Source organism: Triticum aestivum, chromosome 4A (assembly GCF_018294505.1).
Source record: "Triticum aestivum cultivar Chinese Spring chromosome 4A, IWGSC CS RefSeq v2.1, whole genome shotgun sequence".
NCBI classification, from domain to species: Eukaryota; Viridiplantae; Streptophyta; class Magnoliopsida; order Poales; family Poaceae; genus Triticum; species Triticum aestivum.
Window position 1 is genome coordinate 738241715 of NC_057803.1, and position 72089 is coordinate 738313803.

Consider the following 72089-nt stretch of genomic DNA (forward strand, 5'->3'; position numbering starts at 1 on the left):
TCAGAATTTTCTTGGTGTTGCTCCCTCCATTCAGGTTTATTGGGTCCAAGAGCCACCAAAACTTGTACCATGTTTACTAGGCTGCTGCATAGTTTATCTACTACTACTATTAAACAATCGAGTTGTGGCAGAAACATTACATCTCAGCCATACATCCGTCATCTTTCAATGGACCGGATTGCCTCAATGTTGTATCACATCATTTACCAAAATCAATTACCAATAACATTTACCAAAATCAACTACCAATAATTACCATGATCTACGCCATTATAATTACGCAAAACTTACCAACCTAGGCCTATTTTAATCATAATCAATTAGCAATAATTACCATGATCTAATAATTACGCAATAATTACCGCGATCTCACTCCAACTGGAGACCTCCACCTTGGGCCGTCCGGTCCTCGCTCAAACCTCTCGATCCGAATTTCTCCGGCAGCCCTGCTCGCGCCGCAGTCGACCTCCTTGCTCCAACCCTAGCTGTGTTGTACACGTACCTATCTCTACTACTATTAAACAAGCAAACATTTTCTTTCTTAAAGATACCCCGTTAAGTGCACACCAAATAATTATCACCGTTTGATCATCTAAATTAATGATATCTAACCGATCAGATTAATCTGATGAGATATCAAAGGGGACAATTAGCAATTACTGAAGGCGGACCGCTCCACCGGCGGACAAAATTTTTCTACGTCTACTTCGGCAACTTCCGCTCACGCATCCCACCAAATCTTCGATAATTATTACCCCTATACCATATATAATTGCCATCTAATTATTATTATCCTTTTTTGTTGCGGGAGCATCTAATTATTAGTATCAGCTAAAAGAGAAAGCCACTCAACCTAATTGATCTCTTCCCACCCCCATCTGATGCTATTGGCGTCGAAACATGCCCCTTCATCCCTCCATGTGCCCTCCCTATCTACGTCGTCGTCCCTTCCTGTTATTCCTCGGCTGAAAACATATCTTATCTAATCCCTCGCACTATCCGCCATTGCCTCTACAAAGGACACGCTACACACACCACCTCTGTCGCCGTCGTCTGGGACACCGGAGTTGCAGTGGCCTCCGATTCGATGCGCTACTAGATCAGGGTGGAGACGGTCCGTGCCGGTCTGACCAACCTGGCAGTCCTGTCTTCCGTGACTAGACCGGCGGCGCTCCAGACCGGGCCGGAGCAAGCAGAGCGAGCTGACCGGCACGTGGCGACGACGACCAGCGACAGGAGGTGAGGAGGACATGACGAGTGCGCACGACGGCAGGATGCCATGGCGACTGTCGCGGCGGCGCATGGCGGCAGGAGGCCATGGATGGCACCTGCAGGAGACGTCTACGACGTGGACACCGGCAACGGTGAGGACGACGAAGGAGCCATTGGGCCGGCCAGCCACGACACCCCTGGTGCGCTCGTGCACTTGCTGACGTTGTCCATGGGCTCTGGGTCCCTGTCCACCTACGTCAGCGTGCAGCAGGTGCCCGCACACGCCCATTCCTATGGTGCTGCCGGTGGCGAGTACATAGGACAGAAACTTGAGGATGCACACAACTTCGATGCATTGACTGTATAACCTCTTCTCTTCGTGGATGTCTCCTGCATGCACGCACTGTTAGGTTTCGTAGTAATTTCAAAAAATTTCCTACGCACACGCAAGATCATGTGATGCATAGCAACGAGGGGAAGAGTATTGCCTACGTACCCTACGCAGACCGACTGCGGAAGCGATGACACGACATAGAGGAAGTAGTCGTACGTCTTCACGATCCAACCGATCAAGCACCAAAACTACGGCACCTCCGAGTTCGAGCACACGTTCAGCTCGATGACGATCCCCGGACTCCGATCCAGCAAAGTGTCGGGGAAGAGTTCCGTCAGCACGACGGTGTGGTGACGATCTTGATGAACTACAGCAGCAGGGCTTCGCCTAAACTCCGCTACAGTATTATCGAGGAATATGGTGGCAGGGGGCACCGCACACGGCTAAGGAATCGATCACGTGGATCAACTTGTGTCAACTTGTGTGTTTAGAGGTGCCCCTGCCTCCGTATATAAAGGAGCCAAGGGGGGAGGGTGCGCCGGCCAAGAGGGAGAGGCGCAGGAGGAGTCCTACTCCTACCGGGAGTAGGACTCCCCCCCCCCAATCCTATTCCAACTAGGATTCCCAAGGGGGAAAGAGGGAGAGGGGTGGCCGGCCACCTCTCCTAGTCCTAATAGGACTAGGGGAAGGGGGGAGGCGTGCAGCCCCCTTGGGCTGCCCCTTTCTCCTTTCCACTAAGGCCCATGATGGCCCATATGGCTCCCGGGGGGTTCCGGTAACCTCCCGGTAACCCGGTAAAATCCCGATTTCACCCGGAACACTTCCGATGTCCAAACATAGACTTCCAATATATCAATCTTTATGTCTCGACCATTTCGAGACTCCTCGTCATGTCCGTGATCACATCCGGGACTCCAAACAACCTTCGGTACATCAAAATGCATAAACTCATAATATAACTGTCATGTAACCTTAAGCGTGCGGACCCTACGGGTTCGAGAACAATGTAGACATGACCGAGACATGTCTCTGGTCAATAACCAATAGCGGGACCTGGATGCCCATATTGGCTCCTACATATTCTACGAAGATCTTTATCGGTCAGACCGCATAACAACATACGTTGTTCCCTTTGTCATCGGTATGTTACTTGCCCGAGATTCGATCGTCGGTATCCAATACCTAGTTCAATCTCGTTACCGGCAAGTCTCTTTACTCGTTCCGTAATACATCATCTCACAACTAACATATTAGTTGCAGTGCTTGCAAGGCTTATGTGATGTGCATTACCGAGAGGGCCCAGAGATACCTCTCCGACAATCGGAGTGACAAATCCTAATCTCGAAATACGCCAACCCAACATCTACCTTTGGAGACACCTGTAATGCTCCTTTATAATCACCCAGTTACGTTGTGACGTTTGGTAGCACCCAAAGTGTTCCTCCGGCAAACGGGAGTTGCATAATCTCATAGTCATAGGAACATGTATAAGTCATGAAGAAAGCAATAGCAACATACTAAACGATCAGGTGCTAAGCTAATGGAATGGGTCATGTCAATCAGATCATTCAACTAATGATGTGACCTCGTTAATCAAATAACAACTCTTTGTCCATGGTTAGGAAACATAACCATCTTTGATTAACGAACTAGTCAAGTAGAGGCATACTAGTGACACTTTGTTTGTCTATGTATTCACACATGTATTATGTTTCCGGTTAATACAATTCTAGCATGAATAATAAACATTTATCATGATTATAAGGAAATAAATAATAACTTTATTATTGCCTCTAGGGCATACTTCCTTCAGTCTCCCACTTGCACTAGAGTCAATAATCTAGTTCACATCACCATGTGATTTAACACCAATATTCATATCTGTATATGATTAACACCCATAGTTCACATCGTCATGTGACCAACACCCAAAGGGTTTTACTAGAGTCAATAATCTAGTTCACATCGCTTATGTGATTAACACCCAAGGAGTACTAAGGTGCGATCATGTTTTGCTTGTGAGAGAATCTTAGTCAACGGGTCTGTCACATTCAGATCCGTAAGTATTTTGCAAATATTTATGTCAACAATGCTCTGCACGGAGCTACTCTAGCTAATTGCTCCCACTTTCAATATGTATCCAGGTTGAGACTTAGTGTAACTTTTACAACAAACTCTTTTATCACCTCCATAATCGAGAAACATCTCCTTAGTCCTTACTAAGGATATTCTTGACCAATGTCCAGTGATCTACTCCTAGATCACTATTGTACTCTCTTGCCAAATTCAGAGTAAGGTATACAATAGGTCTGGTACATAGCATAGCATACTTTATAGAACCTATGACTGAGGCACAGGGAATGACTTTTCATTTTTTCTATTTTCTGCTGTGGTCGGGATTTGAGTCTTACTCAATTTCATACCTTTGCAACACAGGCAAGAACTCTTTCTTTGACTGTTCCATTTTGAACAATTTCAAAATCTTGCCAAGGTATGTACTCATTGAAAATCTTATCAAGCGTCTTGATCTATCTCAATAGATCTTGATGCTTAATATGTAAGTAGCTTTTACTGAGGTCTTTTCCTTTTAAAGAACTCCTTTAAAACACTCCTTTATGCTTTGCAGAAAAATTCTACATCATTTCTGATCAACAATATGTCACTCACATATACTAATCAGAAAGGCTGTAGTGCTCCCACTCACTTTATTGTAAATACAGGCTTCTCAAAAAGTCTGTATAAAACCATATGCTTTGATCAACTCATCAAAGCGTATATTCCAACTCCGAGATGCTTGCACCAGTCCATAGATGGATTGCTGGAGCTTGCACATTTTGTTAGCACCTTTAGGATTGACAAAACCTTCTGGTTGCATCATATACAACTCTTTTAATAAATCCATTAAGGAATGCAGTTTTGACATCCATTTGCTAGATTTCATAAAATGTGGCAATTGCTAACATGATTCAGATAGACTTAAGCATCGATACGAGTGAGAAAACCTCATCGTATTCAACACCTTGAACTTGTTGAAAAACTTTTGCAACAAGTCGAGCTTTGTAGACAGTAACATTACCATCAGCGTCAGTCTTCTTCTTAAAGATCCATTTATTCTCAATTGCTTGCCGATCATCGGGCAAGTCAACCAAAGTCCATACTTTGTTCTCATACATGGATCCCATCTCAGATTTCATGGCTTCAAGCCACTTTGCGGAATCTGGGCTCACCATCGCTTCTTCATAGTTCGTAGGTTCATCATGATCTAGTAGCATGACTTCCAGAACAGGATTTCCGTACCACTCTGGCGCGGATCTTACTCTGGTTGATCTACGTGGTTCAGTAGTATCTTGATCTGAAGTTTCATGATCATTATCATTGGCTTCCTCACTAACCGGTGTAGGTGTCACTGAAACAGTTTTCTGTGATGAACTACTCTCCAGTAAGGGAGCAGGTACAGTTACCTTATCAAGCTTTACTTTCCTCCCACTCACTTCTTTCGAGAGAAACTCCTTCTCTGGAAAGGATCCATTTTAGCAACGAATGTCTTGCCTTCGGATCTGTGATAGAAGGTGTACCCAACAATTTCCTTTGGGTATGAAGACGCACTTCTCCGATTTGGGTTCGAGCTTATCAGGATGAAACTTTTTCACATAAGCATCGCAGCCCCAAACTTTAAGAAACGACAACTTGGGTTTCTTGCTAAACCACAGTTCATATAGTGTCGTCTCAACGGATTTAGATGGTGCCCTTTTAACGTGAATGCAGCTGTCTCTAATGCATAACCCCAAAACGACAATAGTAAATCAATAAGAGACATCATAGATCGCACCATATCCAATAAAGCGCGGTGACGACGTTCGGTCACACCATAACATTGTGGTGTTCCAGGTGGCGTGAGTAGTGAAACTATTGTTTTTAACTGAAGGCCAAACTCGTAACTCAAATACTCTTCTTTACGATTAGATCGTAGAAACTTTATTTTCTTGTTACGATGATTTTTCACTTCACTCTGAAATTTCTTTGAACTTTTCAAATGTTTCAGACTTGTGTTTTATTAAGTAGATATACTCATATCTGCTCAAATTATCTGTGAAGATCAGAAAATAATGATACTTGCCACGAGCATCAACACTCATTGGATTGCATACATCGGTATGTATTATTTCCAATAAGTCAGTAGCACGTTCCATTGTTCTGGAGAACGGAGTTTTAGTCATCTTGCCCAAAAAGCACGGTTCGTAAGCATCAAATGATTCATAACCAAGTGATTCTGAAAATCCATCTTTATGGAGTATCTTCATGCGCTTTACACCGATATGACCCAAACGGCAGTGCCACAAATAAGTTGCACTATCATTATTAACTTTGCATCTTTTGGTTTCAATATTATGAATATGTGTAACACTTCGATCGAGATCCAATGAACCATTTTCATTGGGTGTGCAACCATATAAGGTTTTATTCATGTAAACAGAACAACATTTTATTCTCTTACTTAAATGAATAACCGTATTGCAATAAACATGATCAAATCATATTCATGTTCAACGCCAACACCAAATAACATTTATTTAGTTTCAACACTAATCCCGAAAGTATAGGGAGTGTGCGATGATCATATCAATCTTGGAACTACTTCCAACACTCATCGTCACTTCCTCTTCAACTAGTCTTTGTTTATTCTGCAACTCCCGTTTCGAGTTACTAATCTTAGCAACTGAACTAGTACCAAATACTAAGGGGTTGCTATAAACACTAGTAAAGTACACATCAATAACATGTATATCAAATATACTTATGTTCACTTTGCCATCCTTCTTATCCGCCAATCACATGGGGTGATTCCGTTTCCGGTGACCAGTCCCTTTGCAGTAGAAACACTTAGTCTCAGGCTTAGGACCAGACTTGGGCTTCTTCACTTGAGCAGCAACTTGCTTGCCGTTCTTCTTGAAGTTCCCCTTCTTCCCTTTGCCCTTTTCTTGAAACTAGTGGTCTTATCAACCATCAACACTTGATGTTTTTCTTGATTTCTACCTTCATTGATTTCATCATCACGAAGAGCTTGGGAGTTGTTTCCGTTATCCCTTGCATATTATAGTTCATCACGAAGTTCTACTAACTTGGTGATGGTGGCTAGAGAATTCTGTCAATCACTATCTTATCTGGAAGATTAACTCCCACTTGATTCAAGCGATTGTAGTACCCAGACAATCTGAGCACATGCTCACTAGTTGAGCGATTCTCCTCCATCCTTTAGCTATAGAACTTGTTGGAGACTTTATATCTCACAACTCGGGTATTTGCTTGAAATATTAACTTCAACTCCTGAAACATCTCATATGGTCCATGACGTTCAAAACGTCTTTGAAGTCCCGATTCTAAGCCGTTAAGCATGGTGCACTTAAACTATCAAGTAGTCATCATATTGAGCTAGCTAAACGTTCATAACGTTTGCATCTGCTCCTGCAATAGGTCTGTTACCTAGCGGTGCATCAAGGACATAATTCTTCTGTGCAGCAATGAGGATAATCCTCAGATCACGGATCCAATCCGCATCATTGCTACTAACATCTTTCAACACAATTTACTCTAGGAACATATCAAAATAAACACAGGGAAGCAACAACGCGAGCTATTGATCTATAATTTGCAAAATACTACCAGGACTAAGTTCATGATAAATTTAAAGTTCAATTAATCATATTACTAAAGAACTCCCACTTAGATAGACATCCCTCTAATCCTCTAAGTGATCACGTGATCCAAATCAACTAAACCATAACCGATCATCACGTGAGATGGAGTAGTTTTCAATGGTGAACATCGTTATGTTGATCATATCTACTATATGATTCACGCTCGACCTTTCGGTCTCCGTGTTCCGAGGCCATATCTGCATATGCTAGGCTCATCAAGTTTAACCTGAGTATTCTGCGTGTGCAAAACTGGCTTGCACCCGTTGTAGATGGACGTAGAGCTTATCACACCCGATCATCACGTGGTGTCTGGGCACGACGAACTTTGGCAACGGTGCATACTCAGGGAGAACACTTCTTGATTATTTAGTGAGAGATCATCTTATAATGCTACCGTCAATCAAAGCAAGATAAGATGCATAAAAAGATAAACATCACATGCAATCAATATAAGTGATATGATATGGCCATCATCATCTTGTGCTTGTGATCTCCATCTCCGAAGCACCGTCATGATCACCACCGTCACCGGCGCGACACCTTGATCTCCATCGTAGCATCGTTGTCGTCTGGCCAATCTTATGCTTTCACGACTATCACTACCGTTTAGCAATAAAGTAAAGCATTACATCGCGATTGCATTGCATACAATAAAGCGACAACCATATGGCTCCTGCCAGTTGCCGATAACTTGGTTACAAAACATGATCATCTCATACAATAAAATTCAGCATCATGCCTTGACCATATCACATCACAACATGCCCTGCAAAAACAAGTTAGACGTCCTCTACTTTGTTGTTGCATGTTTTACGTGGCTGCTACGGGCTTAAGTAAGAACCAATCTCACCTACGCATCAAAACCACAACGATAGTTTGTCAAATAGACTCCGTTTTAACCTTCGCAAGGACCGGGCGTAGCCATACTTGGTTCAACTAAAGTTGGAGAGGCAGTCGCCCGCAAGCCATCTCTGTGCAAAGCACGTCGAGGGAACCGGTCTCGCGTAAGCGTACGCGTAAGGTTGGTCCGGGTCGTCTCGTCCAACAATACCGCCGAACCAAAGTATGACATGCTGGTAGGCCGTATGACTTGTATCGTCCACAACTCACTTGTGTTCTACTCGTGCATATAACATCAACATAAATAACCTAGGCTCTGATACCACTGTTAGGTTTCGTAGTAATTTCAAAAAATTTCCTACGCACACGCAAGATCATGTGATGCATAGCAACGAGGGGAAGAGTATTGCCTACGTACCCTACGCAGACCGACTGCGGAAGCGATGACACGACGTAGAGGAAGTAGTCGTACGTCTTCACGATCCAACCGATCAAGCACCGAAACTACGGCACCTCCGAGTTCGAGCACACGTTCAGCTCGATGACGATCCCCGGACTCCGATCCAGCAAAGTGTCGGGGAAGAGTTCCGTCAGCACGACGGTGTGGTGACGATCTTGATGAACTACAGCAGCAGGGCTTCGCCTAAACTCCGCTACAGTATTATCGAGGAATATGGTGGCAGGGGGCACCGCACACGGCTAAGGAATCGATCACGTGGATCAACTTGTGTCAACTTGTGTGTTTAGAGGTGCCCCTGCCTCCGTATATAAAGAAGCCAAGGGGGGAGGGTGCGCCGGCCAAGAGGGAGAGGCGCAGGAGGAGTCCTACTCCTACCGGGAGTAGGACTCCCCCCCCAATCCTATTCCAACTAGGATTCCCAAGGGGGAAAGAGGGAGAGGGGTGGCCGGCCACCTCTCCTAGTCCTAATAGGACTAGGGGAAGGGGGGAGGCGCGCAGCCCCCTTGGGCTGCCCCTTTCTCCTTTCCACTAAGGCCCATGATGGCCCATATGGCTCCCGGGGGGTTCCGGTAACCTCCCGGTAACCCGGTAAAATCCCGATTTCACCCGGAACACTTCCGATGTCCAAACATAGACTTCCAATATATCAATCTTTATGTCTCGACCATTTCGAGACTCCTCGTCATGTCCGTGATCACATCCGGGACTCCGAACAACCTTCGGTACATCAAAATGCATAAACTCATAATATAACTGTCATCGTAACCTTAAGCGTGCAGACCCTACGGGTTCGAGAACAATGTAGACATGACCGAGACATGTCTCTGGTCAATAACCAATAGCGGGACCTGGATGCCCATATTGGCTCCTACATATTCTACGAAGATCTTTATCGGTCAGACCGCATAACAACATACGTTGTTCCCTTTGTCATCGGTATGTTACTTGCCCGAGATTCGATCGTCGGTATCCAATACCTAGTTCAATCTCGTTACCGGCAAGTCTCTTTACTCGTTCCGTAATACATCATCTCACAACTAACATATTAGTTGCAGTGCTTGCAAGGCTTATGTGATGTGCATTACCGAGAGGGCCCAGAGATACCTCTCCGACAATCGGAGTGACAAATCCTAATCTCGAAATACGCCAACCCAACATCTACCTTTGGAGACACCTGTAATGCTCCTTTATAATCACCCAGTTACGTTGTGACGTTTGGTAGCACCCAAAGTGTTCCTCCGGCAAACGGGGGTTGCATAATCTCATAGTCATAGGAACATGTATAAGTCATGAAGAAAGCAATAGCAACATACTAAACGATCAGGTGCTAAGCTAATGGAATGGGTCATGTCAATCAGATCATTCAACTAATGATGTGACCTCGTTAATCAAATAACAACTCTTTGTCCATGGTTAGGAAACATAACCATCTTTGATTAACGAGCTAGTCAAGTAGAGGCATACTAGTGACACTTTGTTTGTCTATGTATTCACACATGTATTATGTTTCCGGTTAATACAATTCTAGCATGAATAATAAACATTTATCATGATTATAAGGAAATAAATAATAACTTTATTATTGCCTCTAGGGCATATTTCCTTCATGCACATGCATTGACGGTATGGATGGAGCATGACAGGAGGTTTGGTTTTTCTTCAGCTTTCTATAGGGACATGCAACATGAGACCTAACGACCTTTTCACGTGCATGGAATCATTTTCTGTGGTCGAAGCGAGCGCGGTGGCGACGACATGTTTAATTTCATCGTCAGAGAAATAAGGACGAAGCGAGCGCGGCGGCTTAGTGGGCGCCTGAGCCGATTCTCTGTAGAGCAGAAGTACCATCGTTGGGATCTACCATACCTTGCTCGGAATACCATCGAGAGTATTGCTCCTCTCCAAACAATGCCGAACGTTTTCCCGGTTCTTTCTTCTACTTCCTTACAAGCATTCCTGTTTTTACAACTTGGGTTTGTATGGACGTGTGTTACTTCATACTCAATAGTCCTAGGCCTTCTTGCAAAAAATAAATAAATTGAATGAAGTCGTTTTTTTGTTCACCTTCTCAACTACATCGAGTTGAAGATGCCTACGCTTTATAACAATTGATTAAACATATAACAAACTGAGATAATTAGGTGCCAGTGCTCTATGCATACGATGATTCATTTAAATGATAGGTCGATTTGTAATATCTTTATTAGTATTAGAATATCTTTTCTATGGGAATTCTTATTTTTGTCGGTGACCAAGGTGGGCAAAAGCGGACCTGTATTATTTTCATTACCATTTATTTTAAAACAGAAGGTGAAACAATCAAGCATCATCGTCGACCGGAGTGGAGACCTGAGTCTGACCACCGCCTGCCTACCTCCACCAAACCATCACTTCCAGACACACCAATGTTGCCTCACCCACCAGACGCGGATCCAACCTGCGCGAGAAGAAGCAGAAGCCGCCAATGGGCGTCCTGATGGGTACCACTTGGGCTAGGCCTTTCTGGGACTGCGCCCCCACATACAACATAGGTGCTGCCACGACCCTCCCACATGGATGGAGCCGCGCGACCACCACCGCCACCCATCATCATCTAAGGGTGGCACTGTTGCTGAGAGGGACGCCTCCCTATGAGCAGCACACGGCACACACCATCGGACCGCCATGCTCCACCGATCACCTGAGACCTGTGCCAAAATAACATCCTGCGGAAAACGATGCCCTGCCTTTACCTTCCCTGGGGCATATGTGGGCTTTGTCGATGCCCCCTCCGACGGCGGTGAAGCGAGGGAGGAGGGTTGGTCTTGCAATGCAGGTAGGGTTTTCCCATGTCACCCGAGTAGAGTAACGCGAATATAGTATTAGTTGAGACGTGCGTTGCACGTGCACGCTTACTAGTCAATATAAAAAGACTCAGTGGGGCAGATCCAACAAATCTTGACCATCCATTAGCATTAATCCGACAGTCTTTATTGTCCTAATGGTGAACAACTAAACACGTTTAACGGTAAACGCGTTTACTGCTAATCAATCATTTCTCTCCCTGATTCCCTTCCTTGCGTGCATCTTTCACAAGAAAGAAAACTACCACAATGAACCGCCCCATGATGTACGTAAGGAAGGGAATCAGGCGGTGATTATCTGTTGGATTAGTACAATTTTTAATACATTTGTGGGAAGAGATGGACCTGCCGCTGATGGTGTTTACACAAACAATTTCTTTTGATACTACTTTTGTAAATAAAAAACAGGTATATTTTCAAACCGGATTAAGATTACACGTACGTTGCACGTGCGCATTTATTAGTAAAAAAAAACAATTAGGCTGCTGCATTTAAGCACGTCATTTTATTCCCTCGTCTCTCCATGGAAGCTAGCACATGGGTCTCCTTGATTGGATCATGCAGTAGCCATTGCATGCACAGGTTACTTAACAGGCCTAATTAATAGCGGAGAATTATTTCCAATTTCTCCTGTGCGTTTTTCGTGGTCTTCCCGTTTCGGCTCATGGGCCCAATAATTCCGGGGGGTGGGTTTCTCAAGTTTGCACGCTCCTAACCATTCACAAACACTAGTCAGGTCAACTGGTGAGTGTCTTAACTTCTTGTATAATGGTCTGTGGTTTGATTCTTAGCGAAGGCATGTATTTTGTGATTTTTTACATCTCGCGTCGCAGCCTTCACCGATGGGCCGGCCCAGTTGAGGGTGTCTCGCACGCCATATATAATACGTTCGGGATGTATTTCAAAAAAAAGACCATCCTATCCTTTATTATGAAGGGGTATGAAGAAATCTCGTGCGTTGATGTGTTTAGGGGGTTGTACCGAAGAAGAAATGTTTTTATGTTAATGGCAATGTTCCGCTAGTTAAACAGACCTTGTTGATCCTCTCAGATGTCCCTTCTTTCATCCCTCTATGTGAAAAGAAGGTGGGAGATCGCATAATAAACATATTGTTGGCGAGTAGCATCGGTCCCAACATTTTGCTCGCACCGCTTCTTATTCCAAATGCCAGTGGAAACATAATGGGCAGTTTCTATGCAGTTACACAAATATTATCCCAGACTGTATCCTGACGATTCCCATTGACTATGTCTCTTCCATGTACTTTGTCAACTCCTCCCCTCCTCCGTACTGAGAAGCTTCAAAGTACAAGGATCGTATAAATACTCCTCATTCTTGAAGGTTGCAGGAAGCTATAAGAACCATTTACTTTTAGCATGACAATGCCCAATATCAATAGCATGTTGAGCTTTTCCTATATAGCTTATGCAGTTGTTGTCGTCCTAGCCCTAGGCAGTAGAACCTGCAATTGCTTGCAATTTACTTATACCAACTTCAACACAATCAATAGGGATGATTTTAGTTTCAGCCCAGGCTCAACAATTGCAGATGGTGCCTTGCAGATCACCCCAAGTACCGGAACACATGCGCCACCGACAGGGGCAGATCCAGACTTAAAATTACCCGGTGTCCATGTAGAAGAACACATGCCTACGTATCAAACAATTGAATAGCCTACACACTAAACCAATAAGTAAGTGCAAATTGCACCTGCTGCCAGTGACACCGGCTAGCTGTACGTAGCTCCGCCCCTGACCACTAGTCGGGGAGAGTGGTCTATGCAAGGGAAACCCTTAAGCTGTGGAACAACAAGCGGGCGGCGCCCACCTCGTTCTGGACAAATTTCCTGCTCAACATCCTCCCCGGTCAGAATGGGGTTGGAGAAGGTATGTCATCTGTGCTCACAAACAATCCATCGTTGCCCAGCAACAGCAGTGGCCAGTGGCTTGGCATATGCAATGCCACGACGGCAACCATATCGGCATCAACATCAACATCATGTAATCTATTCAGCAGTACCCGCTTAGTAATGTTTCCATCATCCTCTCAAGTGGATCCGATGTATGGGTCAGTATCAGGTACCACGACACATCAAAATCGTTTCAAGTATTTCTGGTCCAACACGGCATCCGTGGGCGGTATGTCTACCAAGGAGATGTCTACATTCATCTATCACAGCTTCTGCAGGACAAGATATATCTAGTATTTGCAGGTTCCACTGGCAACTTCACCCAAGTGAACCAGATAAAGTCATGGAACTTCACCATGATAGATGAATAAGCATGTGTTTCACTGGACCTTCGGGCAGCAATTAGCGGGAGATGGAATTGTCGGATGTAGGGTTGCTCTTTACGGGAGGGACTTGACAGCACAACAGTTTCTGCTCCATGACCTCTACTTCTCTCATGGGGAAGTGAGTATTGTGGAAAGTTGTACTATTGTATTGAGAGTGTTGAGTGTTCACTATAGTGTGCTTGTGAAGTTGTACGTTACATTCCTGCTTGTATTCTAGCCGAATAATTTTATACATGTATCAGTTCTTTTTAATCACTTAAACAGGACCTATCAAACGAATGCTCAGATGTTGTCTTATGATTTCTTAGCATGTCCCTTTTTTGTATTTTTTGCCCGCTATAAACTTTTAATATACCAAAACAAGACTCAGATAAAATGGAAGACATATTTTTGAGAGATTGCGTATTGATCTACATTAAGAAAGAGATTGCAATAGGATTCAAGACAGAAGCAACTTGTTAATAAATTCAATTGTAACGGAACATCGTGTGCGATTCAACTAAAAATTGTTAGTCATGACGATATTCAATTTGTTGTGCTCGATGTTTGTGCCCCGTATGTGTATTTTCTGACTCCGCCATTATTCTTCAAGAAATTTAGGGTTTCAGAAATAGTAACTTGGTGATAGTTTGTAGCTTACCGACCTGTCCAAATCTATGTGGTTGTCGTCGGAAATGAGTGAAGCTTCTGACGGTACCTGAAGTCTGATGCTTTTCAATACAGCCAACATCATCAATTCTTATATATTCCGTACACCTTGTTCCACCACTGTTCTTTAAAGGGTTTGAGAAATACCAGCTTGCTCCTAGTTTGTAACTTACTGACTTGTCCGAACCTATGGTCGCTGGAAATAGGACCGGAAGCTATTGACACCCAACCTGCCAGCCGCCGCCGCACCACCACACCGTCTCGACACAATTTCACCTCCGCTTCACCCCTTTGGCCGTGCCGACCAATCACGCCCACCTGGCAAAGTTCCCGCACACCGGCGGCGCCACCCAACATCCCCATTGGACTAACGCTGCTCGGAGCCGTTTGAAGTACTCCACGGACACAAATTTGAACTAGTAACTACCATCAAACGAGCTGTTTTTTGGTATGCTAATGAGAAGCTCAGAGGATGATAAGCAAGGAATTTATCATATCAGAAATCCTTCTGCTAGCATGCCAATTCACACTCATGCTGAAATTGAACAGTGTTGTGTAGACTTCGCAATATGAGTCTGGTATGCTTGTAAGGGGCGCTGGACTCGCTTAATCTCCAGCTGTTAGAAATTCAGTGCTAAGTTAGTCGCTTAACTAGCGATAAAATTCACACTGAAAAATCTCTAAACCGCATAACACACGAACCGGTCGTCGCAGCAGATGATGAGGACCTCCAGCAGCTTGTGAAGACTAGCGTGCCCCTGGAAAAGTTGAGCTTCGTCGTAGCAAGCTGAGGAGATTCTGAAGGCGTGGATATTTCCTGAGAAATCTGCCGCCGATGTTGCAGGGTGCGGCCTGCGTGTGCGATGGCAGTGGTGGTGCTAGTGGCTATTGCGCGCGCGCGACCTCCTTAGAAGGAGGGAGCCGGGACCAGCGGGGATGCACCACCGCCACGGCGCTGAGCCCCGAGGTGTGAAGAAGGCGGCGGTCTCTGCGATAGTTTTTATCCTTTCCTTTTTAGAATAGAGTTCGCTAGATTAAAAAGGAGTTTTACTAGAGCACATATGATTAAGGGTATTTTGTTTTATCACTGCTTGAGAGAAGCAAATCATGTAGCACATCATTTGGCAAGATATTCTTACGAGTCTCATGCTGAATTTGACTGGTATGGGCGTCCACCCAATTTTCTCTTATATAATCCATGATGTAACTCTTTTCACATCGTAATAAAGCATCCCGACGCAACATTTCAAAAAGTAAGAAAAAAAGGACTCGTCCTATTTAGCGACCTGAGCATGCGAGAGGGCACAAACGCGCACACCTCGCTCCCACCTCCCGTGCATGAATTTGGAAGGCCCATGAGCCATGTTTCCCTTTTTTTGAGTTTTTGCTTCATATTATTCAGGATTTAGAAAAAGAATTTTTAAAAATTTAACAACTTGAAAATGATCTCAGATGCAATAAATGTTAATGGTTTCACAAAAATGTTCGCGCATTCAAAATTATATTTAAATTTGAAAAAAAACTTGTATTCATAAAAGTTCCTTAATTCTAAACAAATGTTTGCGTATTTAAAAAATAACGCAAATTCAATAAATGTTCAGGAATTTCAGAAAATGTTTGCGAACTAAAAATATATTCGCTGATCAAAAATATTTCATGTGTTAAAAAATGTTTATGAAATTGCAATTAAGGTCCAAATTTCAAAATATATTCATGATTTTGAAATAGTATGCCCATGAATTAGGAAAATTTCAGGATATTCAAAAACTGTTCATGAAATCAAAAACATTCCATGAAGTTATAAAAATGTTTGTGAGTTCAATTTTTTTCACTAACATCAAGCAATTTTCACATGTGTTAAAAAGTCTTCATGAATATTTTTTTTGACGAATTCCATGAAAAATGGTCACGAATTAAAAAAACTCATGAATTTGAGTCTGTTCCTAAAAATGTTCTTGAGTTTGATAATAATGTTTGTGATTTTTGAATAATAATTTGTGACATTGATTTTTTTTTGCAAATTTAAAAATTATTATCAAATTCAAGAAATGTTCACAAGTATATAAAAATGTGCATGAATCTGGAAATTCTTCACGATTTTCGTAAAAGTACATGATTTCAAAAAATGTTACTGATTTGGAAAACAAATTTTATGGATTTTAAAAAATGTTTGTGAATGTGGAAAGACAATAGAATGGAAGAACCATATATGAAAAAAAAGAAAAATTTGTAAAACAAAAAATAAATAAAAGAAAAAAGATAAAGAAAAAGAAAAAGAAGGAAAACAAAATAAACATGAATAAATGGTCCAGGGAAGATTCAAAACCGGTGGGGAAAAATCCTCTAGAGAAGGCTCAGACTAGGTGGGGGAGGCTTGGAGAAGGTGGTCTTGGCGGTCGATCCAGTTGGCCCCAGGTTGTAGATGGCGGACGGTGCTGTCGGTGGGTTGGCATCACCCCCACCTCTCGATGGAGGACACGTGGGAGCACTTCCACATCTCAATGGTGGAGGAGCACCTCGTGGGGGAGGTGCAACTCGAGGCGGAGCGTGCGAACGCTGCCCCCCTCATCGAGCTCTACGACGACTCGTCCTTCATTGCCAAAATCCGCGCCATCCTAGAATCCATAGAGGATGAGCGGGTGGCGTCGACGAACCACCGTAGGATCTTCATTCGTGACTGGGAGCCATTGGAGAACTTTGCAGACGAGAACGAGGACGGCGAGATGCCTCATGCCGTCAATGACCACAAGGCGGGTGATTCCGACAAGGAGGTGACCCCGATGCCCTTAGACAAGGAGTAGATAGATTAATATATGTACTTTTTATTTATGGGTGTAGTTCTAGCTCGTTTTATCTATGAATAAATGAATTTATGAATGAGTTGTAGTTGTAGCTCGTTTGTAGTTCTATGTTGCATTGTTGCATGCTTTTGCATAATTTTGAAGGTTAAGAAATAGTTTTTTTTTAGAATCAGGTTAAGAAAAAGTGAAGTCAGATAGGAGGCAAGACGAAAAGGCCCAACCTTACTGGGCTTCCAACTGGAGAAGAAAAGCTTCAGCGTCCACATTCGTCCAATTGTTACTCGGTGTGTTCCAAGAAGCTCGTCACCGCCGGCTGCATCTCCGCCACCCGTCGCCGACCTAAACCAAGGTACCACCTTTCCCAACTCACCACGGCGAGGTCACCACCACCGGCCATTACCTGGGAATCTCAATTTCCCTCGGCCTGATCCATGATTCCGTCTCTCCATCTGTAGATCTAACCCTTGCCTAGGCCCTTCCGCTTCTGCTCCATGGAGGAGGCAGAGAAAGGGGAGCTCTTGGAGAGGAACACCAAGCCTGGGCTGGACAGCCATCCGGGGCCGACTGCCGACCTGCCCCTGCTCACCGACGACCTCATCCTCGAGATCCTCTCTTGCCTGCCGGCCAGATCCGTCCACCGCTTCAAGTGTGTATTCGTGTCCTGGCGCGACCTCATCGCCGACCCGGCCAACCGCAAGAAGCTCCCCAGACCTTCGCCGGCTTCCTCTACTTTGCCACCGATGATAGCGGGCATCGCCACCACTTCGCCAGCTTCTCCGGTGGCGCAGCCCCGTTCGACCCTTCCCTCCCTTGCCTGCAACCTAACAAGTACAAGGACATGGCCCAGGTGGACGCCTGCAATGGCCTCCTTCTCTACCGCAGCAGCAACAATAAGTTGGCCCATTTGAACTGGAATTGGGTAGAGGACAATTTCCGTTTTTTCGTGTGCAATCCCCTCACCGGGGGGTGGTTGGAGCTGCCTCCATCACCGCACTCGCCAGAAAACTGATTTAGCTGTATCACAGGTCTGGCTTTTGATCCTGCAGTCTCATCCCATTTCTATGTTCTTCACTCCGAGCAGACCATTCAGGGATCTTACATCACAACAGTGAACATCTACTCATCGCGCACAGGAGCCTGGACTCGCAGGGATAGTGGGATGGTTGAGAATGTGATGTTGTTCTATCTTACTAGATGTGTATTTGTTGGTGGTATCATGTACCTGATGGGCATTCATAAAGGCATCAACCAAGAGAATGTGCTGGTGGGGGTGGACAAGGAGGTGAAAGTGTGGAAGATTATCCGCGTGCAGTACAGTTCAAGAGATGGCACGTTTGGATCATCGCAGGGGTGCTTACACTTTGCTATAGCTTCTTCCATTGATAAGATTGAAGTCTGGTGCCTCAAGGATTGTGACAGTAACGAATTTGTCCTGAAGAATACCACCAGCATCGATAAGCTTACGAGCATGACTATGAAGTGGTACAGTGTGGCTAAGATTCATCCAGATTGCAACACCATTTTCCTGGTTTCATGGGAAGGTCATATCTTGGCAACGTACGATATGCAACATCAGAAAGTTGGTTGTATCTTTAATGTTGAGATAAACAATACACAACAGCAACGGTTTCTATCCTATGTTCCTCTGTTTTCAGAGTCATTAGCAGATGCACATGGGCAGTAGTGTTACCTTCAAACAGCCCTTGTGCTTGTCAGTTGAAGTATTTGTCGTGTACTTTGGAATCTGCTCGAATCATGCCGCTCAATTTGTTGGTTCTTACACTCCTGCCTGCATGATTTTCAGTTCAGAGCGAATGCCTTCTAAGTTCTAAACCTATTGATTAAGGCATAATGTCATTTCTGAAGAACATTGCTACTCTTCTTCTTGTTTACCTAGCACTGGCTGTTGTTCTGGACATGTATTAGTTTCATGTGGCTAAATTGTAATTTAATCGGTCTTCCGTTCCATAACAATCAGTTATTATGGTTATCATAAATCCTATGGCAGATTGTGAATCTGGTACTTAGTAAATTCAGACTGGTCAATGGTGCAATGTCTAATTGACCTTATTCATTCAGTACTTTCGTAAAGCACTGCCTTTGAGCAGGTTCTTTTTATTTATATTTGTTGTAGCCAATGAATTCAGTAGAGCCTTAGATCTGTTAATCACAGAGAAATTGCATCAATGTCAATAAAATAAAATAACATTTGAAGCTTTAATGAAAAGTTTTGTTGTGTTTGGTCTGGTTTTGTTATTTCAGGTGATAAACCAAAGGTACGTATCATATAAGCTGGTGTTTCACATATGCAAATAGGATTTGGGCAGTTGCCAGGACATGGCATTTACTATGTTAGAAAATAGAAATGTAGTGACCATAACATATAGGCTTGTCTGTTGGTTTAGACACGTAGTGTTGTGCGCTGTTATCAGCCATATATTGAAGCCCAGGTAATGCAGTGTCGATGTGCCTTGTGGCTGTGTGCATCGAAACTGTACCTGGTGTTGGGACATACCCGGTCTGGCGACGAACGCCGAGTAGCCTCCAGCAACACGAACGCCAGACGAACCTCTCTCTCACACACACTCGGACATACAGAGGTGGAAGAAAGAGGGGGACACTAGATTTTCCGGTGACAAACGCCCCGCCGCATGAACGGCGCCACGCGGACGAACGGCGGTTCTTTTTCCTTTCGAGCCCAAACTCGCTCGGCACCACACCTTACAACAATGGACTGGATTACATGGCTTAAATAGCCAGACGCACACCAGCTCGCTAACCAACTTCAAGCGATCTGCATGCATCCACAACTAACCACTGCACGTCCATATCCATCGCTCGTGCTGCCCGCTAACAAACCAACGATCCAACGATGCGGCCGATTTTGTAGCAGGCCAAGACGTAGCGATCACGGGCTACGCACGCCGGTCCTGATCTTCACAACCTGGTCACCATCACGCGATCGATGGCGCCTGCTGCAACAACCCTCGATCGCCATACGATCGTGAGCCAGACCACACACCGACTTGACCTAACACACACACGCACGCACGCATACAACCAAAACGCGTCGAGTACAAGATTATTCCTAACACCTGGCAAAGAAAGAAAAATCGCCGTGTACCTCGTTGGACTCCAAAATTCTGTCAAACATGAAAATAATAATGTTAGTATCTTGCTGTTATCTTCATGAACTACCATGGAAACCTGCAACGTTGTGCAAATTATCTTGAGGATAAGCAAAACATCATGTTGCTAGTGCTCCATGGTTCGGTATAGGCAAAAAAAAGCAGCGTGAAGCAAAGCACCCTGTAGACAGTATGAAGACAACAGGCAATGGACCATTCATTGCAGAGACGGGGAAAATTGCTGTGGCCTATACTGTTAGCGAACGTGTGTTCGTGCTGTCTGTACGTGCCTACTTTCTAGGACTAGCGCTGAGTTAGTTATCTGGCCAGCCGTGTATGTATAAAACCTGTGTAACCCAGATTGATGAATGTATGAGTGTTGCACGGCCTCTCTCTCTTCGCTCGCTTTGACTCCAGCATGGTATCAGTTTAATCCCGATCCGCACCTTCCGCTGCCCCACCTCTTTCCTACACTCCGCCGGCGCCATGAGCACCTCCTCGTCCGTCTCTTCCGCCGGCGACTCCTCCGATGACGAGCAGTTTGATCTTCCCGTGGCCACTCAAACCCTTCCCACCATTACGATCCAATCTCTCCGTATCCGAGACCATGTCCTCGTCATTCTCGATTACGAGAAGGAGAACTACGGCCTTTGGCGCCGCCAGTTTCTCGACGCCCTCGCCAAGTTCGGCCTCACCGACCACGTCGATGGCTCGCCGGCGCAGGCCACCTCCAATTGGGTCCTCAACGACTTCGCCATCCTCTCCTGGTACAACGCCACCGTGACTCCGTCGACCTTGGAGATCGTAGCGGAGCGCAAGGCCTCGGCCTACACCATCTGGCGCTCGATTCGCTCCCTCTTCCGCAGCAATCGGGATGCCCGGATCACATATCTCCTGGATGAGTTCCATAGCTTCATTCAAGGAGAGCTCTCGGTCGTGGACTACACCGCCAAGCTGAAGCAGATGGCGGATACACTTCGGGACCTCGGCCACCGCATCAAGGATCGCGATCTTGTCCACAACGTCCTGCGCGGCCTCGACGAGCGCTTCCAGCACGCCGTCCCGCACATGACCAGCGGTCGCCGGCCCTCCTTCATCAAGCTGCGGGCCTTCCTCCAGTTGGAGGAGCAGCGCCTCGGCCGGCAGGCGCGCGTCGCCGCCCGCACCGCTCTGCTCGCCCAAGCCTCGGCGTACTACGCGGCTCGGCCTCCGACTCCTGCGCCTGTCCCCGCCTCCTTCACCCAGGCCCTGCTCGCCCCCAACACTCACGCCGTGGGCTCTTCTTCCGGCGGCGGCTCTTCAGGCCATCGCAACAACCGACAGAAGAAAAGGAAGCAGAATCCTTCCTCCGGCGCCAGCGGCTTCTCTTCAGGCGGGGGTCCCTCCGGTGGGTTTCCCGCGGGCGCGCGCCCTCCCACCACCGTGGCCGGCACCTTCCAGGGCATCCTTGGAGCTCGCCCGCCCGCTCCGGCTGTGCCTCAGGCTCATCACGCCACGACCGCGGCCACGCCCTCACCACACTGGGACCAAGCCGCCCTCATCGCTGCACTCAACCAGATGGCTCTGCATCCTCCTTCCGCGCCTGGTGGTGAATGGGTCTTCGACAGCGGCGCCTCGTCCCACATGAGCTCCGGTTCCGGTATAACCCACTCTCCTCCCAACCCCTCCTCCCCTTCTTCCATCGTCGTCGGCAATGGCTCCCTCCTGCCCATTACCGGTGTCGGTTCCACCTCTTTTCCCACCCCTACTCGCCCTCTCTCTCTTCTTGAAATCCTCATCTCTCCCTCTCTCATTAAAAATCTAATCTCTGTTCGTGCTTTTACTCGTGACAATTCTGTTTCAATCGAATTTGACCCCTATGGCTTTTCTATTAAGGATCTGGCCACCAAGACGGTGCTTCTCCGATGTGACTCCCCCGGCGATCTTTACACCTTCGCCCCGCCACGTCACTGCCTCACCGCCGCCGTCACCTCCGACTTGTGGCACCAGCGTCTCGGCCACCCCGGCGCCGCCGTCCTCGCCAAGGCCTCCGCTCATTTCGATTTTAGCTTCAATAAAACTTCGACGAGCAATTGCGATGCATGTCGTTTAGGCAAACATACAAGGCTCCCCTTTAGTTCTTCTTCTTCCCGCACCACTTTTCCTTTCGAACTTTGTCATTGTGATTTATGGACAAGCCCTCTGTTAAGTGTATCCGGATATCAATTTTATTTGGTCATTCTTGATGATTTCACACATTATACATGGACTTTTCCCATTCGTCGCAAATCTGAAGTTCATGGTCTTCTCGTTCAGTTTTATGCGTACGTTACGACGCAATTCTCTCGCCCTATCCTCGCCCTCCAAACCGACAACGGTCGCGAATTTGATAACCACGCAAATCGTGCGCTACTCGCCTCCCATGGCACCCTCTTTCGTCTAACCTGCCCTTACACTTCACAACAAAATGGGAAGGCCGAACGGATTCTACGCACCCTAAACGATGGTGTTCGCACCCTCCTCTTGCATGCGTCCATGCCTCCACACTGGTGGGCGGAAGCCCTAGCCACATCCACCTATCTACTCAACAGACGTCCATGTAAACCCAATCTTCGTACCACCCCACATGAGCTTCTCTTTGGGACCGTGCCTGACTTCCGTCACTTGCGTGTTTTTGGATGTCTCTGCTACCCTAACCTTCTAGCCACCGCACCCAACAAATTATCCCCTCGATCCGCCGCTTGCGTTTTTTTGGGCTATCCAAACGAGCGCAAAGGATATCGTTGTTACGATCCCCTCACCAGGCGCATTATTTTTTCCAGGCACGTCATCTTCGTTGAGTCTGTTTTTCCGTTTAAAACGATTCCAAACTTACCCAACGATTCACCTGGATCAGCTCCCGATCTTCCTCCCGTCGATTACGTCGATCCGCCTGCATGGGCGCCGCCCCCACCGGCCCCTCCTGGATCGCCATCTGTTTTCCCCATGCAGCCCACGACCACTCCCTCCACTCCTCCAGCTACGTCCCAGCAGCCCACGATTCCCTCGCCTCCTGGCCCACCATCACCACCAGCCGGTCCATCCTCATCTCCCGATCCCTCCAACCATCCCACACCACCTCTTCCTCGCATGCACCCAACTGCTCATGCGTCACACCCGATGTTAACGCGTGCAAAACACGGAATTTTCCAACCAAACCCGCGTTACGCTAATCTGCATGCTTCAGTTGTCTCGCCACTTCCCACATCTGTTCGCTCTGCTCTCCAAGACCCAAACTGGCGTGCCGCGATGCAGTCCGAGTACGATGCTCTCATCGCAAACTCGACATGGACTCTCGTCCCTCGTCCCCCCGGCACTAACGTTGTCAGCGGCCTCAAATTTTTGAAGCATGCTTGCAGCTTCGGGACCACATACCCTTGTATAATCTCCATTGGTGCTCTTATTTCGGGGGTGCACCGGTGCAGCATAAGTGTAGCAGAAGCAGATCGAACTATTCCAGAGATTTCAATCCAAGTTTTTCTTTCTGAAGCTACTCCTCTCCTGTCAAGGTATGTGCATACTAGTAACAAATAGCAGCATTTTCTTAGTTTCCTTCCTCCGCGTCCTCTAATTATTCTGCCAAAAACTGCATGTAATTAAGTAGTACTAATGGTTAGCAGTGGCCAAGCACAAGCATTAGTGTGCTGTCCATGTTGACAGTGGCAACTCAGGGTGGACACGGTCCGGGCCGGTCCGGGCCCTGACCGAGCCGCCGTCTGGACCGGCCGGCGGCGGACCGGACCGGACCGGACCGAGCAGTGCTGCGGTCCGCTTTTCATGGACCGGACCGGCGGTTGGAAAGCTCGGGCCGGACCGAGAGGACCGCCCATGGCGTCGTACGGCGACGGCGAGCGGCGGCGCACGGCGACGGTGAGCTCCTGCAGGAGATTACGGGGCACGGGGAGGAGAGGAAGGAGAGAGACACAACCGTGTGCCCATCATGAGCACGTTTAAGAGGCCGGGGAGGCGAGATACATGACGACAGCGATGAATGGAGGTGGCGACGTCGCAGGAGGCGGCGGAGGTCACCTCGACCCGGGGCTGATGGAGTTCTTCGTCTGGGAGGCCCCCGAGCGAATGAATTCCAAGGGCATGTCTGTTCCTGGCAATACGCAATTAATCTCGGTGCCTGATTGCCGTTGTTTCCTGTTTTCTTTTTTCTTAAGGGTGTTTCCTATTTTGTGTCACGTTAATACCGTTTGTTTTTTGAAAGTATCACGTTAAATCTGTTGAGTCCATAGCGATTCATCATTGTAGGATCGTTGCATGTGACATAACTACCCTTTCTACAATTTGCATGTTGCAAATAAATAGGGACTGTAATGTGTATGCCCTCGTAAAAATGTACAAACTCTGATCTGGCACAGGTTAAAATCGTGGGGAGGTGTAGGATGGAAGGAACGCATCCGATCGAGCCCACCTTTCTCGTTCTTTCTGTTTCTGCTAGGTTGAATAAAAGGAAACTCCAACGTTTTAGGCAATAGAATTCATATTCCTACGAAGTAAAACGCGGACATAACTGTCTCTCCAATTACGTGGAGTGAATCGTGGAGATAACTGTCTCTCCAATAAGGTGGAGTAAATCGTGGAGATCTCTTCTACCTCGAGCCAAAGAATCCATCGCGTGAGTTCGTTCGTGCGTAAGAAACAGACGAGCTCGTTCGGTCCCGTCGAGTTAACCGAGCTAAGACCGGACCGGACCGGTCGACTTTCGGGCCGAAATTCCCAGCTCGGACCGGCCAATTTTCCCAGCGGGCCGGGACCGTTCGGTCCGGTCCATATCGGTCCACGAGCAGGCTAAAAAGCCCGCTCGCTACGTCCAGCCTGAGTGGCAACTGGCAAGAAATATGTAGTTGATGGGTTAGATTTATTCAATTTGCTGATCTGCATTAATCACGAGTCTTCTTGAAAGGTTATCCTCAATTATATTGTAACAGTCTTCCTTTCCATAACAATCAGTTATTATGGTTATCGTAAATCCTATTGCTGTAGTGTAGTAAAAGGGTCAATCAGACTGGTTACTAGTGCAATGTCTAGTTGACTTTGTTCATTTAGTATTTGGGTAAAACACCTGTCCTTGAGGGAGTTCTTTTTATGTGTGTTTGCTGTAGGTAATGGGGTTAGTAGAGCTCTGGACCTGTAAATCACAGAGAAAAATGCATCAATGTCAATAAATAAAATTGGTGTTTACTGGCAGCGGTAACAACAATTTAATAGAGATGTGGCTTCATGGACATGCATGGTATTTGTTTGTCAACATGACTGAATGACAACCAAAAATAAGGTCTCTTTGTGTCTTCTGTGTTGATTGATTTGGCTGTGTTGCTACCCTGTATGAGTCGGCTCAACTAGCCTACTGAATTCTTGAATGATTTTTGAAGACTCTGCTGGAATGACAAAATCTCCGAGAATGCCATTTAACTCCAACAAAATCTCCAAGCTGTTCCAGAACTGATGATTTATATATTTTAATGTTGTCATGGACCGAGTCAGACGCATATAACAGTTCTGTATCCACAAAGAGCTGATTATTCGTTTGTCAACATTTTGCCGCAGTGAGCAGAGGACTGAATCCGAACCTGTATAGTGATAGTGTAATCTTGGTCCAGTGGTTTTGGTTTCTTACTGGTAGGAGCTAGGGTCCTACCAGGCCTAGACCGTAGGTTGTAGGGATGGAAGGATGGATGGCGAGAGGTTGGGCGAGGCCGGCGGAGCGACAGCGCCGTGATCGCGCGTGGAGAAGGCGGCAGCGGTGAGAGAGGCGGCTAGGGTTTAGGATTTTGGCTCCCAAGGGGAGTCGCGTAATAGTTATGACTTGTTGCTTAATTCCAGTTCCTTTTTCCCTTATCTCTGCTGCTAATGAAAATAAGATAAGTTGGACTAAGCCCCTAACTAGACGCGCCCATTGGGCCTTCTCCGGCTATAAGTGACGCCCGTCATAACATCTCTCCCCGCCTGCGCAAACAGCTCGTCCTCGAGCTGGAAGTCTGAAAAATGTTGGCAAAACTCCTCAAGCGGTCCCAAGTGGCATCCTCCTCCGGAAGGCCTTGCAACTGGATCAACAAACGCCATAGCCTGCGACGCTGTTGGACCCTCAACACCTTCGCCGGTCCTGGCAAAAGGCGCCCATTGGAGGTTGGAGGGAGCACCGGCGTGGTCGCCGGCGGTTCCCCGTGGAAGGGCTTCAGCAACCCCACATGGAAGACGTCATGGATGCGGGCACCGGCCAGGAGCTGAAGGCGGTAGGCAACCTTTCCGATGTGTTCCAGCACAGAAAATGGCCCTGCGTAGTGAGGGCCCAGCTTGCGCTTCGCGCGCGGGTCGAGTGACTGCGTGGAGCGGTGAAAGAGGCGCAGCCACACCCAGTCGCCCACGGCAAACTCTGCCTCACGGTGGTGGCCGTCGTAGTATTTCTTGGACAACTGCTGGGCCTGAAGAAGTTGTTGGCGCACCTCCGCAAGGATCTCATCCCTGCTGCGAAGAAGGTCGCCAGCCGCCTTTTGCCGTCTCGGGATCAACCGGTAGGATGGGTGGGGCCGGACGGCCATAGACCACCTCAAAAGGCGTGGCGTGCAGGGCGGAGTGGTATGAAGTGTTGTAGCAGTACTCCGCCCACGCGAGCCTGCCCACCAAAGCACAGGGACGATCACATGTAACACAACGCAAATACATGGCAATCACCTTGTTGACCACCTCAGATTGGCCACCCATCTGAGGATGGAAGGCCGTACTCAGGCGCAGCTTCACACCCCCCCATCCAGAAGAGATCGCGCCAGACATGCCGAGTGAATACTGGGTCCCGATCGCTAACGATCGAAGAGGGGAACCCGTGGAGGCGGACGATGTCGTCGAAGAAGGCACGCGCCACGGAGGCGGTAGTGTAGTGATGGTCGAGCGCGATGAATTGCGCATACTTGGAGAAGCGGTCGACCACCGTAAGGATGACAGACTTGCCTCCCACCTTGGGAAGGTCCTCGATGAAGTCCATGGAGATGTTGGCCCATACCTGAGAGGGAACCTCCAGTGGCTGGAGCAGCCCGGCCGATCGCAGTGTCTCCGTCTTGTTGCGCTGACACGTCAGGAAAGACCGCACCTAATCTCGTACCAGGGCCCGGTCACCGAGGATGTAGAAATCTACACAGAGACGATGGAGGGTCTTCTGCACGCCCTCGTGGCCGGATGAGTGTGCCAGAAGAAGGACCTAGTGACGGAGGTCGCCGTGATCCGGCACGAAGAGCCGGCGCCCATGCAGGAGAAAGCCATCCGCAAAGCGCCACGGCTCCTCCAGGTCACCAGCATCGAGGCGCTGCCGAAGGATCTGAGCGTTCGGAGTGTCCGTGGTTGTGACGCCCCCAATTCAATCGTACACTAATCATACACGCAAACGTGTACGATCAAGATCAGGGACTCACGGGAAGATATCACAACACAACTCTAAAAATAAAATAAGTCATACAAGCATCATAATACAAGCCAGGGGCCTCGAGGGCTCGAATACAAGTGCTGGATTAAAGACGAGTCAGCGGAAGCAACAATATCTGAGTACAGACATAAGTTAAACAAGTTTTCCTTAAGAAGGCTAGCACAAACTGGGATACAGATCGAAAGAGGCGCAGGCCTCCTGCCTGGGGTCCTCCTAAACAACTCCTGATCGTCGCCAGTGGCCTGCACGTAGTAGTAGGCACCTCCAGTGTAGTAGGAGTCGTCGTCGACGGTGGCATCTGGCTCCTGGGCTCCGACATCTGGTTGTGACAACCAAGTAAAAGAGGGAAAAGGGGGAAAAGAGGGAGCAAAGCAACCGTGAGTACTCATCCAAAGTACTCGCAAGCAAGGAGCTACACTACATATGCATGGGTATATGTGTAAGGAGGCAATATCAGTGTACTGAACTGCAGAATGCCAGGATAAGAGGGGGATAGCTAGTCCTATCGAAGACTACGCTTCTGGCAGCCTCCGTCTTGCAGCATGTAGAAGAGAGTAGATTGAAGTCCTCCAAGTAGCATCGCATAGCATAATCCTACCCAGCGATCCTCCCCTCGTTGCCCTGTGGAAAAGCGATCACCGGGTTGTCTGTGGAACTTGTCTGGGTGTGTTTTATTAAGTATCCGGTTCTAGTTGTCATAAGGTCAAGGTACAACTCACCCGAAAAAAAAACATCCGCAAAAAAAAGGTCAAGGTACAACTCTGGGTCGTCCTTTTACCGAGGGACACAGCTATTAGAATAGATAAACTTCCCTGCAGGGGTGCACCACATAACCCAACACGCTCGATCCCATTTGGCCGGACACACTTTCCTGGGTCATGCCTGGCCTCGGAAGATCAACACGTCGCAGCCCCACCTAGGCCTAACAGAGAGGTCAGCACGCCGGTTTAACTCCTATGGCGCAGGGGCCTGGGCCCATCGCCCATTGCACACCTGCACGTTGCGTGGGCAGCCGAAAGCAGAACTAGCCCCCTTAATACAAGAGCAAGCTTATGTTCCAATCCGGCGCGCGCCGCTCAGTCGCTGACGTCTAGAAGGCTTCGGCTGATACCACGACGTAGAGTGCCCATATCTTTCCCACGTAGTTGGTTAGTGCGTATAGACCAAATGGCCAGACTCAGATCAAATACCAAGATCTCGTTAAGCGTGTTTATTGATGTAACCGCAGACACCGACCAGGGCCAGGCCCACCTCTCACCTAGGCGGTCTCAACCTGCCCTGTCGCTCCGCCACAAAGATCCACACAGAGGGCCGTCGGGACAAAGGTCCACTACTAGGGAAAAGGCTAGCAGCAGCGCGGGTTTTAGATGTATCAGTAGCGCAGGGACATGCGCTACTAATAAGGCGTTACAGTTAACATATAGCAGTAGCGCATGCTCACCGGCGCTACTGCTACACAAGTGTAGCAGCAGCGCTGTTTGCGGAAGCTCGCTACTGCTAGTAGCTCTAGTGCGTTTTACCTTGATGCGCTACTGCTACCGCGGCGCTGCTGCTAACTTTTGTACACTCGCTACTGCTAATTTAAGTAGGTTTTTTTGTTATTTTTTTGGCATATTTTTTTGTATTTGAGCAGGCTTTATAGAAGAATCTTTAGCACATAGAAATGTCATCATGATACACATACAAATGTCTGCGAGACCACAAATGTAATCATAGCATGTACATACAAATAGTCTCATCATAATCATCATCCAACACAAAGTGATATCTTGTCATCATCTCGAAAATAGCGATATATGCAAGTCTCGAATACTTGCAACTACAACAACGTCATCCATCTAAACAAAGGTATACGCAAGAAGTGCTATCACTATGAGTGAGAGCGGAACTATGCAGTACATGAGGTGGCGGTTACGAGTCCTCTCTCGCACTAGCGTGAACCTCAAGTAACTAGCTTCTCCTTCTTGTCTGCTTTTGAAGCCTTTATGGCTGGCGCCCATGAACCCATTCACTTGCGCCTGACACTCATGCCACTCGTTGTACAACCCCGGAACCTTCCCTTTGTACACGACATAGCAATTCCATCTCGCCATCAAGAAACTAGGTACCTGTTAGAGATGCATGTTCATGAAGAGGATGTACAATCATATATATGCAACAAAATATACTAGAGCAACACCGAAAAAGAAAGGATTAGCAACTAGATGCAACATACAGTATGCAAATTAATTAACTAGAGGTACGCAGGTCATCGTACGCAAACTAACAAAGTAGCGTTACGCAAGTTCGGCATGGACCGTGGACATCACAAAGTTTCATCGCTACAAGAAGTATACAAGTTCAACCGACACATATCATCATCATCGGCATCATAAATCACTAGAAGTTCCATCCTTCCATATCATCAAGGACGAACCCTAGCTTCTTGAACGGCGTGAGGTCTAGACGTTGCATGCCTATGCGAGTTCGGACGTCAGCTCGCGATATAGGGCCGTGGTGGAACATCCCCTTCTCATCGACGACTTCTTTCATGATGATCGTCGCAATGTCGCTTTGGATGCGAAAGAAGTCATCTCTAATTTTATAATCCGCTTCTCCATGAGATTCTAGCCACTTGTGGATACGATCATCATTTCTGCTGTTAATGCGAAGCTTTTGGTGATCCGTGTTGAACTGAATCATGAGATGGACGATGTAGAATCCATCCTTCTTGCTTGGTTTTGGGACATGAATGCAGGAGAAGTTAGTTTTATGCGCAAAACCCATCTTCTTGTTCCTTTGTTTCTTGATCTGCACGTGGCCACCTCTAAAGCTGAAGCCTTGAAGAGCATCATCTAGAATATTCATTATGTGGGTGTAGTCTTTTTTCTCGTAGTCTCTGGAAGGGTCAAAATACACGGCGTGGGATACTTGCGGGTAAAGAACGATAAGGACGGCGCGCCCGTTGCTGCGGTGAAAAGATACCTCAAATTATTCCCCATATGAGAGAGAAGGAATGATTGAAATGTACGAAAGGGTTGTCCGGAACTGACTTACTTTGGATGATAAGGCACGAGGACAATTTCCCGGTCCTTATTCTGTACCATGATGTTTTGGAGGTACTCCCTAGCAGTTTCACGCTCAAAGTCGCCGAGACTCAAGAAAGACTCGTTCATGTAGTACGGATCCGCCACACAGATTTGCGAGACTTCTTCACTCTTCATGACGGAGCTCATATGTAGCGCAAAAAGGCGGACGATAGTAAAATCAAGCCGCCTTGTTAGAAATATCTCAAAGATATGGTCAAACCGCAGGAAGAACACCTCCGCGGGCCATGTGTCTACGTAGCACTTCCCCTCAGGCACACGAGCCGCGTATGTCGGATATCCTGGATCCTTTGAGGCTAGTAGGCTTTTCTCAGTCGACGGCATATGGTCGTGCAGTCTCCTGAGATCCCCTGATAGTGCCTCCAGCGGTTTCGGCGGTAGCATCGGCTCGCCCGTGAGATGGAACATGACCGCACTTTTCACGGGTACACGCTCTTCAGAATGCATCGTCTGGTTGCTATGTGCTCTGGCTTGTTTGGAGACAGTTACCTTCCCCGATCTCTTCCTCTCCTTTTTCTTGGGCACACCTTCCAGACCCTTCCTTAACCCCCTGCCCTAGTGTTCCCGGGCTAAGTACTGTACGACCCTCGCGCCCGGCTAGTTGAGCCTGTGTTGAGGCGGCATCTTCAGGCATGTCCTGTGAGGATTTCATGAAGAGAGACTTTTTGCAATCCATGGTACGACCCTGCCCGGGCATATCATCCATATCCTCATTAGCAAGCTGATAGCCCGATTCGTCATATGGTTGACTCATCATATCTATGTCACAGTCATACGCGTTTGTATTGAGGTAATCCATAGGGTCGACCTCCGTCTCATCATCCATTCTCTGTTCTACAGGAGAAATTACATCAGCCAGTACTATTGCACCCCCTTCATCATGTCGTCCGCCGCTCTCACCCGACACTACAGGAGCTGGTAATTGCATAGGCGGGGTGGTGGTCTTCGCACATGCTTGTTGATGTGTGGTAGTTATTGGTGTGCTCTCGGCCGGCTCCAGACGAATAAGATTCTTCGGCCATAGCAGCACCCAATTCTTGCAGCTTCCAATCCGCGGCGGGGTCTCGTCGTCCACTCCCACATGCTGTACCGGAGGAGGAAAATCCTCGTGCCCCGATTTCACACTGGTCAAGCTAACCCTGAAGTGCTCAGCGGGGATCGGCTGGTTGTGGAACGTGCGTTGAGAGGGGTCCATTATCATCCCCTGTCCCACGTCCACCTTCTGGCCTTTGATCAAGTAGAGTATGGTGCACGGGGTTTCTTTCGCCTGCAAACACATATGTCTGTGGCGTAAAACAACCGAAAGGCAACAAAAATGGAATTATATATATATATATATATATATATATATATATATATATATATATGTTGGTGCGACATGTAATTACCGTGATGGCGTCGAGCTCAGCCAAAGACGAAGGCCCACCTAGCGCACGTGAGACTGAGGACGGGCTGCTATGAGTGGGAGCGGCTGCGAGAGGAGGCCCGGTTGCGTGAGCAAGTGATGGTGCGATGGTGTTGTTGTTCATGGAGTTGCTCCTGACGAAACCGGGCATCGGGAAATCATGTGCCGTCTTGTCTGGATTTTCCTTCGCCCAGTTGATGATAACTGGAACCAAGTTAGTAGCAAAATCATTTCTGCAGGCAGTTACAGCTGCATTGACTGCCTGCTGTAGCAACTCATATTTGTCCTCGGATGATTTTTCGCGTCCTCAGCTGCTTTTTTCTCGACCACAAGCTTCACCTTCGCGTCGATGTCCGCCTGACTAAACTTCATTTTCAGCTTCTTGGCCTCCGGGCCCTCGTTGTAAAACACCTTCCACGTGGCGCCGTCTCCAGCGCCGTGCACACGACCATATTGCGGCCGCTGATCCAAAGGGAGTCCCTTAAGTACGTTCAAGGCCCGGTTGAGAGGGGTGTCCCACTTGGGCCTCATCGGAGAAGTAGGGCTTTCGGCTGCAAGCTGGTGTTGCTTCTCCAGTAGTCTAATCAATTTCCTCGTGATCTTGTCCGTGTAAAAAACCTTTTTCTCCTTGTCCCACTTGTAGCGGGCCCTGATGAAGTCATGCTCCAAGGGGTTGGTGAACTTCGCGAAGGGGTCTGGGAGACCCGCGGCTTCACGTTCCGCGTCCTCCTTATCACATATGGGCCTTTTACCGAGGTAGCCACGGCTTCCGAGGCGATGCTTCCCCGTGTTCCTTTGCTGAAGGCTCTTGAATTTCCCAGCCTTAGCCTTGGCTGCCTCGCTAGCGCAAGTGTCCTTGAACTTTTCGAACTCCTCTTCCGTAAGTGTCGGATTTTCCTCCAGAATCTTGGGCAGGGGTTCATCAGCCTCAATAGCTCGTTTCACCCTCGTTTTCCAGGAGGCCAAATCATTGTTGAACATGCCCATGGTGTGATTGTTAATCTTTTTCATCTTCGGATCATCCCACGGTTGTTCTATGTTATCATCCCGGTCGGGGAACTTGAATCTCTTGTGCAACTTTGTTAGGAGCAACTGCGTCAAATGTTCTTTACTCCTTAAGTCATCGTCGTTGATGCTCGCGCATTCCTGTAGGATGCATCCTACTTGGTTCCCATAGCACTTGCGAGGTTCTTCCGGCTCTAACGGCTCAAACTTGCCAAGTGCCATCTTTGTGATCACAAGTCGTCCAATCCCTAGTTTGTTAGGTTTTCGTATCCTCTGCTTCTTATGCTTCCTCTTTTCGGTAGCGGCATCGGGGCCGGTACCTTCCCCGCCGGTACCTTCCCCACCGGTCTCGGTGCCGCCATCGGTGTCGGCGCTGTCGGTGTCGATGTCGGCGTCAGTACCATCATCGAGGCTGACCTGCAAACCTTGCTTAGCAGTCAAATAGTCGAGGTACTCTTGTTCACCCTCATAATCCATCTCGTCTGCATCTTGGTCAGAAGGCCCAGTTTCTTTGTTGTTCGACATGTTTCCTATGATTAAGTGTCCTCATTTATTTCTAAAAGTATGAATAAATGAGAAATGACATAAAAAGAAATCTATGTGCCAACACTCGATATGCCAACTATGTAGCACAAAATCATGCCTTTATTCACGGGAAATTTCGACATGACCTTTGCTAAAAAATGGACATATCGAGCGCATGAAATTCACCGGAACGGAAATGAATCAACATTCCGGCGTAACATAGGCCACTCGGATCATTTACCAAACATGACATGTCCAAAACATGACATGTGCACATATCACATGTTCAGTTCAAATTTGCACATATCACATGTCCAGTTCAAATTTTGAAACCTAGCTAAATTCATAACTAAATAGATAACCTAATTAACATACTTCCCTAACTAAAACCTAATTAAATTAACCGAAGAACCCTAGCGGGAACGATGGGAGTAAACATGGGAGTGATGGTCCATCATGGAGTAAGAGCTTGCCAGCGGGAACGAACGAAGACAAATCAGGAAGAGAAGGAGAAGAGAAAGAAGTCACCAGCCCCCTAAAGAAAATTCAAGATGATACAAATGGAGGTGCGAAAGGAAGTGAGTTGGTGTTTGAAGAAAAGAAGCAGCCAGGGGAGACTACCTATACAAAGTTGAATCCTAGGTCCTGTAAAAAGAATTCACAACCTGCAGACCCTGGTTTGGTGACTCAGGAAAAGGAAATGCCAAAAGCAAGCTCAAGGACAATGGAAATTGGTCAAGGAGAGAAGGAGATGGGCCAGCTAATGGAAGATGAACATATCAAGAAAGGCAATAAGGGAATCATGTCAGGTAAAAGCCAGAAGATTGACACCTTTAAATGGTATGAGAGATCTAAAGAGAAGAACCAAAAAAACAGTCTCATGAGACTATACTAAAGAAGAGAAATGCTGATCTGGTGGATGTAGACCTAGAGGTAGAGATACTAAAGAAAGCCAGAATGGAAGTAGATGGGGAGGTTGTCGCAGACAGGGAGAAGGAAGGAAACCCAAAGTCAAACGGAGAAAACGCTGGGCTGCAGGGACATCCCGGTAAATCAAAATGATAATAACAACTTGGAACTGCCGGGGACTTCTGGATCTCCAAAAGCAGGAGGACCTTGATATCTGATACGTCTCCAACGTACCTATAATTTTTTATTGTTTTGTGTTGTTATATTATCATTCTTCGATGTTTTACAATCATTTTATAGCAACTTTATATCATTTTGGGACTAACCTATTGACATAGTGCCTAGTGCCAATTGTTGTTTTTTACTTCGCAGAAAGTCAATACCAAATGGAGTCCAAATGCGGCGAAACTTTTTGGTGATTTTTCTGGACCAGAATGCACCTGTTGGGCTAAAGAAGTACCAGAGGGGGGCTCCGAGGGGATCACAACCCACCTAGGCGCACCTGGGGGCCCAGGCGCGTCCTAGTGGGTTGTGCCCACCTCAGCCGCCTCCCGCACCACCTCTTTGCTCTATAGATACCCCAATATTCCAGAAGCCCTAGGGGAGTCAACAAAAAACAATTCCAGCCGCCACAAGTTCGAGAAACCACTGATCCAATCTAGATACCATCATAGAGGGGTTCATCATCCTCATTGGTGCCTCTCCGATGTTGCGTGAGTAGTTCATTGTAGACCTACGGGTCCGTAGTTAGTATCTAGCTGCCTTTCTCTCTCTCATTTGATTCTTAATACAATGGTCTCTTGGAGATCTATCTCGTGTAACTCTTTATTGCGGTGTGTTTGTTGGGATCCCATGAACTTTGAGTTTATGATCAGATCTATGTTTTTATCCATGAAAGTTATTTGACTATTTTGATCTCTTATATGCATGGTTACTAATAGCCTCGTATTTCTTATTTGAATCTTTGATTTAGTTAGGCCGACTAGATCGATTTTTCTTGCCATGGCAAGGGGTGCTTTGTGATGGGTTCGATCTTACGATGCTCAATCCCAGTGACAGAAGGGGAAATGACACGTATGTATCGTTGCTATTAAGGATAACAAGATGGGGTCTATTCCTACATGAATAGATCTTGTCTACATCATGTCATCATTCTTATTGCATTACTCTGTTTCTCCATGAACTTAATAGACTAGATGCATACTGGATAGCGATCGATGTGTGGAGTAATAGTAGTAGATGCACGCAGGGGTTGGTCTATTAATCTTGGATGTGATGCCTATATAATGATCGTTGCCTGGATATTGTCATAATTATTCAAAGTTCTATCAATTGCCCAACCGTAATTTGTTTACCCACCGTATGCTATTTTTCTCGAGAGAAGCCACTAGTGAAATCTATGGCTCCCAGGTCTCTTCTTTATCATATTTTCCTTCCGAGATCTATTTTTGTTCGCTTTTATTTTATGATCTATATTATCAAAAACCCAAAAATACCTCGCTGAATTTTATTTGCTTTTATTTGCATCTATCAATCTACTACAATTTTATCTCGTCAACTTGACAATTTAAGGCACCGTTACCCGAAAGGGATTGACAACCCCTTTAACACCTCGGTTTGCATGTATTTGTTATTTGTGTGCAGGTACCGTTTACGTAGTGTTGCATGGTTCTCCTACTAGTTTGATAACCTTGGTCTCATCACTGAGGGAAATACCTACCGTAGTTGTGCTACATCATACCTTCCTCTTTGGGCAAATACAAACGTTGTTCAAGCCGCATCAAAAGGAATTTCTGGCATCGTTGCCGGGGAGACATCATCACTACTACAGGAATTAGCTTTGGTAACACATCCCGGTAACACAAGAAAACATGTGTTACTGGTTGAAATCCCGGTCAGACAAAATTTGTGTCCAAACCTAAGTTGTAACACGTTCTGTGGGAAGTGTTACGATGTTGTAACACATATTCCACATATGTCGAATGTGTTACAGTGTTGTAACACATTATTTAAGCCGGTTGAGAGAGTGTTACAAGATTGTAACACATACATGATATGCAATGTTGTGTTACAAGTTTGTAACACATAGGTGATCTACGTAGGTAAATGTTACACACGTAATAATATTGGATTGAATTTTTCTTTCTTGTCATGAGAAGACTTGTTGCAAGATGCATGCGATCAATTATTAGGTCGATCCCGTCGTAGCACGTGGCCTCTGAGGTAATAGTTATGGGCTTGTGCCATTCACATGTTAGCTACGTATAGAATTTTAGAGGATGCGTGTTTGATTACTGGTGGGATATATTAGGATAAAATAATTGGCGTAGCCCACCTACCAAAGCCCAGAGAAAGTAGGACTCAAACTATAGCAGCTGACTTTTTCCTGTAAGTTCTTCTAAAAAAGATATTTCCCTGTACAAAATTCTAAAAAAGATTATTTTCCTTTACGTGGGTACGTATGACCCTATTTTCTAAGACTGGATGAGAGTGCAAACTCAAAGTTTTGTCCTTTGTACTTTGTGTGTGTTCGTAATCTTAATATGTTTTCTGCTACCAAAATTTGTTAAAATTAAAAGGTGTGCTAGCTACTTTTAAGTAATTTTGGACTTAATTAATTTAATATGCTTTGAAGATTTATTGATCCATATTTTTATTATAAAGTATAAAAGTATGTTGACGTGTTGTATTTGGGAAGCGGTTTTCGATCAAAGGTATACTGTATGTTGACATGTTATATCTGTGACTTTTTTATTAGTTGGACCACCCTGATCCAGAATTCGATACTATTTCGTGTAATTGGAATAATGAAAACCTAAATTTGAATGCATTTTAATAGCTGGGTTCAAAGAGCAAAAATCATGAGAAAGCTGAGTGTCGTTGGTAGAACACTGAACTTTCTACTTGGTACAGAATCTGCCTTCAGCCTTCGGAGAAAAAGACTTCAATCAACATTGAACTTTCATCTTGCACATGAGAGTCTAGTCTTTTAACCATCTAATCTAATCATCAGCAAGAGAATTATATGTAGAGAAACTAAAACATATATACTGCTTCAGGATAGATTCAGACTTTAAAAAAAATGGCAACATGTGATCGCAAAACAAGATTTTTGAACACTGCAAGAGTATGCCAATTCTGAACTGTTAACCAATGTATACAAAAATAAAGTTCCAAAGAAGCTGCGTGTATCTCAATTCTGAACTGTTGTTGACCAAAGTACAAAATGATGTTCCAAACAAGCATGTGGTGTCGCAGATGACCGAATTACCAAGCATGAATATAAGAGTATACTATGTTTTGACCAACACATGGTCTTACACAACAGTATATCACCAAGCAAGTTGGTCAAGTAGTCAGCAGAAAGCCAGCAAGCAGAAAAGAGTAGGCTGTTTTGTACTAACACAAAGCACACAGCCAACCACCCCCTCCATGCCTCCATGTAGCATGCAGTCTGAACCTGTAGCATGCAGCCAAAATAATTCAAAACACGAACAAGAAAATAGAAGAGACATTTTGTGCTACTTTTATCACTAAATTTCGTATTTGATATGAAAGTGTCAACCCAACATAAAAGAAAGAATGCACAAAACATAATTGAAGAACAGAAAGATTGAACAACAAATTATATAGAGGTAAAAACACATCTTGCAAATTGAATATGGAAACACAAGAACATATTGCTACTAACCTCAGTTATTCTTCGTTGATCGAAGCATTATTAGCATCCACTATTGTCCCCTCAACGTCTGTTCTAACCCAATGTTCTTCATTGTTCTTTATTTTCAAACTCTCTCCAAGCTGTGAAACATGGAATGGCTCATTTTCTATCTGCGCTTCCCGTTCCAAGTTGCCTAAGTCATATACATCACTAGGCTTTGGCAACTTCATTACCACAGACCAACCTGGATTCAATTCATCTTCCACATAGAAAACTTGATTCGCCTGGTTAGGGAAAATAAAAGGCTCATGCTCAATCTTTTCTCCTTTGTGTATTAGATGTGAGAAGTTGACAAGTGTGTAACCGTACTTGTCTTTTTTCATTCCTGTTTCTGAGAACACATTAACCCATTCACATTTAAACAACACCACTGAAAACTGTCCAGATTAGTTTAGCTCGACAATATCAATTACCCTCCCGTAGTACGTCACATCACGTAAAACAGGATTGGCATCATGTGCTGAAGCATAACTAGAAGTTTTTGCAGTTACCATGACTCCACTATTTTGTGTCTCTTTATCCAAGCGTTTAGGCCTAAAATGGTAGCCTCAGGAGTTGAAAGCGCAATATCTTTTGGCTGCATTAACTGGGCCCCGGGCGAGCAATCTAATATCCTTTTCAATGTTGTGGATGCCATTTTCCTTCTCCAATTTCTTCATCTGAATATTTAGAATTTGATTACAACTAAATGTAGTGATACGTGTATAGTATATGCAAAATATGGCACTTACATGAGCTTGGAACCATTCGTGGAACTTATCATTTTGAATCCTCTCGACAACATCAGGGTTTAAATTGCGTCCATTAGTGATCTCATCAGCATGAGCCCTGCAAAGTAATTCATAAACAAAGGTAAAGTAGGGGAAAAGGGTAACTAAGACAATTTATAAGCATGAGATATTACCTAAGGTATGAATTCACATCAGAGCAATTGGACAAGACATATCTATGTGCCTGTACTTTTGCCACACCGCTCAGTACATAATTCCTAGGCTTTCCAAGTGGATTGCCAGAATGTGGAAATAATCTTGATCCATGTGCAATATCATGATGCCCAACCCACTCGTCGTTATCTTCGTTCTGCGAAGGCAAGTTATGTTTGGTCTCAAAACCGACAATATATCTTGAACAGAATGTCATGCACTCATCTGCCAAAAATGCTTCAGCGATAGATCCTTCGGGACGAGCTTTGTTACAGACATTTGACTTCAGCTTACCTATATACCTACATAAACACAAACAGAAGGAAGAAGAAAATTATTGAAGAATATTTTCCTGCAAAGATATGTAATGCATCCCCATATTTATATAAGAAGCTACCATACCTTTCCACAAACCACATCAAACGGTAGCACACTGGACCACCTATTTTTTCCTCCGTTGCTAGATGCATAACCAAATGCACCATAACAGTGAAAAAACCTGGTGGCAATATTCTCTCCATATGACATAATGTCATTATCATTCGCTCCTCCAACTTCTCAAGATCGCTGATGTATAGGACTTTTGCACTCACTTCTCTAAAATACCCACACAGGTCGAACAACACAGATGTGACATGATCTGGGAGTAGACCTCGAATAGCAAGTGGTAGAAAGTGTTGCATTAGTATATGACAATCATGACTTTTAAGGCCTGAGATTCTCCCTTGAACAACATTTGCACATCTTGAGACGTTTCCTGAAAACCCATTCGGACCCCTTGCACCATGAAGGACTTTGCAAAATTGTTGCTTCCCTTCTTTAGATAGGTTGTAGGAAGCAGGTGGCAGATAATACTTATCATTAGGTTTTTTTTGTGGATGCAGCTCTCGTTTAATGTTCATGTGCTGTAGGTCTTGTCGTGCCTTTAAATTATCTTTGGATTTGCCTTCTATTCCTAGAAGTGTTCCATATATGTTTTCACATACGTTCTTCTCAATATGCATGATATCAAGATTGTGACGAAGTAAATTGAAGTCCCAATAAGGCAAATTGAATAGGCCACTGACACACTTCCATGTTTTGGATTTCTGAAAATCTGAAATTGATTTTATTTGATCTACAACTCTAGTTTCTGCATAAGCACTAGGTGCCGCTCTATGTTCTTCAGATCCATCAAACGATCTAGCATCAAAACGGAATTTGTGATCTGGGGGCAGAAATCGGCGATGCCCCATGAAACAGTACTTCTGCCCATATTTCAAGCGTTTAGAACATGTTTCATCACGACATGGAAAACAACCAAACTCACCATTTACGCTATATCCTGCAAAGAGAGCTAGCCCGGGGTAGTCACTCACGGTAGACAACACAACAGCATAAAGTTGAAACATCTCACCTCGAGATGCATCATATGTATGTGTTCCTACCATAAACAGCTCGGTTAGTTCTTCATAAACTGGTTGCATGAATACATGGAAATTCTTTCCAGGGTAAGTTGGACCAGGAATAAGCAGAGTGAGCATAAGAGAAGATGCCTTCATGCACAACCATGGTGGAAGGTTATTGGGTACTAGGACAACAGGCCAGCAACTATGTTTACTATTCAGCTTACCAAACAGATTGAATCCATCAGCTGTGATTATGAATCTAATATTTCGAGAATCTGATCTGATGTGCTTACACTTAGAGTCAATCTCCTTCCATGCCGCTGAATCAGCTAAATGTCGCAATGCTCCATCTTTTATGCGTTCCTCATCATGCCATCTTAATGCTATAGCAGTTTCCTTGTGCATAAAAAGCCTCTTAAGCCTTGGCTTAATAGGGAAGTACCGGAGCACCTTCTTCGGGGTTGCTTTTTTCCTTTCCTTGTTAGTTAGCACGGTTTTATCAGGTTTGTTTTTCCACCTTGATGCTCCACATACTGAGCAAAAGTCATCATTAGCCTTCTCTTTCCAAAAAAGCTGACAATCTTTTTCACAAACATTAATTCTCTCATAACTAAGCCCAAGCTTTCCAATGATCTTCTTGGCCTCGGCAAAAGTTCCAGGTAAATTCTTGCCATTTGGAATTGCTTGTTGTAGAACTGCTAGCAAATCATTTATAGATTTATTACTCCACTTGTTACTGGATTTTATGTTGAACAGAAGCACAAGGAAAGAAAGTTTTGATAGTTCACACCCGTCCCACAAAGGTACATCTGCATCTCTCAACAAGTCATAAAAAGATTGGGTTTCAGGATCTGGTCCATGTTCTGGAGGGTTTGGGTCATCGAAGTCATTCACTTGAGACCCATTATCTATGTTCCCGAAAACATCATGGACTAGCTGGCGCATATTAGAGTTTATGCCTTCCTGTTTTGACCTTTTTCGTTTGTTAGAGGAGATGTATCCTGCAGTTTCACCATGACAACCCCAAACTGTGTATCCAAGTAGCATTCCATTACACACCAAATGATCATATACGGTGTCTCGCTTCAACAAGTTCCTATTGACACATCTGACGCATGGACAATGGATCTTGGCATCTGAACTTTTTCCAGTGTATGCAAAATCAAGGAAACCATCTACGCCAGCCAAGTAGTCTGCACTTGGTCTACGAGAACTGAGTAACTTTTTAATGGCTGTTAGATCCATCGACTCGCTGTGTTAAAGTAGCAAATGTCATTAGTGAATTTATTATAATGCTAAAAAGTTGAAATTGTATTGAACCATCAGTACTTTCAAACAGCTAATTTATTATAATACATAATTAATTTCGCACTGATGGCATCAACGCAAAATACATGGTTGTGCCTTTTATGACAGAGGTAATAAAATTGTCTGTTCTAATGGTTGCAGACAGAGGATTGGGGTTCTCAGGAATACATCCTGATCTAAATGATAATGTTGCAGCATGCATATTGATTTCTGAATAATTTTGTAATACTGAGCTAAGCCAAAGTCGACATCATATTCTGCAGTATGCGTTGTGACTCACAACGCTCTAAATGCAAGATTTCATTTGCAGCTCTAACAGCACAACAAGGCATTGAGATGTGGCAGGTTAGTTTTTCACAAGTTATGGGAAACACAATTGGCACTGTGTGAAGGCAATGGAATTCTGAATTCTGAACATTATGATCCAGCGATATACCCAGTACTATTATGTAATGCAACGCGTCGTGTGGTCCTTTAAAGACAAAATTAAAAGAGAGGCACAGCAGCGAGTTCTGAAGCTCGATCTCTCAAACCTTAGCTGCCGTGGTCTGACGACGTGGAGAAGTGGCGGCCCCCGCCGCCAGATTGTGGAGAAGCAGCGTCCAAGGTAATGGTCGAGCGGAGGCGATGTCCTGCACTCCCGCCGTCTCCCAGATCTTGCGGCCGGTGGATGAGTGGATTCGAGCGCCGATAGGAGGCGGCGTGGGCTGTGGACTAGAGCGGCGGGTGGAGGTATGGAATCGAGCGGATGGGACGCTGGGTGTGGACTCGAGCGGCGGCGGCGCGGTTTCTCTGTGGCGGCGATGCGGCCAGCGGCCAGCGCTCGGGTTGGGCGGCGGCGGAACAGGGGATCGAGGTAAGAGATGAGGAACGAATCGATAAAGGTTTTTTTTGTGGTGTTTTCTTTTTGGGAAATTATTATACAACTCAACCGGCTGATTGAAGCTTCGTGTCGGTCGTGCAGGAGCCGTCCAACTCTAATCATGCGTGCGTGTGCCCACCTCCCAAAGCTTGTTGCCACGTCTCTTTTCTCTACAAGTTTCTTATATCCCGTACGTGTCAAAAAGAGGTTTCTTATCCGTATAGCAGCTGTCTTTTTTTAACACAGATGCAAGTACTCATATACACGCGCATACTCTCATCCCTTTGAACATACAGACGCACATCTTACTCCTATGAGCACCTCCGAAAGACTAAGCCGACATATCATCTTGAAGTTTACGAAGTCACCATACGCACCTCATCGTCGACCGGAACGTCTCCTCCCACTGAATGCGTATCACTGAAAATCCTGAAAGTCCTTCTAATCATCCAATCACAAGTTGGTTCGTATAACAGTTGTCTTTTATCATGTATGTACACGTTCTTGTATTGGCGCGCGGCTCATGTACATGCCAATCACACATAAGTAATCGATTGGGACCAAATTGTATTACAAGCAAGTACATTTATTTTAGTATAAGTTGATTAAAAATGGATTTGGGTCAATCGAATTTCATGGGAAGGACGCGTGGCGAAGCACGAGGTAGTCACTGTAGCACCGAGGCAAGTTATAGCGAGGCATGGAGACACCGATAAGACCTTGGCCAGAAACAAGTGTAGCGCGCGACAGTCGGCGAAGGCAAGTCCGAAACTTGACGGTTCTGATGAAAGGGGTGCAGACCCGCTTGGAAAAATTATTGTGGTTCCCTGGTTTAAAGGGATGGCCGGGGACGATGGTGAGGGGAGGCCGGGGCTGCGAGGCTGGCGTGGGAGCACCACGGGAGACAGAGGCTAGCGATTTATCCAAGGGTCTGTGGCGCGTTTTGGCGAAGAAGATGAGCAACAAAGGTAGGATGTTGTACAATGCCATCTGGGCGTTGATTTTGCATTAAATGACTCAAAAAATGAATCAACCGATCCAAAAACACCTTGTAGTCGAAAGATCTCTAACCTATCCTTTATAAGAAAATTGATCAAAATAGAACAGTTAGTTCTCACTTGAATAACACTTAAAATCACATGGCTGATTCATGGGGTGGTACTAGCCAATTGATGCCTACCGCAACTTTTCTTTTTTGGTGGGGGGGGGGGCGGATTTGTGGTGGTTGAAGTGAACCTGTCGGTTTAGAGCAAACATTGTTTTCAACTACCCGTGTAAGACCTAGCCAGCCGCCGCCTCCCTAAAAAGTCATGGGGCGGAGTCGATCCCGACCCTTGGCGGTGGTAGGGCTCTGTTTTGAAATCTTTTTTCGAGTCTTGTTAGGGTTCGTGTCCTGTTCTGGTGCGTTGGTTTTATGGGGCCTTAGCCTGACGACTTTCTGACTGACTACTACAGGAAGGTTTGCCTCGCTCCGGCAAGGGAGGGGCGATGACAACGGCGCACCTTCGGCTCGCTTCAGTGCTTATAGGCGTCTCAGTGCCTTATTTACATTCCATCAATTAAATCACATACACAACTTGGTAAATATAAACCAGTCATTGGTTCGGAGGTTCCTTGCTCTCTCACCGTCAGGGTCGCCGGACTTGGAGGTTGCAGTACGAATGAAGGTAAGTAATTGTGTTTTTACCATGTTTTGCAATACAAATTCACAAAATTATATTGTTATATTCATTTCATAAAGAAATTACTATTTATAAGTATATATTAGTTCCTTCTCAGTAATGAAATAAATACAAAACATGCTCCATTTTTTCCCATTATAAACATTTCCCGAATTATTTATAGATATAATATATTTTTCTCCAAACAAAAAATTAGTCAAACAGTCTCCGGATTACTCCCGCAAAAATTCCTCCACATCTCGATTTCCCTCCTCCACTTCTCGATGGACAAAAAGTTCCCTCCAAAGCTCTCAATTTAGTCCCGCTTAATTTTCCCTCCGGTTAACTAACGAAGCGCTAACCGCAAAAAAATAAACTAATGAAGCGCTAAATAAATTAGATCGCCAATCCCATCTGCATCATTCGCGCCGCCCTCAAAGCCTCACCTCGGCGGCCTTCGTCGCCGCCCCTCAGCGGCCACCTCGCCGCCCCTCCAGCGCCCGCTACATCGTCATCCAACGCCGCCTTTCAGCGGCCACCCACGCGCCTGCCTGTTCGTCAACGCCCGATTGAAACCATCGCTGCCCAGATCTGCCTCAGTGTGGTTTGCATCATTGCGGCAACGACATCGTCGATCCTCAACTCCGGAACTAAATCCAGAAGGACTACACCATTCTCGCGGCTGGTATCAATCTAAACTCCCATTTTGTTGATTTCTCCCTTCTACGCTTGACTGAGTCTCTTTCCTCCTCCCTTTGTTTTCCTCTCTGAATCTGGTGTTAGGTTTGTCTGGTGTTAGGTTTGTGCGTACCAGGAAGTAAATCAACCAGTGGTTAATTTAGGATAAGAATGGAGGGTGGGCTGTAATCATTAGTCACTATGTTAAACTGAGATACGATTTATAGTCTGGTTTTCATGCACTGCAGAAGTAGTACCATGTTCTCTGAATTTTTTTTATTCCTCTGCAGTTTTGTGTGCTACCATCGACCTTAGCATCTATACGTGAGATGTTGGCTGCTTTTTCCCCCTTCTTTGCAGTTTAAGGTTTCAGTCTTTAACCCCCTGATTTTGTAGGCTATAATCCCCTGATTAGTACTGATATATGCAATAGTTATACAAAACTAGGGCCCCCCGATCTTGTACTCTAAAATTCATAGTATATCTTGTACAGTACTGATAGTACTTTGAAATTAATAGTACTCAGATTAGTACTGATATATGCAGTACTTAGACAAAAATTGGGACCAAAGATCTTATACTCTGAACTCTGATTAGTACTGATATATGCAGTACTTACACAAAATTGGTGCCAACGATCTTGTACTCTGAACTCTGATTAGTACTGATTTTTAAAATTTATGTAACCTGAAATTCATAGTACATGTTACACAGTCAGTATTCAGTTTATACCCTTGATTTAGGAAGTTAGTATGTGCACTGTCTACTAGAACTAAGCTTGGTCAGAGCAATAACAACCTCGGCGAGTGGCTTGACCGGTAGTCTGTATCCTCCATCATGTAAAACACTTCCATTATCATGTAATTTCCCTCCATTTCTGTATGAATAAATCCTAGATTTTAACAACAATATGTCAACCTTCTATTCACTTTCATGCCACTGTAAAGTTGGTTTGGTGCTAATATATGTCAACCTTTTATTCACTTTAATGCCACTATAAAGTTGGTTTCGTGCTGATACTTCTTACATTCATGTCATTGTAGATGGCTGTGGAAAAATGGAAAATTAGCCTGTCATATGAAGATGAGAATCATCAGCATAAAGTTCTTGAGGGATTAATGGACAGAACAGATATCTCCTATTATGAGTTAGTCAAATTGATCGAAGAAGTTGGCTTCTCACCGGCATATGATTTCTTGTATTACAGGAAGAAATACCCGCGTGGTAGAGGCTATCTGGTTCGCATTGATAATGACATTCATGTGAGCAGAATGATATCAGAACATACCAATGAGAAGAAGGTCCGGTTGTATGTGTTCAACGAGGAGGCAAACATTGATGTTGCTCCATCAGACCCTCAACGTGACGATGATGGACCGATTACCAGCTTAGAGGAGGAGGAGGTTGTCTTCGATAAAGGAGCAGCAAAAACTAGGGCGGCGACGTCACAAAGTAATAGCAACCGTAAGCTCAATAACGATTTCAGTTTTGTAGGAACATGACATGCTTAGCCTACTTGGTCAAATAAATTACTATCTATCCTTGTAATTAACAGATTAAATGGTGCATGAATTGATTGTCAGGAACGGTGCGTAAATCAAAAAGGTTGAATGTGGTTCAGAGCCGCGCTGAGTACACCAATGGGGATTGTGACAGAGCATTCTCTGCTGTCACGTGATTCAGTGTCCGAAACACAAGAATTGGAGGATAATGAGGATCAAGTTGGTCGTCGAGATGATCGCGTCGACAATATTTCTGGTATGATATTAATTAAGAAGGATCAACAATTTTAAGTTGGCTTGCACTTACTTAACAAACAAGCTCCATATATATATACTTACCCAATTTTCTTTATTAATCCGACAATACATGCATGCCAAATCTAAAATGTACTTTGCTATTAATGGCCTTTGTTCTTGGCCATTCCATTAGTAGCCTTACTTTCCTTATTCACTCAGTGCTTTGCAAGCACATAATATAATATATGTGGCCTTTAGTTAATTAGTATTGTTGTAAACAAATTCCACAGGTGACGGTAAGCGTAGGGGAACATCCTTACCGGCTGTTTGGAACATGCCAGATGGTGCGCGGATAGTTGTAAAATGCAATCATCTTGGCCAGCCTATTGGGGACGAAGGTGGAGTCCTGGGGAAATTTCTTGGCACAATAGCTAGACTTGGGGGTTATTGTCCACTTGACAAAAAGGACTGGCTTAATGTCAAGAAGGATGGTGGGGCTGACACAATACTTCAGTGTGTACAGGTAGTCTTATCTGACAGAAGAAGAAAATCAGTTATATTAGCTAGCATATTATTAGTTTGCCTTTGTACATTTGTTGTTTACGCTCATTCATTATTTCCTAAAATGCAGACAAAGTTCTTGTACCCTGCTAAGTGTGACAAGTGGATACTAAAAACTACCGGGCGAGATTGGAGAAGATTTAAGGCTGGTCTGAAGAAAATTTTCTTTAATGCAAACAAGAAAAGAAAATCTTTGTATAAGCTTTGTCCAGAATATGTGGATAGTGACCAATGGCGTGAACTTGTCAAATTTTGGAAGTCTAAGGAAGGAAGGGTAAGCTCTCTGTCATTTAGTTGGACTATATGTGCTGTTGTTAAGTAGTGCATTGACATTATATTTTAATTATAATAGGCAGTAAGTGAGAAGAACAAAATAAGTCGTACAAAGGTGAAGACAACTCATACAGCAGGGACAAAGAGTTTTGCTCCTTGGGCTGAGGACCTTGTGAGTATATATTTTTTTCTAACTTTTCACAGCCTTTTCTTTACATATCAGCGCACTTCTGGTTTTGCAGCGTCAAGAGGACCCTGAGAAGAAACAACCACATAGAGCGAAGGTTTATTTAGCGACTCACAGAAAACCAAAAAAGGCCAAAGATAAAAATAAGTTTGTGGTACGTTATACATTGAATTTTTACACAATCAAGTCAACATGGAATACAACAAGTACAATATGCTTTATTCTTCTCTTTCAGGTTGAGTTGGAAAATGTAATTGATGAACAACCAGAGTTGGCACAAAGTGACCAGGGAAGAGTTGCATGGAAAGGTGATGCCTTGCACAAAGTTTTGGGGAATGAAAAGCCTGGACAAGTACATGGAATGGGCTTGCTTCCTGTTCCTAACGAAGTTTATGGTCGAAAACCTCGTTATCTCAAGAACATCAATATGACCACAACAAATGGTTCATCACATGATGAAGAGGCTGATGCTAGGGAGGAAATAGCAAAGCTAAAGCAACGCATAGAACAGCAAGACCAAATCATTGATGCATTAGAAAACAAAGATGAAGTGTGTGGGACGAACGAAATGGCAACGGTAAATATCTTTTTTGTTGCATTCATACAAGTATTTTACTGAAACATGTTTAATTTCTATTGTAGGAAAATTTCCAAACCGTAGGTAATGGTGAATCTCATCCAGAAGTACTACATAATAATAAAAGAAAGGTACTGTCAATATATTCGACATGTTTTGGTTCATTTTCATCTCTATTTATAAATATTTCATTTTGCAGAGAGTTCATGCCAATGGACCTGATGCAGAACACATAGTGGTCAATCCCAGAGATACAACAATGGTAAATTTGTTTATTTATTAGTACACTTTATAACTTTCTATAAACGAATGCCTCTTCATGTAAAATGCAGAATAAAACTAACCCACATCAACATGGCACACACGAAGATAATGACATTCTGTCGGGAAAACAAGTTAGAATCTTCTCGTTACTCATGGTATAAATGATACACTATACTTATTAATTTATTTATATTTTTGTACAGAAGCATCATCTTGAAAATGAGGGTTGCAATAAATTCTCATATCAAGTACCATCATCACCAGCCCATGTTGTTTTTGATAGAGAGGTAATGGTTATCTCAAATCTGCTTGCTAAGCATTGATAGGAAAAAAAATCATAGGAATGATGAATGAATGAGTTTCTGCATTTTGAGTTTGATTTGCATGGAATGGACTCTCCTGATGTTAGAAAATGATGTCGGCACATGTAATATTTGATGAATAAAATGTACTGTGAACTTTACATTGCAAGATCACAATGATAAATCATTTGTTCCTCTTATGTTCACTAGTAGAAAAACACCTAATAGTCCCGGTTCATAAGGGCCTTTAGTCCCGGTTCATGAACCGGGACTAATGGATCGTTACTAATACCTCCACGTGGCCCTGTGCGCCGAGCCCAGTGAGGGGGCCTTTGGTCCCGGTTGGTGGCTCCAACCAGGACCAAAAGGCATCCACGCGTCAGCATTCCAGTGGCTGGGGTTTTTGTTTTTTTTTGAAAGGAGGGGAGGTTGGGGGTTTTGGGGGGTTAATTTAGGTGTTTCATATATTGTGTTATCTAGCTAATTAATAGAGAGAAGTGTCCTCTCTTATGTCCGTGCTTGGTCGACGCTACGTACTATATATACATAAGTGATCGAGAGAACCATTCAGTACAGAAGTTCGTCATGCATACCGAGAGAAGTGATCGATCGACCTCTCCTTCTCCGAGAGATTGGTCGAACAACAAGTTTTCGTATCATGCATCCGACGCTACTAGCTACATACATGTACAATATGTATAAGATCTCTTAATTACAAACCCCTAGCATTTAAATTCAATTTCCACATGGTATTCTCCGGCTTTACTGATGACGTGGTCAAGAAAGAATCCCGCCAATTCCTCTTGAATTGCTTTCATGCGATCTGGTTCTAGGAGTTCATCCCGCATCTGCCACGTCTAATTTGAAGAAGGGGGTTAATTAATACATATATATGAATGAAACTCAACAGAAATGATGGTGTAATAAAATGAAATTGTGAATATTATTGCTTACGCACTTCATATTGTCTTCAAGAGTAGCCCCGCTTGCTTTTCAAAGTCGCGTTGTGGATGAACTCGCACACGTAGTATCCACATAAATCATTCCCTTGTTCCTGCCACAAGCACTTTACGAGAAATAGAGGTCAATCAAACTGATAATGAAGCATTATAAATGGCATTGATGAAAGTATAGCTATAGAATCAACGGGAGATGCGCGCAACTAGCTAGCCAGTAGTACTTACTTTCGGGTATATATATGTCAGCTCCTTCGGCAGTGCCGGAGCTTCTGCGGTGAACTGTTTCCAAACCCTGCAAGACAAAGAAAATAATTATTATTACTTGAGATATCAGGAAATGAACAAAAAGTTGCCGATATGGTGCGATAATGATCGATTGAACTTACTTGCTGAGCATTTCAGTGATGTCTGCATAGGTTTGGGGATCTTTCCGTCTCGAGTCTAAGACGGTTACTAGTCCACGCTCAAGCTTAATCTCTAGAAGAATATAGTGGTACCTGCGCACGCATGCATAACTCATCAATTACATTACTATAAGCTCGCTTGAGTAATAAGGGAAACCGAATATGCACACGACAGTAACACTCATGGGCCGTTGTAAGGAAAGAGTATGGTATCTTTGTTTTGATTTTTGATCAACGATTGTAGCAAGTTGTCCTCGGCCTCTTTGACGTTCTTTCAACCAGAAATACATCTATGATATTTGTGTTAATGAACCCAATATCATAAATTTCTTGTTTTTTGCACTCGACGATCTTCAATCTGCATAATATATTGAGGATAATTAATTATAAATACATGCAATGAAAGATTCGAGCTATATATAGAGACTTAATGACAGAAATAGTACTTACAGGCAGTAGCAAAAGACCATTAATTTATCGAGGGCCTTTTGATTGAAGAACTCGAAGAACTCCTCAAATGGAACAGTCAACGGATCATTTGAAACGAGATCGTGCTCCTCTTTAATATGCAGATACAAAGCATTCTTACCCTCAGACTCTCTGCAGGTTTCCATGTACCAATTATGGAATCTTCGCATCATTGTTGTCAGAGTTTTTTCGTCTTTGACGAGAGGCTTCCCGTACTCGTATCTGTGTTCGTCCACCTTCAAGAAATCAGGAAGTGCATCGTGAGGCAGGTAATCGTCAAGATTGCCATAACCGGCCACCGTCCCCGGAGCATTAGACACATTGAGCGGGGGGCACGATTGCTGTGCTTGTTCGCCGAGCTCGGCAATTTTTTCCCCTTTGCTCGTTCTTTTGACCTTTTAGCACTGACAGTAGTTCCTGACCGTTGGGCTTGGAGATATGTCTGTTCAGTAATGCGCTCATAGTTGGTTCTCGGCGGAGACTTTGGTGGTTTCCTCAAGGCATCGATAGTGCGCTTAGTTTTCACCGGATCTACCTTCTCCTCTGAAGGTGGATGTCTCTTTTCTTACACCCCTTCAAAGAACTCCTTCACGTGGGTCCGCACAATCGTATCATTTTCCTCCTCGGACCTCTCGTACGGTAACTTCTCTAGAGGCTTGAGAGATGATGGACCGTATTTGTATTGCCTCCCGCCTCTGGTTGTGCTGCTAGACGCCGGAGCAGATGGAGTGGCTGCGGCGTCTGTCTTCTTTCGTGCTTGCTTACGAGGCGGAGGAGAAGGAGTATGACGCGCCGGAGCAGCCGGGGCGGCGGTGGGTCTCTTCCGCTTCAGTTTTGTAAAAAACAAAAGAAAATGATAAAAACTTCAAAAATTAAAATCCTTGGAGACGTAGTTATGTTACTACATCTAGTAGTTAGGAAAATTAAAAAACTTAAATTTGGACAAGTTTTGCAAAAAAGTGTTATGAAAAAGTAAAACGGCCATATCTTTTGCATACGATGTTGAAAAAGGCGCATAATAAATAAAAAATCAGCACAAAAATCCGTATCCGATTTTGACGGCCATAGACCTGTTTGCAAATTTTTAGAATCCTCAAATTCTAAAAGGAAAAAAAAGATATGCTCAAATTTCAGTTTTTTTGAATTTTGGTCAAACTGTGGTCAAACTACTTATTCAAGAAACATTAGTGTTACTAAATAATTATTTCAGTTTTTTTTTTGAATTTTTGTCAAATCTGGTCAAACTATGGTCAAACTACTTATTCAATAAATGTTAGTGTTACTAAATAATTATTGGTTTTAAGAATAATAGTTTCAAACTCAAACGGCGTAACGTGTGACTTCATGCTCAACTTCAACTCCTAAGGGTTAATAGGATTGATAGCTTAGTATTGTCAGGAAAACAACAAGTGCAAACTTGGCAACAAGGAAGAATAGAACTCGAAAGTTAAGTGTGCTCAGGCTCGAATAGTGAGAGGATGGGTGACAGACTGGGAAGTTAGACGATTTGGAATGAATAGGGGTAAATCAGAAATTTGAAAATCAAGAATAAAATTCATTTGTTTTCAAAAAAATAAAAAAAATCCTTTAACCGGGACTAAAGGTCAAGCTCCATACAGCGGCCATGTGGGGGGCCTTTAGTCCGTCCGGGGGGGTTACGGCGGTTCCGGAACCGGGACAAATGAGACTTATGAACCGGGACAAATGGGCCTTTTTCTACTAGTGAAACTGCTCGTGGTAGTATAAAAATGAAACAAATGGTACTGCTAAAGTCTTAGCAAGAACAAAGGAAAACTAAAAGTGAGCAGAGCAAAAACCTTTCTCAATGCATACATACAGATTCACCCCCGTACCTACTTCCTATAATCTAACCTATTTCCTGTTGTGCATCTATCCTCTTATTCTTCACGGTGTGTGGATTTTACTTTGGAGACCAAATCCATTAGAGTGAAATCCAAATTAATCGAAGCTTGAACAAGGAATTAGTCCCCTTCCATGGGGAAGGTATTGTGATAATCTTAGGAAAGGAGGGGCCACTGAGAATATATTTCGACACCTCTCTGCCATGGCCTCCTTGGCCCATGCTGTGGGTTGGGTTTGTTTTCATAAAAAGCCTAACCAAAAACGAGAAATTCAGCTTTTGAGCGGGTGGTACTGATCTGTTGAGCGAGTGAATCGTTTTCAGTTCTAAGATCATCATGAGACGCTCTCAGCTTTTCTAGTTCTTGCTTCCTTTGAAGATATTCATAGGAAAGCTTCTCATGGTTGGCTCAGAGAGTATCATGACGAGTTAGAAGATCGTCATACCTAACTTGAAGATTTTTTATGTCTTCAATTAAGGATTGAGTACGAGTCACTTTCTCGTCCAACAAATCATCGCTTCTGTTTAGCAGTTTTTGAGTCTTTTCCATAGCAATTTGTTGCTCAGTTGCAATTTTAGCAAGTGTCTTATAGCTAGGTTTGGATTCACATTCAGAGTCATCTTCACTTGAGGTTTCAAAGTAGGCAGCACGTGAAATTACCTTGGCACCTCGTGCCATGAAGCAGTAGGTTGGAGCAGAGTCGTCGTCGTCATTAATGTTGGAGACATGATCATTGTCTTCACTGTTGAAGATTGACTTGGCGACGAATGCAGAAGCCAGAGCCAGGCTAGCCACGCCTGAATCTGATTCGTCCTCTGACTCCTCTACCACCTCCTCAGTATCAGATTCCTCCTCCGAATCCATTTCCTTGCCAATGAATGCCCGAGCTCTGCTAGAAGAACTTGATTTGCGCGATGAAGACTTTAAGGAAGACTTTGAGTGCTTCTTCTTCTTCTTGACATCAGAATCATTGTCTTTGATTTTCTTCTTCTATGGCTCCTTTTCCCATTGAGGACAATCAACAATGTAATGGCCTGATTTCTTGCATTTGTGACAGGTTCTCTTTGCACTATCGCGAGAAGAGGCTTCAGTCTTCTTAGAGTCATATTTTGAAGACTTTCCATAATGCTTCTTCCTTGTGAACTTTTGGAACTTCTTCACAAGCATGGCAAGTTCTCTGCCAATTTCTTCTGCGTCATCAGAACCACAGTCAGTGTTTTCAGACGAAGATATAGCCTTTGCCTTCAGTGCATGACTACGACCATAGTTTGGGCCATAGATATCTCTCTTTTCAGCCTGCTGGAATCCATGAGTGTTGAGTCTCTCAAGAATGTCAGCAATGTCCAGTTGCTTGAAGTCAGGACGCTCTTGGATCATAAGCGATAGGGTGTCAAATGAACTGTCCAACGATCTCAATAGCTTCTTCACAACTTCGTGCTTGGTGATGTCCGTCGCACCAAGAGCGTGAAGGTCATTGGTGATATCAGGGAGGCAATCGAAAGTAAGCTGGACGTTCTCATTGTCATTCCTCTTGAAGCGGTTGAAGAGATTGCGAAGCACATCGATTCGAGAGTCTTGTTGAGATGAGACACCCTCGTTGACCTTGGAGATCCAGTCCCAGACCAGCTTCGCAGACTCCAGAGCACTCACACGAACGTACTGTCCTTTGGTCAGATGTCCACAGATGATGTTTTTGGTGGTGGAGTCCGATTGAGCAAATCTCTTCACATCAGCGGCAGTGACACCTTCAACTGCCTTGGGGACGCCCATCCTGACAAAATACCAGAGGTCGTTGTCAATAGCTTCAATATGCATACGCATCTTGTTCTTCCAGTATAGGTAGTCAGTGCCAATGAAGACAGGGCACGCAGCGGAGACCTTGATGATCCCTGCAGTCGACATAGCTAAAACTCTAGGTCGTTAAACTGAATCACACGGAACAAGGGAGCACCTTGCTCTCATACCAATTGAAAATTCTAGTTATGTCTAGAGGGGGGTGAATAGGCGGTTTTTATGGAAGTCTTTGAAGACAATCAATGTCTTTGAAGACAACGGAAGCAACACAGAATCTAACAGTGACTATGATCTGGCTAGGCAGATAACATAGACAAAGACATCATACATACAAGCATGCATTGAATGTAGACACATGAAGCATGAAGATAAACAGTTGAACTGAGGATAGGCTTCAAGGTATATCTTCAAACACAAGCAAGCATGCAATGTCTTCAGAGTGTAAAACAGTAAGTGAGGAAGGAAGAAGATAGAACCAGGTACTCGGGGAAGACAAAGATTTGTTTGACCAGTTCCAACTGTTGTGGCAGTTGTACGTATGGTTAGGGAAGCTGAGATTCAACTCAGAAGACCATGTCTTCACCTTATTCCCCTTGAGCTAAGGTCACTTAGTCCTCGCCCAATCACTCTGGTAAGTCTTCAAGGTAGACTTCAAACCTTCACAGACTTCGTTCACCGGCAATCCACAATTACTCTTGGATGCTCAGAACGCGACGCCTATCCGACTGGAGGATCACAGTCCTGAAGTGTAACAAGTCTTCAGTTCACTCAGAACAGAATGACTTCAGTGATGCTCAATCACTTTGGCTCTGGGTTATCCTCGCAGGATGTTTTCTCTCAAAGGCTTCAAGGATGGGTTGCTCACACACGACAATAGCCGTTTTTCTCTCTTGGAGCAGCCACCAATTATGGTGTAGGGGTGGGGTATTTATACCCAGCGGGCAACCCGAGGTGAGATGTATGAAATGACCCTTGGTCATTCAGGATCTGACACATCTCTAACGGTCGGATTTTGAAACCCATGCGACAACTTTACTTGGGATCCAAGTAAAGCTGACTCAACCAACTATGGAAGATATTTTCTCACTGTTTGTCTTCGCTCGAAGACATAGGATTTGGGTAGAGCATCATGTTAGTTTCTGACTTTGTTTACCTTGACCCCACTTATAGCTCGGAGGTTCCTATGACTCAAGAAGCATAAAATGAAACTAACCAAAAGACTACTTCATCACATTTCATTGTCTTCAAGGATTTTCTTCAAGAATCATTGTCTTCAAGATGAATGTCTTCATGAACCACCATTGTCTTCAAGATCTTCATATATTTTTAGGGGTCATCTTTGATGGGTAAACCGAATCAATAGGGACTTCTACCTGTGTTCTCCTGTGAAACTCACAAACACATTAGTCCCTCAACCAAGTTTGTCTTCAATACTCCAAAACCAACAAAGGGTGGAACTAGATGCACTTACAAGTATAAAAGGAGGCCCATGGCGACACAAGGAGGGGCTTTTGGATCTTTGGACTTTCTGGCCCAGCTTGCATGCGCCAGGACTAGAGAACACATACAAACACTCTCAATACAACCAAGCAGGACTAGGGTTTTACGCTTCCGAGGGGCCTTAACCTGGGTAAAAACATGTCGTGTTCATCGACTAGATCTGCTCTTTGTGCATACCCACGCCCCACCGTACTATAGAAGTGATCCTCTCGGTCCCATAGGTGTCCGAAAGTGCTAGTTATCGACTAGAGGGGGGGTGAATAGGCGATTTTTACGAAAGTCTTCAAAACATGAAAGTTTCGAAGACAAACATGAAAACTGGACCTATAAACATGCAGCGGAAGATGAACTACCCTAGACAAGCCATAGTCAAAAAAGTATGAAGCTAAAGCATGATGACTGATAGCAGCTATGTAGTAGGATCAGGATGGAAGATAGTATGAAGCCAATCAGAACAAGTAGTCACACAGTGAAGACAAATAGATAGAGTAATCAGGCAATGACTTCACAAAGACAAACTGTAAGTAAGGAGAGAGTAAGAGATAGAACCAGTGTGTTGTGAAGACAAGGATTTGTTCGACCAGTTCCAGTTGCTGTGACAACTGTACGTCTGGTTAGGGAGGTTGAGATTGAACTCAGAAGACCGTGTCTTCACTTATTCCCCTTTTGCTAAGGACACACAGTCCCCGCCCAATCACTGGTAAGTCTTCAAGGTAGACTTCCAAACCTTCACAAACTTCGTTCACCGGCAATCCACAATTACTCTTGGATGCTCAGAACGCGACACCTAACCGACTGGACGATTCATAGTCCTCAAGTGTAACAAGTCTTCTGATCACGCGGACAGAAAGGCTTCAGTGATGCCTAACACTTTTTGGCTCTGGGTGTTTGAGCTTTGTCCTCACAAGGATTTCTCTCTCTCTCAAAAGCTTCGGAGGTGGGTTGCTCTCAAACGACAAAAACCGTGCACTAACTCTAAGCAGCCACCAATTTATGGTGTAGGGGGTGGGCTATTTATAGCCACTAGGCAACCCGACCTAATTTGTCCGAAATGACCCTGGGTCACTAAGGAACTGACACGTGTCACAACGGTCAGATTTCAAACACACACAACAGCTTGACTTGGGCTACAAGTAAAGCTGACTTATCCGACCCTGGATAAGATTTGCTCTCATTGTCTTCGCTCGAAGACATAGGATTTTGGTTCAGCATCACTTCAGTCACTCTGACTTTGTTCACTTGGACCCCACTTAACAGTGCGGTGGTTCCTATGACTCAACAAACAAGAAAAGAAACAATGAAACTGCTAAGTCTTCGCGCTCCATAGTCTTCACTCAATGTCTTCTTCTGTCATAGTCTTCAATGTGAATATCTTCACGTACCACAATTAACTTCAATGTCTTCATACATTTTTAGGGGTCATCTCCGGTAGGTAAACCGAATCAAGGAGGGACTACTACCTGTGTTATCCTGCAATTCTCACAAACACATTAGTCCCTCAACCACGTTTGTCGTCAATACTCCAAAACCAAACTAGGGGTGGCACTAGATGCACTTACAATCTCCCACTTTTTGGTGATTGATGAAAAACTGGTTGAAGTTTTCAACGGGGATATAAATATGTGAAATATGTGAAACTGTAAAGGATGAGGTATTGTCTTCATAAGTAGCAAGAGGCTCCCCCTGAAGATGTGCATACATGTAATTTGCTTTTGGAATGCAAATGCACATGGCAGGTTCTACTTGTGGAGATCCTCTTCAACTTATGAAAACAATTCATCATGCATGATTCAATGTAATGAAGATAATGACATGCATAATGAAAAATGGACGTCTGCAAAATGATTTAAGTGCGGAAGTTATCATCACACATGCGGAATTTACCATCGCATCACAAAATAGCAAATAAGTAGCAGACAACCATCGAGTTTAAGTGTTACAACTCAGAGAACCAAATGTATCAAGAGAAAGAGTTGTAAACACTAGGCAAACTATAAAGCAACCGCCCATATGAACCCGCTTGAAGACTATCAACTCATAGCTTCTCCCCCTTTTGTCAGTAAGGACCAAAAAGGGTTGAAGACATTGAGCCTCTACTCGTCCCCAGAAGGAGTAGGAGAAGATGCAGTGTTGGTGTCGAGGTTTGGCGGTGCAGACGAACTTGGAGCAGTGTCGATACGTGTTGGAGGTGCCGAAGTGGCATCATCTTGATCATCGATCACACGAGCATTCACGGTTGTAGCATAAGAGGAGTACTCTGAGTCTTCAAGAGAGGGAGTGCGCCGCAGAATAGCATTTCTGGGCGGAGTGGAATCAAACTTGAATCTTTCTGAGAAGCCATCGTCCTGAAGATCTTCCTCAGCACACATAAGCGTCAGCCCTTTCCATGTGCATCGACAGGTTTCATGAGCGACAAAGGCATTCTTGGTTGCAAGGTTGCGAATGCGATTGACGTCGGTCATGATGCTCTGCATCTGGCGCTTGAGCCAATCATGATGCCTATCTTGTTTCTGATGCAGGCCAACGAGAAGCTCTCGGTCATTGAGGACACGAGATCGCCTTCGAGGCTGTTGAGTAATTGTGCTGTCAGTGGCTTCGGTTTGGGCACGGTGAGGTGCACGTGTAGTACCAGCCAACGGATAGACTTGAGTGGCAGCCAGCACACCTTCAATGGGCTGAGTGAAGCTCTGACGATCAACATTATGTAGATAAAGCGGCTCCTTGTCAGTCTCTGGATAGATGGCTTCAACCGACATATCGACATCTGGCAAGAAGACAATGTGGTTGCGCGCAAATGGCTGATAGTTGAAAGCAGTGTGAAGCTTGATCGGACGCATGATCCATGGAGCATAGAACTTCAAGCCAAAAATGTCAGATCCTGATGCAGCAAGTTGGCGGATGAAGAAATCCTGTGCATTGAAGCTTTTTCCATGAAGAATATGGAAGACCAATGTCTTCATTGCACCTTCTAGCTTAGCCTTTGGAGAATGTCCTTTGATGGGCCAGAGAGTTCGCCTTATGATGTGATAGATTGTGCGTGGCAGTAACTCAAGGTCTTCAACAAAGAACTCCGTAGGATATGCTGCATCTGGAGGCAATGGCTTCATCATGCTTAGCATCTGGCTCATTTCGGGTTCTGACTTGTGAAAGATGCTTTCCAAAGCTGCAGTGTGAAGCTGACAACCAGGCTCATAGAGATCCCCTGGAGTGGGCACGCCAGTAAGCTCTATGACATCAAATGCTTTGGCTTCATGATGGACATTTCCTGTCATCCACTCAAGTACCCAAGTCTTAGGATCCCTGTAGTAGCCTCTGATATGAAGAGTGGCGTAGAATTGAAGCAGCAACTCTTCATTCCAGTGCTCCTTATCAGTGACAAAGTGCAGTAAGCCAGCCTCTCTGAAGCAATCGAGAGCTTCTTCTAAGCAGGGCAGGCCAGCTATGGCTTCAGTATCAAGGCGCATATGTGGAAATATGCGGCCTTGGTTGTACATAATGCATGAATAATAGTTGCGCTGCAGATAACTCAAGAACCGACCAGATGAAATCTTGGTCCTGGTGTAGGGGTTCTTTGCTCTATCGAACAAGGTGTTGTGTGCAATGAAGCCGTTGACATTGAAAGATCCTGGCGAAGTGGAAGTACCTGGAAATCTGGGCAGTCCTGGCTTTGGCTTCTGAACCTGAGGCCTGTGCTCAACATGGTAATCAAATTGAGGACCAGCAGCAGGTGGAGGAATCAGAATAGGCCATCTGACAGTGATAAGCTGTCCATAGTTGTATGCTTGCTCGATAGTATGTGGCCTTGGAGGCGAACAGGAGCAGTGGCATTGACTTCATCTGCTTCATGGGCTTCATTGGCTTCATTGGCGACTGGTGCATTGGCCACTGTAGGCTCCACATTGGCTTCGGCCATGACAACGTCATTGGCTTCAGGAATGTCATTGGTGGCAGCCTCAGGATTTTCACCCTCCACTTGAGTAGCTGGAGGTTCTGGCATAGACTGGTTCACTTCAGGAACTTCTTCTTGAGTTGTAGGGGGGGTAGAGACACGTTCTTCTTCTTGTGTTGCTCCGGCTGATGCAACCGGAGGGTCTTCAGCAGCATTGGCTTCAGACAAAGGGACCGTCACAGAAGGATTGTCTTCAGAAAACACTTGACGTGCCACTGAACTTGACAAGTTGGAACCCTCTTCTGTGATGGTGGTCATGGAGACGGATGGCCTCAAGCCTTTGCCAAGCCATTGCAATACGGGCGACGCCTGTGGTGATGGTGATGTCTCCATGTAGTTGTCATCATTGGACATGGGGCTGATGACGGGCACATATGACGGTTGGGCTGTATTTGGTGAGTCTTGATGTGCGGTAGCTTGCTGGGGGCGATCAGCCCATGATGCATCTTGTGAGATTAGCGTCAAAGGACGACCAATACTGATAAGCTCACTGTTCGTTTGAACAGGCGATGATACTGTTGGGCGCTCGATCTGAGGAAGAACTACATCATCTTGCACAATGTCTTTAGTCGGGATGGGGTCGACGACTGGAACTGCTTGAGCTTCAGGAGCCTCTGTGGAAGCAGGCTCATGAACAATCATCTGACGCTCTTGGTTTGCAAACGGAGGGGGAACAAAAGCAAGGGGTTCAACAAGAAGGGGCTCTATGGGAGCAGCCCGATCTCTCTTGTTGGTTTTTCTCTTCTTGGGGGGGTGGTGCTTCATCAGTGGTGCGCTTGGTTTTCCGCTTCCTGGCTTCGGCCTCAGCTGCCTTGGTTTTCTTCTATTCAGAAGCCACTGAAGGAGCCTTGGGCTTCGAGCCGCGCATGCTAGCAGGGAAGACAATGTGTGGTTCTTCCTGCCGTGGTGCTTCAGTGTTGGCTTCAGATGACTTCTTTTTCTTGGCAGCCATTGAGGGGTCAATGCCAGGGCGGCCAAGTGACTTACACTTTTCAGCTTCATTGTGGGCTTGAACGCATTTGTCTGTGAGTGCTTTCATGCGCTCTCTTGAGCCTTTGGCTTCCTCGCGTTTCTTCTGAAACGACTCCTTGAGGTCATTGAGCATCACCTTGAACTTTTGCACATCAGCCACATTCAGCTTGGCTACATGCTTCTTGAACTGTTCCTTCTCGAAGTCTATCTTTCGCTTCAGTTCAACTATGCGCTGAGCCAGAGCAAGCTCAGGAGCAATGGCGCCTTGGAAAGCAACGCTGACGCCAATGGAAAGCTGAAGGTCATCAAAGCTGAGATCTTGATTGTCGAACCACTCATCAATGAAGTTCTTCAGAATGTTTACATCAAAGAAGGGCAGATCATTGAAGATCTCCGCCTCTTGCTTGCTCTTGATCAGCTGCTCCAGAGCGTCTTCACCAAATTCTTCATCTGAAGACAAGTCAATGGCTTCAAATTCATTCCTCAGAATGGCAGCAGGTGTCAGTGCATGACTCAGTTGCTGAACTGGTGTCTTCTGTGTCTTCTCACGCCTCATGGAGATGCGAGAGAGATCTTCAGAGTTATTACTGGGAGCAGAAGGGGCAGTTGCCAATGGCTTCACTCTTGAAGCTTTTGGAGCAGCAGATGATTTTGAAGCTTTAGTCTTCTTCTGCTTCTGGGGCTTTGGAGCAGGAGCTGGAGCTTCATCGGTGTTAGCATCATCATCAGAATGATCCACTTTGGCACCTTGAACAGTGATGTGAGTGATGAGGCCAGCAAGGTTGTAGAAGGGGCCGATCCTGTTCTCATTGGCTTCACGGGCGCCATTGTCCCGAGGTGAGGAAGGACCAGGGTTGAAGTCAAGCCCTAAATCCTTCTTGTTCTTTGCAGCTGAGTCTTTGGCGAACTGGTAGTTGCGCTTGAACAGATTGTCTTCACGACACCAGAGCAGTAAGAAGGGTCAGCATTTTCAGGCTGTGGTCCGCGCACCATGCAAGGATAGAAGCCTTGCTCAATAGCTTCAGCCTGAGTCCTGGGTGGAAGATTTTTGTACAGAACATCACCCCAGGGTGCCTTGATGGCATTCTTCTCAGCAGATTTTTGTACAGAATATCCTTGCTAGTGTGACTCCGAGAACATTGGAACATAGGGTAGACATTGTTTCCATTGTGTAATGTTTTTCCAGATTAGGATCCACTTTGATGTCGCATATCGTACGCTGCCAAGGATCACCTCCATATGAAACCAAGAAAATGGTGTCACAATCTGGATAGAAGAGCGCACACTACACATCTAAACCTACAGACAATCCCATATGTTTGTTATGGCCGCTACATTTCTAGCACAATAAATGCCCTGTCCTGGCGCCAGCCAAAATCGTATATTGATACGTAAAGCACAAGGTCATATAATATGTATGTTTCGTTTATAACCTGAGATAACAAAAAATGGACCAAACGTGCATACACCCAGCACGGAAACCTTTCATCGAAGCTTGCAATTCTATTTCATTTTCTGACATTAATTCAATTTCTCAGGGTTAACAGACCCAAAGCTCTACTGAATTCATTAGCTACAGCAGACATAAATAAAAAAGAACTTGCTCAAACGCAGGGCCCCACCAAAATACTGAATGAATATGGTCAACTAGTACATGAGCAGGTTGATAATATGCACTAAGATTTAGGATAATTATAATAACTGACTGGTATGGATAAAGAGGCTGATTATAGTATAATTTAGCCCAATGGAACTAATGCATATCAAGAACAACAGCCAGTGCAGCAGTGCTAAGAAAAAAAAACAAGGGTAACAATGTTCTTTAAAAATGACATTATGTTTAATCTGTAGGTTTTACCAGTCATTGCTCTGAACTGCAAATCAAGGAAGCAGGAGTGTAAGCACCATCAAATTGAGCAACATGATTCAAGTACATTCCGAAGTACGCAGACAAATAGTTCAGCCGACAGAAGATCCAATCCTCAGAGGAAGCACCGGCATCGTTTGAAGGTAAAACTACTGCCCATATGCATCTGCTAGTGACTCTGAGAATAGAGGAACATAAGCTAGAAATCGTTGTGTACTATTTTTCTCAAGATTAAATATACATCCTTTATGTCGCATGTCGTACGCTACCAAGGTATCACCACGTCCACGTGAAAGCAGGAAAATTGTGTCACAATCTGGATGAATCTCAACCACACTGTGCTTCTTCCCAGTCATGCTCATAAGCTCACTGTATCTGGAAGTATGTTTTAGGACCAATTCTTTACTATCACAATCCTGGAGGCACCAAAGTTCTATCCTAGAGATTTGCTTGTTATCTTCGGGGAAAGCTATAGCATAGTGTAAGCATCCCTGAGATGATCCAATCGTACCAAATCCTCGGCCGTACGGCACAGTGATGGTCTTCCACGCTTTCCCCTCCATGTCTACCCCCAGCAGCACATAATCGTCGATGTAATTAAGGTTGCCCATCACGTAGAGCACGCCCCCAACAAAGACGCATCTACTTCCGAAAAACAGAGCAACTTCTTTCTTAGTCATCCCACTATTTCTGTGAATCCATGCTCCTGTCCGGGAGGAGTAGATGTTCACTCCAGTGACGTAAGTTTCCAGATAGGCGTGGTCGAAATGAAGAACGTGGAAATGGGACGAGACCGCCGGGTCGAAAGCCAGACCTGTGGTACGGCTATACCTTTTTGCCAGCTCCGGCGGTTGAGGTTTAGGTTGAGGGGGCAGCTCCACGCACCTCCCAGTGGCGGGATTGCACACGACCAAATGGGAATCATCCTTGCTGTTGTAGCGGCCGTAGAGAAGGAGGCCATTGCAGGCGTCCACCTGGGTCATGTCCTTGTACTTGTCAGGTTGCAGGTAAGGGAGGCAAGGGTCAAACGGGGGTGCCCCGCCGGAGACGCTGGTGAAGTGGTGGTGATGACCGCTGTCGTCGGTGGTGAAGTAGAGGAAGCCAGCAAGGGCATGGGGCAGCTTCTTGCGGTTGGTGGGGTCGGTGATGAGGTCACGCTAGAGCACGGAGACGCACTTGAAACGGTGGACAGACCTGGCCGGGAGGCGGGCGAAGATCTCCAGAATGAGGTCGTCGATGAGCAGGCCGGCCGCGTCCGCCGTCGCCCCTAGATGGCTTTCCATGGATCCGAAGCGGGAGAGCGTATGATGTAGGGGACAGTGTCAGGTCAAATAGAGAGAGGAAATCATCGATCTGGCTTGATTATTAGGGCGGCTACGGCGGCCAACGAGGCTTTGGCGTCTGATGAGAGAGGTCGGTAGGGAACGAACGAGGACTGGATTCTTTCCAGCGGCCCAGAAGAATCTCCAGAACGAACGAACGAACGACGCTTTAGTTGGCCCAGAAGTTTTTTTTGTTACACAATCTCGGTGTAGTTGATTTTTGGCGATTCTCTCTCTCTTTTTTATTACATACTAGCAAAAGAGCCCGTGCGTTGCAACCGAAGAAAAAAATAACACACACTCTTAACCCAATAACCATAATATGTTCATGCACTTTATTTTAGCGAGGCATCATTTTTATGTTGCCGCTTATCCTCCTTCTCACCCTCAGTGGCCTCAGTGTTCACACAAACCAAAGTGTGTTTGAATGTTGTTTTTCCCCTGCCGGTTTTTTCAGAGGTGCTCATGTGTGGTTATCGATGTTTTCTTTCGTCTCTTTATGATTTTAGTGGTTGTTTATTTGCAATCCAGATCGTCGTGGTACGAAAGAAAAACGGGCGTGCCCTATAGGTTACAAGTTTTCTTTTAAAATAATATTTTAAAATATTTAATAGGTAAAAATAACATCATATTCAAATTCTACATATTTTTCTATTCAAATTTCATATATATAACATGTTAAAATCGGAGTTACGGTTTAATAGATATGAATAATTAAGAAAAATATTTGTTTGACTTAAATATCTTCCAAAATAATATTTAAAAAATATTTAACAAGCAAAATAACATCATATTCAGATTCTACACATTTTTCTAATCAATTTTCATATATAACATGTTAAAATCGGAGTTACGGTTTAAAAGATATGAATAATTTAGAAAAACATTTGTTTGACTTATATATGATCGGCGGGTGAATTATCTAATACGTCAGGGGGGTTTCCGTACAAATGTAAAATAACGGTTCGGTGATGACTTAAGTGCGTACTGCGGGTTAATTCATGAAAAATGCAGGGGGTTTACTGCAAAAGTGCATGACGGACGACGGAAACCCAATTTGCTTTATTATTAGGTAGAGATAGAGATAGAGATTACATACATACACGTAACTGAACATCCAATGCCTATTTTTTTTCAGCCGTATAGTTCTGAGATGTAGCAAAGCTCCCGTGTTTTATTATGAGTAAGTCTACTTCAGCGTGGTTATTTTAAATATGTTTGCTCAGTTTTGTGTGTCCAACATGTCGATTGTATTACAAAAGATTGAAGAACGTGGAAATTGTTCAACTTAATTTCATCCAGGAATGTTTTCCTTTGTATAGCAAAGAAGAAGCGTTTGACTGGTATGTGAGCTCGTGTGTATGTACTACAAAAATTAGGTTGACATTATCTTATATTTCGTATTTGAACCATTTATTTTCCCCATCTATTTTCAGTATTGCGGAGCCTCTTGTATTTATTTTTCAACATGGACATCGGATAGTATTATGTGGAGTACATGTTATTGTTAGCATGGACCCATGGATAGATGGACTTATCTACCATCCACACTTGCTTTTTCATATGGTTTTACCTATAGTAAAGAGTGTAGCTATTACGATTATAGGGGTTTTAGTTGGAATAAGTATTGTTAATGATTGGGCCAACATTGACATTGTATAATCTAATTTTAGGCGCTCTTCTCATTTCAGAGTGTAATGTCATGGAAGTCACATGAGATTTCATCCTTTTCGGTCGCAAATTGTTGAAGCGTTTTGTTGGAAATATGCCCTAGAGGCAATAATAAAAGTATTATTATATTTCATTGTTCATGATAATTGTCTTTTATTCATGCTATAACTGTATTATCCGGAAATCGTAATACACGTGTGAATACATAGACCACAATATGTCCCTAGTGAGCCTCTAGTTGACTAGCTCGTTGTGATCAACAGATAGTCATGGTTTCCTGGCTATGGACATTGGATGTCGTTGATAACGGGATCACATCATTAGGAGAATGATGTGATGGATAAAACCCAATCCTAAGCATAGCACAAAGATCGTGTAGTTCGTTTGCTAGAGCTTAGCCAATGTCAAGTATCTCTTCCTTCGACCATGAGAGCGTGTAACTCCTGGATACCGTAGGAGTGCTTTGGGTGTATCAAACGTCACAACGTAACTGGGTGACTATAAAGGTGCACTACAGGTATCTCCGAAAGTATCTATTGTTTTATGCGGATCGAGACTGGGATTTGTCACTCCGTATGACGGAGAGGTATCTCTGGGCCCACTCGGTAATGCATCATCATAATGAGCTCAAGGTGACCAAGGTGTTGGCCACGGGATCTTGCATTACAGTACGAGCAAAGTGACTTGCCGGTAACAAGACTGAACAAGGTATTGGGATACCGACGATCGAGTTTTGGGCAAGTAACGTACCGATTGACAAAGGGAATTGTATAGGGGGTTTGATCGAATCCTCAACATCGTGGTTCATCCGATGACATCATCGAGGAGCATGTGGGAGCCAACATGGGTATCCAGATCCCGCTGTTGGTTATTGCCCGAGAGCCGTCTCGGTCATGTCTGCATGTCTCCCGAACCCGTAGGGTCTACACACTTAAGGTTCGGTGATGCTAGGGTTGTGAAGATATGTATGTGCAGTAACCCGAATGTTGTTCGGAGTCCCGGATGAGATCCCGGACGTCACGAGGAGTTCCGGAATGGTCCGGAGGTAAAGAATTATATATAGGAAGTGCTGTTTCGGCCATCGGGACAAGTTTCGGGGTTATCGGTATTATACCGGGACCACCGGAGGGGTCCCGGGGGCCCACCGGGTGGGGCCACCTGTCCCGGGGGGCCACATGGGCTGTAGGGGGTGCGCCTTGGCCTAGATGGGCCAAGGGCACCAGCCCCAAAAGCCCATGCGCCTAGGGTTCCACTTAAAGGAAGAGTCCAAGTGGTGGAAGGCACCTCTAGGTGCCTTGGGGGGAAGGAAACCTCCCCTTGGCCGCCGCACCTAGGAGATTAGATCTCCTAGGCTGCGCACCACCCCCCCTCGGCCCTCCTATATATAGTGGGGGAGAGGAGGGACTTGATACACCAGCCCCTGGCGCCTCCCTCTCTCCCCGTTACGTCTCTCTCTCTCGTAGTATAGGCGAAGCCCTGCTACTGTGACGCCCTGCATCCACCACCACGCCGTCGTGCTGCTGGATCTTCACCAACCTCTTCTCCCCCCTTGCTGATCAAGAAGGAGGAGACGTCTCCCGTCCCGTACGTGTGTTGAACGCGGAGGTGCCGACCGTTCGGCGCTTGGTCATCGGTGATTTGGATCACGTCGTGTTCGACTACATCATCCCCGTTCCATTGAACGCTTCCGCTCGTGATCTACAAGTGGTATGTAGATGCAAACTCTCTCCCTTGACTCGTTGCTTAGATGAACTCATAGATGGATCTTGGTGAAACCGTAGGAAAAATTTTAATTTTCTGCAACGTTCCCCAACAGTGGCATCATGAGCTAGGTCTATGCGTAGTTCTCTTTGCACGACTAGAACATAATTTTGTTGTGGGCGTGGATCTTGTCATCTTACTTGCCTCTACTAGTCTTTTCTTGCTTCGGCGGCATTGTGGGATGAAGCGGCCCGGACCAACCTTACACGTACGCTTACGTGAGACCGGTTCCACCGACTAACATGCACTAGTTGCATAAGGTGGCTGGCGGGTGTCTGTCTCTCCCACTTTAGTTGGAGCGGATTCGATGAAAAGGGCCCTTATGAAGGGTAAATATAAGTTGACAAAATCACGTTGTGGTTATTCGTAGGTAAGAAAACGTTCTTGCTAGAAACCAATTGCAGCCACGTAAAAGATGCAACAACAATTAGAGGACGTCTAACTTATTTTTGCAGCGATTGATCATGTGATGTGATATGGCCAGAAGTTGTGATGAATGATGAATTGTGATGTATGAGATCATGTTCTTTGTAATAGGATTCACGACTTGCATGTCGATGAGTATGACAACCGGTAGGAGCCATAGGAGTTGTCTTTATTTTTTGTATGACCTGCGTGTCATTGAAGAACGTCATGTAACTTACTTTACTTTAATGCTAAACGTGTTAGCCATAGAAGTAGAAGTAGTCGTTGGCGTGACAACTTCATGAAGACACGATGATGGAGATCATGGTGTCAAGCCGGTGACAAGATGATCATGGAGCCCCGAAGATGGAGATCAATGGAGCTATATGATATTGGCCATATCATGTCACAACTATATAATTGCATGTGATGTTTATTATGTTTATGCATCTTGTTTACTTAGGACGACGGTAGTAAATAAGATGATCCCTTACAAAAATTTCAAGAAGTGTTCTCCCCTAACTGTGCACCGTTGATACAGTTCGTCGCTTCTAAGCACCACGTGATGATCGGGTGTGATGGATTCTTACGTTCACATACAACGGGTGTAAGACAGTTTTACACAGCGAAAACACTTAGGGTTAACTTGACGAGCCTAGCATGTGCAGACATGGCCTCGGAACACGGAGACCGAAAGGTCGAACACGAGTCGTATGGAAGATACGATCAACATGAGAATGTTCACCGACGATGACTAGTCCGTCTCACGTGATGATCGGACACGGGCTAGTCGACTCGGATCGTGTAACACTTAGATGACTAAAGGGATGTCTAATCTGAGTGGGAGTTCATAATTTGATTAGAACTTAATTATCATGAACTTAGTCTAAAACCTTTGCAAATATGTCTTGTAGATCAAATAGCCAACGCTCATGTCAACATGAACTTCAACGCGTTCCTAGAGAAAACCAAGCGGAAAGATGATGGCAGCAACTATACGGACTGGGTCCGGAACCTGAGGATCATCCTCATAGCTGCCAGGAAACAATATATCCTAGAAGGACCGCTAGGTGACGCTCCCGTCCCAGAGAACCAAGACATTATGAATGCTTGGCAAACTCGCGCTGATGATTACTCCCTCGTTCAGTGCGGCATGCTTTACAGCTTAGAACCGGGGCTCCAAAAGCGTTTTGAGCATCACGGAGCATATGAGATGTTCGAAGAGCTGAAACTAGTTTTCCAAGCTCATGCCCGGGTCAAGAGATATGATGTCTCCGACAAGTTCTATAGTTGTAAGATGGAGGAAAACAGTTCTGTCAGTGAGCACATCCTGAAGATGTCTGGGTTGCACAACCGTATGACCCAGCTAAATATTAACCTCCCTGATGAGGCGGTCATTGACAGAATCCTCCAGTCGCTTCCACCTAGCTACAAGAGCTTTGTGATGAACTACAACATGCAGGGGATGGAAAAGACCATTCCTGAAGTGTTCTCGATGCTGAAGTCAGCAGAGGCTGAAATCAAGAAAGAACATCAAGTGTTGATGGTCAATAAGACCACTAAGTTCAAGAAGGCCAAGGGTAAGAAAAACTTCAAGAAGGACGGCAAGGAGGTTGCCGCGCCTGGTAAGCCAGTTACCGGGAAGAAGTCAAAGAATGGACCCAAGCCTGAGACTGAGTGCTTTTATTGCAAGGGGAAGGGTCACTGGAAGCGGAACTGCCCCAAATACTTAGCGGATAAGAAGGCCGGCAACACCAAAGGTATATTTGATATACATGTAATTGATGTGTACCTAACCAGTACTCGTAGTAACTCCTTGGTATTTGATACCGGTGCCGTTGCTCATATTTGTAACTCACAGCAGGAGCTGCGGAATAAACGGAGACTGGCAAAGGACGAGGTGACGATGCGCGTCGGGAATGGTTCCAGAGCCGATGTGATCGCCATCGGCACGCTACCTCTACATTTACCTACGGGATTAGTTTTGAACCTTAATAATTGTTATTTAGTGCCAAGTTTGAGCATGAACATTGTATCTGGATCTCGTTTAATACGAGATGGCTACTCATTTAAGTCCGAGAATAATGGTTGTTCGATTTATATGAGAGATATGTTTTATGGTCATGCTCCGATGGTCAATGGTTTATTCTTAATAAATCTCGAGCGTAATATTACACATGTTCATAGTGTAGATGCCAAAAGATGTAAAGTTGATAACGATAGTCCCACATACTTGTGGCACTGCCGCCTTGGTCACATTGGTGTCAAGCGCATGAAAAAGCTCCATGCCGATGGACTTTTAGAGTCTCTTGATTATGAATCGTTTGACACGTGCGAACCATGCCTCATGGGCAAGATGACCAAAACTCCGTTCTCCGGAACAATGGAGCGAGCAACCAACTTATTGGAAATCATACATACCGATGTGTGCGGTCCAATGAGCGTTGAGGCTCGCGGGATATCGTTATGTTCTCACTCTCACTGATGAGTTAAGTAGATATGGGTATGTCTACTTAATGAAACACAAGTCTGAGACCTTTGAAAAGTTCAAGGAATTTCAGAATGAGGTGGAGAATCAACGTGACCGAAAGATAAAGTTCCTACGATCAGATCGTGGAGGAGAATATTTAAGTCACGAATTTGGCACACACATAAGGGAATGTGGAATCGTTTCACAACTCACGCCGCCTGGAACACCTCAGCGAAACGGTGTGTCCGAATGTCGTAATCGCACTCTATTGGATATGGTGCGGTCTATGATGTCTCTTACCGATTTACCGCTATCATTTTGGGGATACGCTCTAGAGACAGCTACATTCACTTTAAATAGGGCACCGTCTAAATCCGTTGAGACGACACCGTATGAATTATGGTTTAGGAAGAAACCTAAGCTGTCGTTTCTAAAAGTTTGGGGATGCGATGCTTATGTCAAGAAACTTCAACCTGAAAAGCTCGAACCCAAGTCGGAAAAATGCGTCTTCATAGGATACCCTAAGGAAACTGTAGGGTATACCTTCTACTTAAGATCCGAGGGCAAGATCTTTGTTGCCAAGAACGGATGCTTTCTGGAAAAAGAGTTTCTCTCGAAAGAAGTAAGTGGGAGGAAAGTAGAACTCGATGAAGTACTACCTCTCGAACGGGAAAGTGGTGCAGCTCAGGAAAATGTTCCTGTGATGCCCACACCAATCGAAGAGGAAAACAATGATGATGATCAAGGTACTTCGGATCAAGTTGTTACTGAACTTCGTAGGTCCACAAGGACACGTTCCGCACCAGAGTGGTACGGCAACCCTGTCCTGGAAATCATGTTGTTAGACAACGGTGAACCTTCGAACTATAAAGAAGCGATGGCGGGCCCAGATTCCAACAAATGGCTTGAAGCCATGAAATCCGAGATAGAATCCATGTATGAAAACAAAGTATGGACTTTGACAGACTTGCCCGATGATCGGCGAGCGATAGAAAACAAATGGATCTTTAAGAAGAAGACGGACGCGGATGGTAATGTCACCATCTATAAAGCTCGACTTGTCGCTAAGGGTTATCGACAGGTTCAAGGGATTGACTACGACGAGACATTCTCTCCCATAGCGAAGCTAAAGTCCGTCCGAATCATGTTAGCAATTGCCGCATACTATGATTATGAGATATGGCAGATGGACGTCAAAACAACATTCCTTAACGGGCATCTTAAGGAAGAACTGTATATGATGCAGCCGAAAGGTTTTGTCGATCCTAAGAACGCTAACAAAGTATGCAAGCTCCAGCGATCCATTTATGGGCTGGTGCAAGCATCTCGGAGTTGGAATATTCGTTTTGATGAGATGATCAAAGCGTTTGGGTTTATGCAGACTTATGGAGAAGCCTGCGTTTACAAGAAAGTGAGTGGGAGCTCTGTAGCATTTCTCATATTATATGTAGATGGCATACTCTTGATGGGAAATAATATAGAATTTCTGGACAGCATTAAGGCCTACTTGAATAAGTGTTTTTCAATGAAGGATCTTGGAGAAGCTGCTTATATATTAGGCATAAAGATCTATAGAGATAGATCGAGACGCCTCATAGGTCTTTCACAAAGCA

The 72089-nt window shown here is 44.9% G+C and overlaps 2 protein-coding genes across 2 annotated transcripts; one reads left to right on the forward strand and one right to left on the reverse strand.

The window, feature by feature from the left end:
* The first annotated feature begins 20526 nt into the window (after positions 1–20526).
* Positions 20527–22485, forward strand: LOC123083506 (uncharacterized). Its single transcript, XM_044505537.1, has 2 exons — positions 20527–21896; positions 22133–22485. Exons 1-2 carry the CDS (start codon positions 20744–20746, stop codon positions 22165–22167), a joined length of 1188 nt encoding a protein of 395 aa, XP_044361472.1. The 5' UTR covers positions 20527–20743; the 3' UTR covers positions 22168–22485.
* A 16172-nt stretch (positions 22486–38657) lies between these two features.
* Positions 38658–42854, reverse strand: LOC123088476 (uncharacterized). Its single transcript, XM_044510683.1, has 5 exons — positions 42502–42854; positions 39675–41912; positions 39254–39574; positions 39081–39177; positions 38658–39008 (listed from the first exon to the last, which is right to left on the reverse strand). The coding sequence occupies exons 2-5, from the start codon at positions 41903–41905 to the stop codon at positions 38898–38900; spliced, it is 2760 nt and encodes a 919-aa protein (XP_044366618.1). The 5' UTR covers positions 41906–41912; positions 42502–42854; the 3' UTR covers positions 38658–38897.
* Positions 42855–72089: the final 29235 nt, after the last annotated feature.

Excerpts from the sequence above, each read along its gene's own strand:
- LOC123083506 (XM_044505537.1), top strand. The coding sequence starts at position 20,744 with ATGAGCACCTCCTCGTCCGTCTCTTCCGCCGGCGACTCCTCCGATGAC. Across the intron at positions 21,897-22,132 it reads CCACATGAGCTCCGGTTCCG|GATCTGGCCACCAAGACGGT; the intron begins GTATAACCCACT and ends TTTTCTATTAAG.
- LOC123088476 (XM_044510683.1), bottom strand. The coding sequence starts at position 41,905 with ATGGATCTAACAGCCATTAAAAAGTTACTCAGTTCTCGTAGACCAAGT. Across the intron at positions 39,178-39,253 it reads GATGTGAATTCATACCTTAG|GGCTCATGCTGATGAGATCA; the intron begins GTAATATCTCAT and ends ATTACTTTGCAG. Across the intron at positions 39,009-39,080 it reads ACGAATGGTTCCAAGCTCAT|ATGAAGAAATTGGAGAAGGA; the intron begins GTAAGTGCCATA and ends CTAAATATTCAG.